Here is a 70,305-nt window from a genome sequence, read left to right as displayed (position 1 = left end):
TCTGCAGACGCCATGGTGATAATGCGCAGCGCATCGTTCATCAGCACATCCAGTTGTCTGTCCTCTTTTTCTACAAGGGTCCAGTTTTGCAGGGTTGAACTTAGAAGCACAATCAGTTCTTTGCTCTCCACTTGCAACTGTGTTTTTCCATGCACTGTGTTCTCCGAAAGTCGGCTCAGTTTTGCTTTTTCATCTGACAGCAAGGTGGAGTTGTACAGTGTGGCATTCAGCAGCAGCGTCAGTCGGTGGTTCTCATTTCCCAGGAGGTTGTAGTTTTCATAAGTCGAGCTCAGACGTTGTTTCAGCTCATTTTTTTCTATTTGCAGCTGTTTGGAGGTTTTTTGTCCATCATCTAACTGCAAGCTCAACCTTTTATTTTCTGCAGATGTCAGGGTGATGATGCGCAGTGACTCGTTCAGCAGCAGGTTCAACTGTTTGTCCCCCTCTTGTACAAGGTTCAAGTTTTGCATGGTTGAATTTAGAAGCACAATCAGCTCTTTACTCTCCACTTGTAACTGTGGGTTTTCATGTGATGTGTTTTTTGAGAGCAGGCTCAGCTGTGCTTTTTCATCTGATAGCAAGGTGGCGTTGTAGATTGTAGCATTTAACATCAGCATCAGCCGGCGCTTCTCATTAACCAGGTGGGTGACATATTGATGAGTGGAGGTCAGACGTTTATTCAGCTCATTGTTTTCTGTTTGCAGCTTCTTGGAGGTTTGTTGTCCATCATCTAATTGCAAGCTCAACAATTTATTTTCTGCAGATGTCAGGGTGATGGTGCGCAGCGACTTGTTGAGTTGCAGGTTCAACTGTCGGTTGTCCTCTTCTACAATGGTACACTTTTGCAGGGTTGAATTTAGAAGCACAATCAGCTCTTTGCTCTCCACTTGTAACTGTGGATTTTCATTCAATGTGTTCTTCAAGAGTAGGCTGAGCTGTGCTTTTTCATCTGACAGCAAGGTGGAGTTGTACAGCATAGGTTTTAGGAGCATTGTAGGTAGGTGGTTCTCATTTCCCAGGAGGCTTGTGCTCAGACGTCGCTTCAACTCGTTGTTTTCTATTTGCAGCTTTATAGAGGTTTGCAGTTGATTGTCAAATAGCAAGCTTAACCGTTTATTTTCTGCAGATGCCATGCTGATGATGTGCAGGGATTCGTTCAATGACATGTTCTCTTTTTCTACAATGGCCCAGTTTTGTAGATTTGAATTTACATGCACATTCAGCTCTTTACACTCCACTTGCAATTGTGTTTTTTCATGCAATGTGTTCTTCAAGAGCACGCTGAGCTGTGCTTTTTCATTTGACAACAAGGTGGAGTTGTACAGTGTGTCATTCAGCAGCAGCGTCAGTCGGTGGTTCTCATTTCCCAGGAGGTTGACGTTTTCATAAGTCATGCTCAAACGTCGCTTCAGCTCAATGATCTCTATTTGCAGCTTCTTGGAGATTTGCTGTCTAGTTTTGCTGCTATCTAACAGCCAGCTCAACCGTTTATTTTCTGCAGATGTCAGGGTGATGATGCGCAGCGACTCGTTCAGCAACAGGTTCAACTCTTTGTCCTCCTCTTGTACAAGGTTCAAGTTTTGTAGGGTTGAATTTAGAAGCACAACCAGCTCTTTGCTCTCCACTTCTAATTGTGATTTTTCATCTGAAGGCAACGTGTCATTTAACAGCAGCGTCAGTCTGTGGTTCTCATTTCCCAGGAAGGTCCAGTTTTCATCAGTTGAACTCAGATGTTGCTTCAGGTCATTGTTTTGTATTTGCAGCTTCTTGGAGGTTTGCTGTTCATTGTCTAACAGAAAACTCAACCGGTTATTTTCTGCAGACGCCATGGTGATAATGCGCAGCGCATCGTTCATCAGCACATCCAGTTGTCTGTCCTCTTTTTCTACAAGGGTCCAGTTTTGCAGGGTTGAACTTAGAAGCACAATCAGTTCTTTGCTCTCCACTTGCAACTGTGTTTTTCCATGCACTGTGTTCTCCGAAAGTCGGCTCAGTTTTGCTTTTTCATCTGACAGCAAGGTGGAGTTGTACAGTGTGGCATTCAGCAGCAGCGTCAGTCGGTGGTTCTCATTTCCCAGGAGGTTGTAGTTTTCATAAGTCGAGCTCAGACGTTGTTTCAGCTCATTTTTTTCTATTTGCAGCTGTTTGGAGGTTTTTTGTCCATCATCTAACTGCAAGCTCAACCTTTTATTTTCTGCAGATGTCAGGGTGATGATGCGCAGTGACTCGTTCAGCAGCAGGTTCAACTGTTTGTCCCCCTCTTGTACAAGGTTCAAGTTTTGCATGGTTGAATTTAGAAGCACAATCAGCTCTTTACTCTCCACTTGTAACTGTGGGTTTTCATGTGATGTGTTTTTTGAGAGCAGGCTCAGCTGTGCTTTTTCATCTGATAGCAAGGTGGCGTTGTAGATTGTAGCATTTAACATCAGCATCAGCCGGCGCTTCTCATTAACCAGGTGGGTGACATATTGATGAGTGGAGGTCAGACGTTTATTCAGCTCATTGTTTTCTGTTTGCAGCTTCTTGGAGGTTTGTTGTCCATCATCTAATTGCAAGCTCAACAATTTATTTTCTGCAGATGTCAGGGTGATGGTGCGCAGCGACTTGTTGAGTTGCAGGTTCAACTGTCGGTTGTCCTCTTCTACAATGGTACACTTTTGCAGGGTTGAATTTAGAAGCACAATCAGCTCTTTGCTCTCCACTTGTAACTGTGGATTTTCATTCAATGTGTTCTTCAAGAGTAGGCTGAGCTGTGCTTTTTCATCTGACAGCAAGGTGGAGTTGTACAGCATAGGTTTTAGGAGCATTGTAGGTAGGTGGTTCTCATTTCCCAGGAGGCTTGTGCTCAGACGTCGCTTCAACTCGTTGTTTTCTATTTGCAGCTTTATAGAGGTTTGCAGTTGATTGTCAAATAGCAAGCTTAACCGTTTATTTTCTGCAGATGCCATGCTGATGATGTGCAGGGATTCGTTCAATGACATGTTCTCTTTTTCTACAATGGCCCAGTTTTGTAGATTTGAATTTACATGCACATTCAGCTCTTTACACTCCACTTGCAATTGTGTTTTTTCATGCAATGTGTTCTTCAAGAGCACGCTGAGCTGTGCTTTTTCATTTGACAACAAGGTGGAGTTGTACAGTGTGTCATTCAGCAGCAGCGTCAGTCGGTGGTTCTCATTTCCCAGGAGGTTGACGTTTTCATAAGTCATGCTCAAACGTCGCTTCAGCTCAATGATCTCTATTTGCAGCTTCTTGGAGATTTGCTGTCTAGTTTTGCTGCTATCTAACAGCCAGCTCAACCGTTTATTTTCTGCAGATGTCAGGGTGATGATGCGCAGCGACTCGTTCAGCAACAGGTTCAACTCTTTGTCCTCCTCTTGTACAAGGTTCAAGTTTTGTAGGGTTGAATTTAGAAGCACAACCAGCTCTTTGCTCTCCACTTCTAATTGTGATTTTTCATCTGAAGGCAACGTGTCATTTAACAGCAGCGTCAGTCTGTGGTTCTCATTTCCCAGGAAGGTCCAGTTTTCATCAGTTGAACTCAGATGTTGCTTCAGTTCATTGTTTTGTATTTGCAGCTTCTTGGAGGTTTGCTGTTCATTGTCTAACAGAAAACTCAACCGGTTATTTTCTGCAGACGCCATGGTGATAATGCGCAGCGCATCGTTCATCAGCACATCCAGTTGTCTGTCCTCTTTTTCTACAAGGGTCCAGTTTTGCAGGGTTGAACTTAGAAGCACAATCAGTTCTTTGCTCTCCACTTGCAACTGTGTTTTTCCATGCACTGTGTTCTCCGAAAGTCGGCTCAGTTTTGCTTTTTCATCTGACAGCAAGGTGGAGTTGTACAGTGTGGCATTCAGCAGCAGCGTCAGTCGGTGGTTCTCATTTCCCAGGAGGTTGTAGTTTTCATAAGTCAAGCTCAGACGTTGTTTCAGCTCATTTTTTTCTATTTGCAGCTGTTTGGAGGTTTTTTGTCCATCATCTAACTGCAAGCTCAACCGTTTATTTTCTGCAGATGTCAGGGTGATGATGCGCAGTGACTCGTTCAGCAGCAGGTTCAACTGTTTGTCCCCCTCTTGTACACGGTTCAAGTTTTGCATGGTTGAATTTAGAAGCACAATCAGCTCTTTACTCTCCACTTGTAACTGTGGGTTTTCATGTGATGTGTTTTTTGAGAGCAGGCTCAGCTGTGCTTTTTCATCTGATAGCAAGGTGGCGTTGTAGATTGTGGCATTTAACATCAGCATCAGCCGGCGCTTCTCATTAACCAGGTGGGTGACATATTGATGAGTGGAGGTCAGACGTTTATTCAGCTCATTGTTTTCTGTTTGCAGCTTCTTGGAGGTTTGTTGTCCATCATCTAATTGCAAGCTCAACAATTTATTTTCTGCAGATGTCAGGGTGATGGTGCGCAGCGACTTGTTGAGTTGCAGGTTCAACTGTCGGTTGTCCTCTTCTACAATGGTACACTTTTGCAGGGTTGAATTTAGAAGCACAATCAGCTCTTTGCTCTCCACTTGTAACTGTGGATTTTCATTCAATGTGTTCTTCAAGAGCAGGCTGAGCTGTGCTTTTTCATCTGACAGCAAGGTGGAGTTGTACAGCATAGGTTTTAGGAGCATTGTAGGTTGGTGGTTCTCATTTCCCAGGAGGCTTGTGCTCAGACGTCGCTTCAACTCGTTGTTTTCTATTTGCAGCTCGATAGAGGTTTGCAGTTGATTGTCTAATAGCAAGCTTAACCGTTTATTTTCTGCAGATGCCATGCTGATGATGTGCAGGGATTCGTTCAGCGACATGTTTTCTTTTTCTACAATGGTCCAGTTTTGCAGGGTTGAATTTTGATGCACATTTAGCTCTTTACACTCCACTTGCAATTCTGTTTTTTCATGCAATGAGTTCTTCAAGAGCAGGCTGAGCTGTGCCTTTTCATTTGACAGCAAGGTGGAGCTGTACAGTGTGTTATTCAGCTGCAGCGTCAGTCGGTGGTTCTCATTTCCCAGGAGGTTGACGTTTTCATAAGTCATGCTCAAACGTCGCTTCAGCTCAATGTTCTCTATTTGCAGCTTCTTGGAGATTTGCTGTCTAATTTTGCTGCTATCTAACAGCAAGCTCAACCGTTTATTTTCTGTAGATGTCAGGGTGATGATGCGCAGCGACTCGTTCAGCAGAAGGTTCAACTGTTTGTCCCCCTCTTGTACAAGGTTCAAGTTTTGTAGGGTTGAATTTAGAAGCACAACCAGCTCTTTGCTCTCCACTTCTAATTGTGATTTTTCATCTGAAGGCGAGGTGTCATTTAACAGCAGCGTCAGTCGGTGGTTCTCATTTCCCAGGAAGGTCCAGTTTTCATCAGTTGAACTCAGATGTTGCTTCAAGTCATTGTTTTGTATTTGCAGCTTCTTGGAGGTTTGCCGTTCATTGTCTAACAGAAAACTCAACCAGTTATTTTCTGCAGAAGCCATGGTGATGATGTGCAGCGACTCGTTCAGCAGCACATCCAGTTGTCTGTCCTCTTTTTCTACAAGGGTCCAGTTTTGCAGGGTTGAACTTAGAAGCACAATCAGTTCTTTGCTCTCCACTTGCAACTGTGTTTTTCCATGCACTGTGTTCTCCAAAAGTCGGCTCAGTTTTGCTTTTTCATCTGACAGCAAGGTGGAGTTGTACAGTGTGGCATTCAGCAGCAGCATCAGTCGGTGGTTCTCATTTCCCAGGAGTTTGTAGTTTTCATAAGTCGAGCTCAGACGTCGTTTCAGCTCATTTTTATCTATTTGCAGCTGTTTGGAGGTTTTTTGTCCATCATCTAACTGCAAGCTCAACCTTTTATTTTCTGCAGATGTCAGGGTGATGATGCGCAGTGACTCGTTCAGCAGTAGGTTCAACTGTTTGTCCCCCTCTTGTACAAGGTTCAAATTTTGCAGGCTTGAATTTAGAAGCACAATCAGCTCTTTACTCTCCACTTGTAACTGTGGGTTTTCATGTGATGTGTTTTTTGAGAGCAGGCTCAGCTGTGCTTTTTCATCTGATAGCAAGGTGGCGTTGTAGAGTGTGGCATTTAACATCAGCATCAGCCGGTGCTTCTCATTAACCAGGTGGGTGACATATTGATGAGTGGAGGTCAGACGTTTATTCAGCTCATTGTTTTCTGTTTGCAGCTTCTTGGAGGTTTGTTGTCTATCATCTAATTGCAAGCTCAACAATTTATTTTCTGCAGATGTCAGGGTGATGGTGCACAGCGACTTGTTGAGTTGCAGGTTCAACTGTCGGTTGTCCTCTTCTACAATGGTACACTTTTGCAGGGTTGAATTTAGAAGCACAATCAGCTCTTTGCTATCCACTTGTAACTGTGGATTTTCATTCAATGTGTTCTTCAAGAGTAGGCTGAGCTGTGCTTTTTCATCTGACAGCAAGGTGGAGTTGTACAGCATGGGTTTTAGGATCATTGTCAGTTGGTGGTTCTCATTTCCCAGGAGGCTTGTGCTCAGACGTCGCTTCAACTCGTTGTTTTCTATTTGCAGCTCGATAGAGGTTTGCAGTTGATTGTCAAATAGCAAGCTTAACCGTTTATTTTCTGCAGATGCCATGCTGATGATGTGCATGGATTCGTTCAGCGACATGTTTTTTTTTTTTTCAATGGTCCAGTTTTGCAGGGTTGAATTTTGATGCACATTTAGCTCTTTACACTCCACTTGCAATTGGGTTTTTTCATGCAATGTGTTCTTCAAGAGCACGCTGAGCTGTGCCTTTTCATTTGACAGCAAGGTGGAGCTGTACAGTGTGTTATTCAGCTGCAGCGTCAGTTGGTGGTTCTCATTTCCCAGGAGGTTGACGTTTTCATAAGTCATGCTCAAACGTCGCTTCAGCTCAATGTTCTCTATTTGCAGCTTCTTGGAGATTTGCTGTCTAATTTTGCTGCTATCTAACAGCAAGCTCAACCGTTTATTTTCTGTAGCTGTTAGGGTGATGATGCGCAGCGACTCCTTCAGCAGCAGGTTCAACTGTTTGTCCCCCTCTTCTACAAGGTTAAAGTTTTGCAGGGTTGAATTTAGAAGCACAACCAGCTCTTTGCTCTCCACTTCCAAATGTGATTTTCCATCTGAAGGCAACGTGTCATTTAACAGCAGCGTCAGTTGGTGGTTCTCATTTCCCATGAGGTTGTAGTTTTCATCAGTTGAACTCAGATGTTGCTTCAAGTCATTGTTTTGTATTTGCAGCTTCTTGGAGGTTTGCTGTTCATTGTCTAACAGCAAGCTCAACAGGTTATTTTCTGCAGACGCCATGGTGATGATGCGCATTGACTCGTTCAGCAGCACATCCAGTTGTCTGTCCTCTTTTTCTACAAGGGTCCAGTTTTGCAGGGTTGAACTTAGAAGCACAATCAGTTCTTTGCTCTCAACTTGCAACTGTGTTTTTCCATGCACTGTGTTCTCCAAAAGTCGGCTCAGTTTTGCTTTTTCATCTGACAGCAAGGTGAAGTTGTACATTGTGGCATTCAGGAGCAGCGTCAGTCGGTGGTTCTCATTTCCCAGGAAGTTGTAGTTTTCATAAGTCGAGCTCAGACGTCGTTTCAGCTCATTTTTTTCTATTTGCAGCTGTTTGGAGGTTTTTTGTCCATCATCTAACTGCAAGCTCAACCTTTTATTTTCTGCAGATGTCAGGGTGATGATGCGCAGTGACTCGTTCAGCAGCAGGTTCAACTGTTTGTCCCCCTCTTGTACAAGGTTCAAGTTTTGCAGGGTTGAATTTAGAAGCACAATCAGCTCTTTACTCTCCACTTGTAACTGTGGGTTTTCATGTGATTTGTTTTTTGAGAGCAGGCTCAGCTGTGCTTTTTCATCTGATAGCAAGGTGGCATTGTAGAGTGTGGCATTTAACATCAGCATCAGCCGTTGCTTCTCATTAACCAGGTGGGTGACATATTGATGAGTGGAGGTCAGACGTTTATTCAGCTCATTGTTTTCTGTTTGCAGCTTCTTGGAGGTTTTCTGTTCATCGTCAAACAGCAAACTCAACCTTTTATTTTCTGCATATGTCAGGGTGATGATGTGCAGCGACTCGTTCAGCAGCACGTCCAGTTGTCTGCTCTCCTCTTCAACAAGCTTCCAGTTTTGCAGGGTTGAATTTGGAAGCACATTCAGCTTTTTGAACTTTTGGTAAGTGGAGTTAAGAAGTGCTGAGCTGCAACTGCAAAATTGCAACTGTGTTTTTTCATGCAATGTGTCTTTCAAGAGCAGCCTCAGCTTTGTCTTTTCATCTGAAGTCAAGGTGGAGTTGTACAGTGTGGCATTTAACAGCAACATCAGTCGGTGGTTCTCGTTTCCCTGGAGGGCTGCACCCTCCAGGGATGCAGCCCTACACTCCACTTGCAACTGTGTTTTTTCATTCAATGTTTTCTTCAAGAGCAGACTGAGCTGTGCTTTTTCAGCTCTCAGCAAAGTGGAGTTATACAGTGTGTCATTTAACAGCAGCGTCAGTCGGTGGTTCTCATTTCCAAGGAGTTTGACATTTTCATAAGTGGACCTCAGACGTTGCTTAAGCTCATTTTTTTCTATTTGCAGCTGTTTTGAGGTTTGCTGTTCATTGTCTAACATTAAGCTCAACCGTTTATTTTCTGCCGATGCCAGGGTGATGATGTGCAGCGAATTGTTCAGCAGCACGTCCAGTTGTCTGTCCCCCTCTTCTACAAGGGTCCAGTTTAGCAGGGTTGAATTCAGAAGCACCACTAGCTCTTTGCTCTCCACTTGCAACTGTGTTTTGTCATACACTGTGCTCTCCAAAAGTCGGGACAGCTGTGCTTTTTCATCTGACAAAAAGGTGAAGTTGTACAGCGTGTCATTTAAGAGCAGCGTCAGTTGGTGGTTTTCATCTCCCAGGAGGGTGACGTTTTGATAAGTGGAGTTCAGAAGTTGCTTCAGCTCATTATTTTGTATTTGCAGCTGATTGGTGTTGTTCCATGTTATGAATATCTCCTCTCTCAGAAGCTGTAATTCTGCTGTCAGACTTTGCTCTTTACTCATCTTGCTAAAGAGGACGCCGGTCACACCACAAAAAAGCACCATCAAAATCACAATCAGAATGGCTTGCCAACTGGACTTCAGTCTTTTTATCAAGTTGTTTTGAGTCTCTCCTCTTATTACTTCATTTTGAACCTCTGTGGAATTTTTTGCCAGTTCCCCATCTGTGTTTTCATATGGAAAACTAAAAGAGAAAAAACAGAAAGAGATCAAGAAATGTCACCGTAAACAACAGAATCCAAATGCACAGTCAACATTTCAATTAAAAAATGTTCTTTAAATGCATATTTCTTTCTCTGGCAGTTCAATACCAGGTAAGTTAACTTGTAAACATAGTGGTGGTGGGTAGTGTGTACATCCCTGGCTGGGTACAGGTGCAGAAGAAAAAAACCCATGATGGAATAAGTAGGGCTAGGTATTGTTTTCTAGTACCCTTAAAATGATACTGATACCATTTGAGTACTTCATTCGATACCCATCATGTGAATAGAAGCATTCAATTGGATAAAAAGCCACCATCCTCCAAATCTTAATGATTTGATTTTTACACAAATGGATTTTGAAAGTCTTCACATTATTAAAATGTATCAATCGTAGAACACTTGCATTGATTGGCTATGAACAAGTCCATACAAATAGTCATATTTTCTAGCTCTGGGTGCAAAAAGGACTGATTGCAGGTATCGTTTGACAGGAGACGTTTCCATACTACTTGGTATCTTAAAGGTTAAAGGTATCGAGTACCGACACCCAGGATGACATCTTTTTCTTTGACATTTGGATTCCTCACTTACAGAACTGATGGGACTGAAATGCTTCAGGTGGTACATTTGCCCATTATATTAGCTATTTAGTCACCTTACATAGCTTTGTGCATGCGCTTTTATGAAATTAAGTTGATGTGTAAATTATTAACATATGGTTTTATACCAAAAAAGTAGATTTCCATCCCACTAAAATGTTTTCAATATTTCACTTGGATTTGCATTTTTATGTCAGACTGCTGTTGGTAGTTGGTGGGTACCATCACACTCTATCCCCACCCACACTACCTTCTCCTTTCATAAGTGAACAGTGAATCAAAAATATGAGAAATAAAATATACCTTCTTTTTTTATTTAAAAAAAAATCAAACACATTAGAGACTACCAATGGACAGAGACAACAGTAAACCTATCTGTTTACCTTATTTGAATTTCTTCAGTGTCATCCATGGCTGCTCTGTCACAGTCTTCCTCTGGATTTTCTGTTTTTTCCTCTGGATTTTCTGCGCTGAGCTTTGTGCATGCGCTTTTATGAAATTAAGTTGATGTGTAAATTATTAACATATGGTTTTATACCAAAAAAGTAGATTTCCATCCCACTAAAATGTTTTCAATATTTCACTTGGATTTGCATTTTTATGTCAGACTGCTGTTGGTAGTTGGTGGGTACCATCACACTCTATCCCCACCCACACTACCTTCTCCTTTCATAAGTGAACAGTGAATCAAAAATATGAGAAATAAAATATACCTTCTTTTTTTATTTAAAAAAAAAATCAAACACATTAGAGACTACCAATGGACAGAGACAACAGTAAACCTATCTGTTTACCTTATTTGAATTTCCTCAGTGTCATCCATGGCTGCTCTGTCACAGTCTTCCTCTGGATTTTCTGTTTTTTCCTCTGGATTTTCTGCGCTGAGCTTTGTGCATGCGCTTTTATGAAATTAAGTTGATGTGTAAATTATTAACATATGGTTTTATACCAAAAAAGTAGATTTCCATCCCACTAAAATGTTTTCAATATTTCACTTGGATTTGCATTTTTATGTCAGACTGCTGTTGGTAGTTGGTGGGTACCATCACACTCTATCCCCACCCACACTACGTTCTCCTTTCATAAGTGAACAGTGAATCAAAAATATGAGAAATAAAATATACCTTCTTTTTTTTAAATCAGACACATTAGAGACTACCAACGGACAGAAACAATAGTAAACCTGTCTGTTTACCTTATTTGAATCTCCTCAGTGTCATCCATGGCTGCTCTGTCACAGTCTTCCTCTGGATTTCCAGTTTTTTCCTCTGGATTTTCTGCGTTGTCCATGTTTTCTTTTGTTTTTTTTTCTTTTGTTTTTTGTTACTTTGTTGTTGTTTTTTACGAGCTGCAAATTTAAACAAAGATTGCGTTTTAAAACACCAACAACAATGACAGAAGCAACCAACTAAAGTAAGCTAACGTTTGACACCCCTCCTGCCTACTTCTCCGACCCCCCCCGGTTACCATGGCAACCCCTCTGCGCACTGGAACCACCGGCAGAGGTCACGTAGCTCACACGTTAGCGTCTGTTTTCTTATCATCATCATCATCATCATCATCATCATCGTCATCACATAATAATGGTACAGAGACTAGTGCACATAAGAAAGCTAGAGAACTTGACCACTGCTTTGTCGAAAATTGCTACCGCCGCATAAACCGATAGGTCTGTCTATCGATTCAAGCTACTCTATCAAAAAATGCTATTTTATGGTTTTCTACCTCTGTATATCAAATAAAGGCATACAGAAACTGTTTTATTCTCTCATTTGTCTAATTTACTAAAAACTTAATGACATTTATTTCATGGGTAGTGTATTTTGATGGATCAAATACTTAGCATCAGAAAATGCTCCCTCTACTCAATGCATTCAAGTAAGACTACTGATGTAGGATGAATGGCATCATATTTAGACATACCTCTTTAACATTTTTTAATCAATATTTCAGGGGTAGCATATTTTGATAGTCCAATAACATCCTATCAAATAATGCTCCCGCTACTCAATGCATTCATAAAATACCAATATGCTAAACCACATACTACATCCAGAGTCCAGGGCTCCAGCACAGTTCTTCCCAGTTTTTATTTTTTTTAATGATTTATTTGAAATAGTCTCAATTTTTCAAACATGTAAAACTAAAGATGAACATTTAGACTGAGGAGCCACAAAAAATATGGGCGTGGAAATGAAACTTGGAACCACAAAGTAGCAGTTCTCGACGGGCAGGAGAAATCGATAGAACACCTGTTATGTACAGCCCATCCTCCAGTTCTGCTCACTCCTGTCGCCGCCAGCCCAGCGGAAACGACCCCTGCACTCAGCCTTGGAAAAAGTAGCTAATTAACCCTCAGAAGAAACAGCTGGTGAGTAGTAATCTTGGCTTTAACACTTTCTCAATAAAGATGAAATATTATGTTAATATGTTGATTGTTTGTGAGCATGCAAAAAGTTGTGTACCGTCATGCCAAGACAGTAGTGTTAACGTTAAGCTAACTTGCTAGTTGCATTTACTCAAGTACAAATCTGAGCATTGGTTGAGGTAATCGAATCTTTTACTAACATAAAAGTACCAATAAAGCAATATAAAAAAAGTCCTGTAAAGTATTAGCAGCTAAATGTACTTAAAGTATTAAAGTAAAAGTACATTTTATTATAGCTACAATCGACTCCACCTGACCCACTACAACAGTAACAGTACTATATATTTCTCATCATTTTTGGATTTATTAGTACTTTTACATTTGGTACATTAGTTACATGTTGCCAATTATATTTAATGTATTTTGTCATTACATTTTTGACTTTAGGGACATAAAGAACTTTTACTTGTAATTTAATTCATAGTATTTTTATATTGCAGTATTGCAACTTTTTCTTAAGTGAAACATCAGCAATCAGCATTCAATCAATAAAGATTATTTTCAGATAAGCATTTATTTTTCATTTAATTACATTATCTTCATTCATTTGACCAGTTTATAAATATTCAAAGAGTTTGCTTTATAAGCAGTGTAAACTCCACTCATATAAATGTGGTTACATATTTGAAATGATTTCACAGGAATAATCTGGCTACACTTATAATGACACTCCCACCAAAATGTTCACAATACTAAATAAACTGCGGTTCAGTTAAAGCAATAAGACCATAAAACAAAGGCATCACAAGCTTTCAAGTGAATTTGTTTGAACTCTCCACATTTTCAGCATTAGCTTGAGTGATAGTCCTTTTGTCCTTATGAAAAATTAAAGAGGTTTTCGTCATTGTAATCATTCCTCCTGTTCATACTGACTGTTAAAAGATCCACTTCAAATGTGCTTTCAATGTAAATCATGGAGGCCAAAATCCACAATGTGTCCACACAGTCTCAGCAGTCAGAGTTAGTCATATCAAGTGTATATCTGACACCTTTTCAGTCTTTTTAGCATCAAATTTCCTGTGTTTCCCCAGAAAGTGTTTCCCTGCTGACTTTTGCATTAAAAAGGGAAAAATGTTTAAAGGTATCTACTTGATTTGACTAATTTGGAAGCTTCATATTAGCTTCAAATGAACTTTTGAATACATTTTTGCATAGGAGGAGGACTGGATTTTGTCCATCATTTACATTTTTACTGCATTATGGAGGGATTGTCTAACAGTCAGTATGAACAGGAGGAATGATTACAGCAAGAAAAACATTTTTCAATGTTCATTTGGGCTCCTAACTGAAGGTGATTCGTTGACTATTTTTTGGCAATGATCTTTCCATGTTTCCATGGTCATGTTTAATTTTTACATGTAGAGGCGGGTTTGCAACCTAAACACTACAATACATCCAACAAGCTTGCAGCCAGCAGTCATGAGATAAGAGTAAATCAGACGTGCTGTTTTATTGCTGTAATCCATGATTTGATTCACATTGAGAGGAAAGTTAATTGGTATTCAATTAAATGCCAAAGTTAATTTAGCAACACTCGTTAAATTCCCTTGATTATAGTTTTTTGTCCACAGGCAGGACCTTCACAGTCAAACACTATTATAAAAGAGAAAAACACATTATGTGTAACAGCAGTCTACACAAGTCAATTTTAGGTGTGAATTATGAGTTTGAGACTTCAGGACCTGATATACAGTTTCATGTTTATTAAAATTGGACGGATTTACAGTTTGTACACTCCATCCACATTGGCATTGATTTAGAAAGCAAGAAACATGTACAAATGCAATATATACATACCAGTATACATATATTTATGAAATACAATAGCTTTTTTTCCACGCAACTGTATCGTTTTTTTAATTTTTTTTATTATTGTCGTCATGGTTGGGCGGGGCTTTTTAAGCAAGCTACACTTAAATAGTTCAGACAGAGAGATGCTGTGCAGTAAGCTGTGAATTTCTGTCATGGAAAGTGAGTCAAACCTACAGTATCTACAATATCCTGATCTTCATGTTAGAAAAATAGTCCCACGTTTGCACAAAGTTCCCCACAGAAATGATTACAGAAGGCGAGCGTCAACAGCACAGGCACCAGAGGACCAAGCAAAACCCACAACAGTGACGTGATTAGTTTAGTTAACAATTTGGGAATTAGTTACAAATAAACAACCGAGGAGACAAAGTTTGCTGATCGTTTGGTTTTTGTTACGTTAAGAAATTTGAAGCTGTGATTTGGGATTCCATTTTTCTCTCTCTCAGAAACCAGTTTATGTTTTACGAGATTCAAACCTTCTGATTTTGGAAGTTAAGACCGTTTAAATCACTTATCTTTATAACTGTAAATTATCTTCAGTGAAAGATAGACCTCAGCACATATCTTGGATGACTGAAAAGTGTTAAATATTAAAATCAACAACATGGAAGTACACAAAAATGTTACTTTATAAAGAGTGCATTTTGTGTACGGCAGCTTTACATAACCACATTTAGAGTTTTTGTTGTTGTTTTCTTTTCTTTTTTATAACTCCACAGAAACGGGGTAACTGAATTCATGCACCTTCGGCCACCTCGAGGAGCAGGTTTTTTTTCCAAGAATGAAGTTGGTAAACTTAAACCACTTTTTCAGCACAGCATCACCTCCAGCAGGTAGGATGTCCCTGATTTCTTTCTGAAGTGACTTTTAAGACAACGTAGCAACACAAACACATAATGCAGCCTGTCTTTAGATAAGTCAGAGTGGAAGAAACATTTATAAAAAAAAAAAGGTCCACACTGCAGTTTATCGTAATTTGACACAAACAAACTTTGGAAAGCACTCAAGGACAAAGTGGCGCTCTGATCTGACAAGCCTGTGAAGAATTACAGGGCTGCATTAGAATAAAATGCGTTGATTTACGTTTCTTTTCGTTTTTTGAGAGGGGTGTTATGGTAAGAAGGTTAAAGTCGCAACTCGAGCACTGCAGCAGCTATGAAAGCTGATTTATCAAACCCCGAGTTGTTCTTTACCAATCAAAGCAGAGGATGCTATGTTTTTAAAAAAACATTTTAATACCTGCTGTTCAATGACCTATTGGATTTGATCTGGTCAGCTCTGAGATTTTCCTTTACAGTTTATTATTTAAGATAATTTGATGTGATCACAGAATATGGTAAAAACAAAACATCCTTATCAAACATATAATTTGGAGGTTTGCTGTCAAAGATCTACACTCGTACAGTGTTTAATGGAACAGTGGATGCAGTGAGTTTACATTGACTGAACCAGAGTAGAGTATCTGTTTAAACCATGCTGTATTAGTGGAAATGCTGGATAGAAAAAAAAGATGTAATAAAATAGTGCAGGTTAGGAGGAGGATTGGTAATTTCACCAGTAAATCACATTCATCTCATTTTACACATTACTGCCATCTTGTGATTAAATTTTTTTTTAAGTGAAATGTTTAAAAAAAAATTAAAATAAATTAACCAGTTGGAAATAACTGAAATTAGTTTTTGTAGGAGCCGAATTCAAATTAACTTTATCTATATCGCTGAAATTACTCGAAATAACAAACACCTAAAATGGATTTATGACTGCGGGCATTGAAGATCCCGCTTAATTTATTTGCTACTCAAAGAAGAAGAACATGAAGCTCGATTTCAGACGATTTGATGATTGATGATGACTTCATGTAGCTGTCACTTATATATATACTTATATATCAGCGGCGTCATAGCGTTTACTGTCATGTTTCACAATGTGCCTCCTGACTTATTATCAATAAAGATGATTTAATCGTTTCAGAGGGTGAGGCTGATTTCATTCTTTAATGCAGTTTTTTTTAGTATTGATCTGAATCCCTGGTTACACTTAATAAAGTTTAGCAGAACTATGCAGGGTTTCATGTAGTGTTTTACACTGATTACACACCGATATAGCCTCGATCGCACGACATTCAAAACTTAATGGTGGCGGGGGTGTTGGATCACACTGCTGCCAGTAAGCCACCGACTGGAAAACACATCCATTTCTCTGACGGCTGAGAGGAAACTAAGCAGCAGTGAGACCAGATTTCAGAGAGTAAAAGACAGACGTAAAGGACTTAATTTTTTGTAGTACTTCACATTAAAACCCAACACTTCAATGTGCAAGTTAGATCAATATTAATACAATACCCATATATGAGTAGAGTAGACCAGAACCGTAGGAGTGGTAACACTGTTCATGCTCAAGAAATATTTGTAGCAGGATTCAGATATGGTGTCCTGTAGTCGAAACAATACAAGGACAGATAGAGTACTGAACCCACAGAGAAGCAGAGGAGTCTTCAATTCATTCATCGTTGAAATGGATTAAAGGGTGCGTTCACACTTAGCTGTTGTAGCGATAAAAACTTACAGTCTGAAAGTGTAGTTTAATTTCAGCACAGGAATAAATATCTTTCTCCCTCCCTCGCACTCTGTGTCAAACTCAATTCCTCTCTTTCAAACCCATACAGCTTTCTTTGTGTTTCTCATCAACTCCACAGCCAGCTCTACTCGGGCAAACGGGTGTTCTGTGCTTTTTTCTCATCGTCCCCACAGTCCTCACACAGTCCTGCTTTATTTCGGTGCCTCCCGGTCACAGATCAAATTGTAGTTTGAAGGGGTTCAAGTCTCACGTATGGTTACTGCTATTAGTTAACGGTCTCTTTGTGGGAGGGTCCCTGACTCTCTGGGCGACACAGTGAGTATGGACAGGCACTCCACCTGGCAGGCACACCACGTCAGGCTCGCTGAAGGTGTTGTGGCACAGGTGGCATCCCTTCTTCTCGGACACAAGGATCGGTTTCTTCCGCTCTTTCAACTGGAGGAGGAAATACGTACAGAGTAGAGTTAGAGTCAGCTCAATTCAGTGACTATGAGATACAATCAAGACAGTACAAATAATACAATTCAGTGAGGAAAAAAAGAACAAATCAATATAGTTCAGACAAGAAATGTTAATACCAACAATATTTGCTCGTCTCATTGTTGGATTTCAAGTAGTAATCAACATGCCTCCAATATGAATTATTTTGTTTATAGAAGCAGAACGACGGATTCAAATTAAAATTTAATTTGGTTTATTAAAGTATTTTGCTGCAGGAGGATAGACAGAAGACATTTTTATAACTTTTTATAGAAACTATACATGACTCCCTTCATAATTAGGTTATATCATTTTGAGGAATTGTGTTATTTATAAAATAAAGTATTTTTTGTAATGATTCCACTCCTTCCTCCACCTAATTATTACTGGGACACACTTGATTGTTTCATGTCTTATATAATAAAGCTTCAAAATGAACTTGATACTTTTTATACAGCACTTCACTATGAATTAATCTACCAATTATTTTCTCAATTAAATGTTTATATCAAGTCAGAAAATGGTGGAAATGCCTGTGATATTTTCCCACAGCCCATGGTGATGTATTTAAATATCTTCTTTTTTTTTTACCAACAGGATACTCTGTTTATCATCATATGTGACAACTGCACATTTAATAAACTGGAAATATTTTTGCTTAAAATAATTTAAAAAATCAATTACCTAGTTGCTGATTCATTTTCTGCCAGTTGCGCAATCAATGAATCGGTCCAACTCTTTAATTACATATATATTAATTTATTTACTAAGATGAATGTAACTACACAAATACTTTAAAATAAGCAGTAATTTCTGTTGTTATTATAGCTGTTAATGGTTCGCTAAACTAATGTTGACTGGATCTTTAAATTAAAATCTGTCATAAAACAAAGCAGAATAATCTACTAACAAATGGTGTCACAAAGCCTGTAAAATAACTCATTAAACTATTGTGGTTAAATGCAGAAGTAAAATTGAATAGTTTCTCGTATTTTTGAGTTATTGTGTTATGATACGGTCTGCGCTGCTCACCCGGTCATGCAGCAGTTGAAGGTTTTCAGAGTGGGCCAGCCCCAGAGCGATCTGCGAGGTGCGGCAGGCGTGCATACTGGCCCTGACGGCTCGACCCAGGAAGGGACGCAGCAGCTGCAGCGACCAGCCTTCGGGGAGCATGCGCAGCACGCGGACTGCGTCGAACACCTCCCCGTGCCGATTTAGGAGGTCCACTGCCGCCATCTCCAGGTCTCCACTGCTGACGCCTGCTGCTGATTTTCCAGTAAGGGTTCTGTCGAGATAAACTCCCAAGAGAAGGTGAAACAGCCGCTGTCGGTAAGCAGAATCCTGACAGGAAGAAGCCCATATAACAAAGGCCTCTGCGGACGGGAAGTCTCTGAGCTCATGCACTAATATGTGCAAAGCTTTATCATGCTCCTCCAGTTTTCCATGTAGTGTTGCACGCTCTAGCAGCAGGTGATCATTGTTTTCCATCTTACCTAAAGAAAACAGAAGGATATAAAATATAACATCAGACTTTGCTCTCCAACATTTTCCACCTAGAGCTGCACAAAATATGTATTCCTATAATCAAACATGCTGAGTTAAAACTGATGAGACACAGTTGTTAATGAAACCGTTAAAACCTAAAACGAGCATTGAGCAACATTTGCAGATAGAAAGATATGTGTGGGGTTTTTTCAGACATCGGTCTCACCTAAAATAAACTGTACACGGTAGAGGTTCGACTCCCTGAGCAGAGCTTGGAGCCTCTCTCTCGCTCTGGTCAGCTGCTGTTCGTTTTTTGACGACTCTGACAGCAATGACAAGACCCTCTCCAGGTACAACACAGCCAGGTGAGTGTGGAACCGCTCCTTCTGCAGCCACAAACGTGTAAAGAAATCAATAAATTATCGTTGCCCCCTTATTCTGAAGGAATAATAGAAAAGGGATAATAATAGTTGTTTCTAAGCTTCACCCCTCCTCTTCTTTTCATCCATTCTGACATATATAGACAAACAAATTCACACTTAAAGGCAACCTAGTTCACAGTCTCATTTACCAGACTTGATCAGTTTGTTATACCTGTGTCCGTCTCTCCAGCACCACGTGTTCCAGGTAGAGAAGAAGCGCCCGGCTGTGCTTTCCCAGGTAAGTAACGACATCATCAGGGTTCAGATCTGACTGATCTTTACTGCCAGGCCTCTTAGTGAAGATGTGGACACCTATCTATGAACAAAAAAGAAAGCCTAGGTTACCCCTATAGCTGCAAAATAGCAGAAAAATTGATGTGAAAAATCTGTCATGAAGAATATGAAATGCTCTATCATTTGCTTTCTATCAATGCAATGATGTCCATACATTGCATGATTTTGCTTATGTGCTGTTGTAATGTGTACACTGCTATAAAATGTGTCATCTTGGCTAACTTTCTCCCCTATTTGCATTTATGTCCTAGTACGTGGTGGGCATTGCTATTAAACTTATCATTAAAATTAGATTAAATAAAATAATGTAACTGTTTACATTGCTGTTAAAATATATTCTACTTGTAAAGTCAAGTTGACAAGTAACTGGTAATCTTCATTGTCAGCTGTGTTAAACTTCTGTGGTTATTTAAGGTCCTGGGAACCTACGGTGGGATCCTTCCGTAAAGCCCAGTCTGCATACTTCCACACCAGATCCAGATTGGAGCAGGAGCAGAGGAAGTCCACAACATACTCATAAAGGTCAGATCTTGTGTGGTCCTCCAGATCCCCATCAGCCACGCGAATCCACAACTGAGGACAATAAAAAATAGAGTGTTCATTTACTAGATATCACATTAGTGCTGACGCTTCTGAGAACCAATGATAGAGTTTAGATGTACATACCTGAAGCGCTGCTGAATCCTGACCATTATAATGGTAGAGCAGCCCAAGTGCAAAATATCTAAGCGAGAGGGGGGAAAAAAGACTGAATCAAACAAAGCCTCTCCCTCATGATTTCATTTTTGTAAGACAAACTAATTAAATTGGCTTGACTAAACTGGACAAAGAATTAAACTCATATCAGGGTAATTAACAGTGGGGGGGCAAATAAATGTAATTATCCAACAAAGCTTCATCACAGTTAGTCCCTCTAGGAATTTGTACATTTTCTGTCCACATTAATTATAAAAATTAGACTGATCCCCACAAGAGTGTTAGTTTTTCTGCTAATTACTACAGTTTTACTCATGATTGGACATTGCCCGATCTGAGACTTAAAATTTAGCCTGATTACTCTTTATAAAGGCCGTCGAATGATGTTCAACGAGTCCAGAGTGCAGCCACAGTCTCAAAATGTGTGGGTTCTTTAGATTAACTGCATTTGAGTGTCACTCCATTAATGGAGCTTCAACAGATGTGAAGACTATAAAATGTCCTCGTGTGTTAAATGCTGCAATTTTCACATCCTTAAGATAATAGTATATTAACATACTCTTAAAGGAGCGCTCTAAATTAAAGACAAAAATGACAGAATACACACTTGTGATATTTCTCCAGCCACGGGACGCTGTCTGTTAGCAGACAGGCGTTTTCTGAAGCTAACAGGTCTAGAAGGCTGTCGTGATCCTGTTCAGCGTATAGTTTCAACAGAGCTGTGTCCACATCCTCTCTGCATCCGTTGGCTACCTCTGTGCTTCGTACCTGTGAGTGGAGATGGAGAAAAATATGTACAGTATGTGATACAAATATGACACTTAAAAATGATTAGTTACAGAATTACAAGAGGAATTTTGATAGGTAAACTTGCAACAAAAATCAGTGCTTGACTTTACCTCTCCCAAATAACTGATAAGGAATTTCTTGCACCGGAGCACTTTTTCCTGGTCACCCTGTGCCAGGTGGTTGAGATCTGCAAACTCGTGGAGAGGAGGGTGGCAGCGCGTAAATGAAGAGGAAGCTGGCATCAGTAGTGGGTAGAGAGATATCAGCTCCCGAACATCCAGCTGACCCTTCCTAAAGATTATAAAAGTAGGGTTACACGAACATTTAATGAATGACAGTCAAGAACTAAAGGCCAGAAACTAGAAAGCATTAAAAGAGCGAACACCACATCACTGCATTTGTTACATTTATTATTAGCAAATGCTTGATTTTTTTTTCAAATCTGCATTCGTATGGCAGAAAAATACACAGTGATAGATAGTTATTAATAATTATTAATCTGCAAGTGGATTCAGATTGGCACATTTAACACAACCATGACAGGCAGCTATAAAGTGAAGCTGTAAAGTAATTATAAGGATTGGGAGTTAAATCTCCACATTTCTTGATTTTGTTTATCAGCTTTCCCTTTGCACCTCAACAGCTGTTAACATTAGGGTATTTAGAAAGAAATTATGGGAAAAGTGCAGTGAAACTGTGTGCAAAGTTCCTGAAGTTGTAAGAAAGTTTTTCTGCAGAAAGGTTTTTGCCATGGTGAAGAAACTTAAGTCAAGAAAGGGATACTGTTGTACTGTGTATGATTTTAGCATCTATTTATTATAAATACTGTAGTAAAACAACATGGAAAATCATCACAGAGATACCTAGAGACGCATTATACAAGGATATGGTGAGGTTTGTGGATAGCATTATAGAATAGATTAGAACAATGGTTTTGTTTTGCTATTTTATTATTTAAAATGCTGTAGTGAAAGAATGACAAAATAATGTACAGATGTATGTATTTCAACAAAGGAAAATAACAACCTTCATGGTTTTTTGAGTATAGATTTCTAGAGTTTACGAGGTGCACTTGAATGCACCATGAAATCCCTTGTTTTACAGTCTACGGTTGGCGCTTTAAGCGATGCACGCACAATCGATCTTTTTAAGTGTTTCACTTTTTAAGTGCAGATAGCATGACTGCGCCTCTCAATTGTAGTTGTTGTGACGTGACTGCGGGGTCAGAGAGAGCTCAGAGGAGACTGTTGGTGTGCAGTGGGGCGCAGGATGAGTGATGGTGCAGGTGTATCTGCATCTGAGCAAAACCAAGTGGGCTGTGCAGTTCTATAATTAGAAAATCAATTTGTGGTGGACAAACTTTTATTGTGGCGTGCTGTCACAAATAAATGAATGAATGGGAAACTGATTCTCGATAATATAACCAATTATTTAATCAAGACTTGGACCTGGAGGTGGAGAAGCAGCAGAAAAATAATGGTTGGATAGATTAAGATTTATTTAAAGTCAGAGGCCTGAAACAATGTAATTGGGGATTTTCCAGCCAGGTTTTGTGTAAATTACATAAAATAAACATTGTATAACTAACATTAGTGCCAGCGGCAGGCTAGAATATATATTTAAGACCTTTGTGAATTAAATTAAGACTTTTAAATACCATCTGAGGCTTTTTTGAGGAGACTTAAATCAATGCTTGTTAAAACTTTTCGAGATACCCTGAAAGAGGTTGGAATATATATGTATATACATAATTTAATCTAACAAGGATTTGATTTCAATTCTCAAACAATCAACGTGGTGATGGCATGTGCGGGACGAGAGCAATTAGTGGTACTTAAATAAAAAACTAAACACTACTGCAATAAAAATAAATATATATAAAATATATATAGATGATGTAACAAAAGGTTTTTCTGAGCACAACTGGGGCCTGATGGACTGGACAGTTATCAAACAGACACAAACTCTTACCTGAAGTGTTCTTTTGCTTCTAGAAACTGAAGTTGGCCAAACTGTATGAAACCCGCCTGCTGGAGGATTCTTTTGTGCAAAATCTGTGTGTAGAAAGTGACATTATATGAGGCATTTGTTTTTTTTTAGTTTAGAAAAACACTGTCAACCATGTGATTCAGCTTAGATAAATACAAAGAGAGATCTTAGTCCATGTATTATTTGTTACCTGAAACTTGTCTTTGGGAATATTTCTCTGTGCTCCCTCTGTGAGGACGAGTGCCTCCTCCACTCTGTGACTGGCCAGTAAGTCCTGAATCTGTCTCTCCAGTGGCAAGGGTACCAGAACATACACAGCTTTAGTGGAAGCCAGAATGACCCTCCCTAAAACACACAACACTCACAGGTCAGCACAAATAAATAAACAGTGATATTATATGTGTCCTGTCTATAAACCGCTGTTATACTTAATTTTAATCCACTGTGCAATAACCTATTTCATGATTGTAGACAACCCAGAGGCGATAAATCAAAACCTTCTAGTAGCTTCCAGCTTTAGCTCAGAGCTCACCACAAAATCCCCAGTTCCTGTTCGGTCAGGGACTTTTGCTGCATGTCATTACTCCATGTCTCTCTCCCTTCATTTCCTGTTATCTTTCTTCTGTCACTAATAAAGGAATAAAATGTCCTAAAAATAGTTGTTCCTGTGTGCTTCTGATCAGAACTTAAATAATTTCAGCTGCGTGTTTTGCAAAGCCTAATGCAATATTTTTGGTTTTTAAATATTTGCTCTGCTTAAGTCAAGACTTCCTGTCTCAGAAAAAGCCGTCTGAATCCAGCCAGGGGAGCTGTGCTGCATCTCTCTCTCTCATTTCCTGTCATTTCTCCAATATGAAAAAAGTGACTTTTACAGTAATTGAGGTTGTGTTCAATATGATAGTTATTTAAATTATATATTTAAAAAATGAAATGTTATATCTGCTCAAGGCAAGACACATGGTGGGATCTAATTTATAGCTACACTGTAAAACATTATAACATTACACTTCTGTCAGGTGAAATTTTACACATCATTTCTTTTACACCTTTATAACATAATTTAACACATTTCCTCCTGATTTAAATTAACTTCCTAACCATTGTGAAATGAGCTCTATTTTAACCGTGTAAGCGCCTCATGGCAGGTCTCAGACTGTATGTGTGTCTCTATGTGCACCTGTTATTTTAGTTTATGTCTAGCAGCGTAAAGTGCAAACGGGCTGGATGAAGGTCAAAACAGATCAGCAGGTGTGGCGATTTTTAAATAGTCTCTCAGCCAGTCACATCGTTGCTCTCATAGCTCTGAAACAGCTGTGCCAATCACAGTTGAGCATGATGACAGCTCAACAAACAACTCTTTGGACTGCTGAGAGCGCCACAGCATGAACAACAAACATCACAACAAGGGTGCAGCCAGAGACATGCTGTAGGTTTTTTCATCAGTTAGTAACAATGTTAATTAAAGCCGCAAGCGGCGATGGCGGGCCCTCGCTCACCCATGCCACCGCGGGGCCTGAGGCATGGCGGGGCTGTGGCGTGAAGCAGAAAGTGAGAAAAAACCTGGAAGGAGGCCAAAAATGCAATGTTTCATTCATCCAGTAGGGGGCAGTCACAGGTAGTTACACATATGGTCTGGTGTGTTCAGGGCGGCCACTCATCAGTCATGTGAAGTTTGGAGTGAATTGGACAAAGCATGAAGGAGTTATGAGAGGTTGATGGTTCATCCACCAGGGGGCAGTAATGGGATGCATGCAGGTGTGTTCAGGGTCAGTCCCTCATCACACATGTGAAGTTTCGTGGAAATCGGACAATGTTGATGCAAAAAATGGCACTTCCTGTTTCCACTAGGGGGCGACATGAGCGACACCCCTATCAGATGGAAGAGGTCTCCACCCTGGACCTGTGTATCAATTTTCATGATGATACGTGTTCAATAAAGCCATCAAAAAGCCAAACGTATTTTCATGGCGAGGAATTGATGGTAGCCACGCCCCCACAGGGACGCCATTACTCGTAGCTTCACAGTGTTCATAATGTAGCTTCACCAACTGGTTCTGCATGTTTTAGAAGTGGAATGAAGTTGATGGGGTCAACTATGTATTTTTCATGAATCTTAGTTAACTTCCTGTTACCACCGGGGGCACTATGAGTTACGTGGGAAGTTAATATATCGGGACGTTCAGGGCGGAGCCATCATCATGTCCAGCAAGTTTGAAGCTGATTGGATGAAGTATGTGGGCGTGAGAGCCACTCGTATGTACATGGCGGGCACGCCAAAGTTAGTTGAGCCCTGGCAGACACGCCCTTTGACCTACGGATGTGCAGAGCACAACTTAAGCTCAGCTAGGTCTGGAGATGTTGCGTACCTAATTTGAACTTGATCGGGCGAATGCTGTGGGAGGAGTTAATTTTAGGCGGGAAAAATCAAAACCAAAATGGCCGACTTCCTGTTGGGATGAGGTCAAGAGGCTTTCTTGCATATGTGGGTATAATACATATGTGTACCGAATTTTGTGAGCATAGGACAAAGTTAGCAAAATTCCCTATGGGCATTTTTGGACATTGTAGGGGGCGCTATTCCGCCATTCTGCGTCGACCATGTGCGACCACCCAAAAATATTGAATTTCGGATGAGGCCGGACGTCCGTGCAAAAGTATAAGCATTTTCGCATTTGGGAAAGGGGCGAAATTGGGGCACGAAATGTCGGAAGAATAATAATAATAATAATAATAATAATAATACTAATAATAAACATTACAATTTCAATAGGGCTTTCGCCAGGCGACTTGAAGTCGCCGCTCGGGCCCTAATAAACATTACAATTTCAATAGGGCTTTCGCCAGGCGACTTGCAGTCGCCGCTCGGGCCCTAATAATAATAATAATAAACATTACAATTTCAATATAGCATTTTTCCCCGGGGGTCTTCCATACCACATGATTACTCGATTACTTGATTACTTTGGGGTCACTTGCACTTTGGGGTCACTTGCACGTTGGGGCATGAACGAATTTCAATAGGGCTTTCGCCAGGCGACTTGCAGTCGCCGCTCGGGCCCTAATGATAGAAGCTGTTCAATGCCCAACGGAAAGTTGAGCCGTGGTAACCCAACGTCTCCTTCATAAAGAGGCAGATTATGGAGTTATAACCGATCAGTCTGAGTGTAGAGGTGTGTGTAATTATTCTGTAGCAGCTGAGCGTCATTTTCAGGTGATTCAATGAAGGTATAGACAGTGAACGACTGATGGCGTAATGGGACTGTGCTCTGGCACAGGTAGTCTCAGAGGCTGCAGATTTATTAACACATCTGTCCTGCTGCCTTCAGATGCTGCTGGGATTTAATGAACTGAAGAAGAAGCTTTTCACACAGTATAAAGCAGCAACAACAGATAGTGAGAGTCACCCACATTCAATTATAGAGCAGACTGATTTTTCTGACTTTCCTGTTTCAATCACAGTTATTTTGGTTGGGGCATGTTTAATTGAAATAACTTATTTACATTTCCAGCATTAATTGGTGATTGTAGCACATTTAGAACAAGTATTTAGTTTGTTCTTGTTGATAAAAATCACCAAAGCAGCAGCAGATTGGCGTTGTGCCAGAAGGGTCATCTGTTTTCAGTTCAAGTTCAGCGGCCGTCTAGGGTTAAAATTCAACCAAAATACAGCAGATCATTTTCAGATTTAAATGGACCTCCCACCTCTGTGCCGCACACCAAATTACCACACAGACGGGCAAAGTGCGTTTCAAGGTCAGGAGAATACCAAAGAGTCGGAGCACTGCTTGTGCTGGTTGTTACACCTGCACTCCCCTATGCTGATTATCTTTCATAGATAAATTGATTGATTAGATTTGTGTGAGGATACCTTCAAAGACCTCCAGAATGTGTCCATCCCTGAATGAAAGGGTCTGTTTCAGCTGTTGATCCAGCATGCTGTGGATGGTGATGAAACTCTCATCCAAAGCCACCACATAGGGAAAGCACACAGTGGCACCGATCACACTCTCCGACCAGTTAACTGGAGCCCGCTGGGATACACCTTCTGCATTGGCAAACATTCCTGTGGGGAGATGAGGAAGAGGTCAGTAGATGGTACATAGAGACAGTTTTGGAGATAAGGAGGAAGTTTACTTTTTGGACAATTTATACACTAAATGATTGTTAGTTTCGCCAAATTTGTGTACATGAAAATTATAAAAATGAGTGAATGATCTAATTCAAGCTTAGACACGTTAATCTTCACAATTTTGTACTGACTTACCGAGACCACCAGGTGCCGCCAAGAGGAACTCCTCCCTGTCGATCCTCTTCACAATGGGTCTCCGCTCCTCACTGTTGTAGGGGAAGAGGTCTTGGGAGGCTCCCGTGTTGTAGTTCAGGATCATGTACTGTGTAGCGAGGGCGAGGCACAGGAAGTAACCGTCAAGACTGACGGCGCAGGGCTGCTCAGGCGTGGTCACTTCTTTGACCAGCTGCACTCTGTCCTCATACACCATGTAAATCTGCACTGTCCGTCGCTTCCAGGAGAGGACACCCATTTCCACGCAGAACGGGTCGCCACTCACCGGGTTCTCATTAACGCAGAATGCCGTCACACCTCTGATCTTGGCTCCACCTCCTGCCGCTGAGGGCACAGTCTCCAGAGTCACCATGTCGACAAGAAACACTATCCCATCGCAAAGCACTATCAGACGCTCCAAAGCGGAGGCGGCTCGCAGCTCAGCGACGGGTTTCTTGAGGCCCAGGTATTTGTGAAGCAGCTTCTGAGATGAGTAACTGGGTTTCCCTTTGGGGGATGTGACCTCGTCCAGCAGGAAGTGGTGGATGAAGCAGTCGTTGGTGCCGACGTACAAGTGTTTCCCACAGCACTCTATACACTCAATGTTGATGCGAGCCTTGTCGCCCATGAGGAGGTCTCGCTCCACAGCGGGGACTAGCTCAAAGGCCTTCACACTCATCTCGGCCAAGACATCTAGACTAGAAGATACAAAACAGGAAGGCATCAACAACACTGCAGAGAAATGAAAATAATCAATATGGCGGACATCATAGTGCAAAACATTGATTAATATATTATTAATACGCTGCTAGTGTGACTATTCATTGACTGCATATACAGAAACACAGGTGTGTGTCCCATTTACAACAAACTGGATCCATTTTCCTTTTAGGCAGATCAGCCTTTAGCCTGATTATGAGTCCTTCACCTATAAATAATGGCACACATGACTGTATAAACTTAAACAGGCCAAGACTGTAAAAAGCATTTTACAGTGTGTAATTAGACCTGGAACAATAATTAGATATAACGCAAAACATGACCTAATTTCAGCCTATCTTCAATTTTGGGAGGATGGTAAAATAATCAAGCAATGTGAAGACATAAGCTTGGGCTCTGGAAAATTGTGATGGACATTTTTCTCAATTTCCTCACATCAAGGAACAATCAAACAATTAATTATCCAAGAATATAATTAGCAATTAACCAGTAATGAAGATGAGCATTAGTTACTACCTGAAATATAACAGAGCCTAACTGATACTTGATTTGAGGTCAATATTGCTATAAAGATATATAAATATAAATATTGCAGATGACTGTAGATTACAGTATGTTAATATATAGGGCCAACATCCAGTGTGTAAGCTTAACCCTAACCCTGAAGCATATTTGAGGGTTCAGCAGTATGAGTTAGTCATATCAAGAGTATATCTGACACAGTTACAGTCTTTTTAGTATCAAATGTCCTCTTTGTGTTTCCCTGTAGAGCTGAGGTGGAAGTATACTGTAGTATAAGACTGTATACTGAAAGATATTGACTTGATCTGACTAATTTGGATGGCTTAGGCTTCATATTAGCTTCAGATAAACTTTTTATTACATTTGTGCACAGGAGGAGGACTGTGGATTTTGGCCCCTATCACTTTCATTGAAACTACATTATGAAGGGATCTTCTGACGGTCAGCATGAACAAGAGGAATGATTACAGCAAGAAAAAGCTGTGTATGTGTTCACTCGGGCACCTGACTGTTGTTTTAAGACAGCTTTGACAGATTGTGAACCTCTCCTTTATCGCTACTTATCAAAAATGTGGAACAGCATTAGCTTCCATGCTAACAGCTAGGTTCACTGACGTTCAGGCTAGTTAGCTTCCCAAAATCCACAGAGAGTAACAGCAGAGGAAGAACAAAGTTAACAGGTTAATACTACTAGCTGTATGAAGCTGGGTCGGTTTGTCAATGGGCTAACGTGTTAAAGGCATGTGAGAAAATCATGATGGTCTTTTGACAGATTGTGTAGCTTCTTCTGGGCCAGCTAACCTAGCTAACTTTAGCGGGGGGCGGCTAGCAAGTCATTTAACACTAAGCTCGAGTTTCAATATGGCCAAAAATTAAGTGTTAGTGAGTGTTTGCTCAGATAAGCTGTAAAGTTACGTTTTATCACACTTGCAAGAAGCAAGAAGCCCCTACTCTCCAGTTAGCCTCCTCTGCCTTGAGATGCCCCGGCTCCCTCCCTGGTCCTCCCCCCCCCCAGAGCTGGGGCCGTACTCACCGCTGCAGACAGCACTCAGGACCGCGGGCAGAGGCTCCACAAACAGGCGACAATGACTACTACAGAGCCAGTGGATACGATAGATACATATAGACAAACATTAACATAGCCATGGTGCAGTACTGTATATGAGGGCTGGTCGCTGTGAATCTGTTCAGAGTCAAACCCTGCTGCTGGGTGCAGGTGATCCGGTGCGTTCAAGACCGTCCGGCTAAAAGGAAACTTGTTATAAATGCTTCCTCTACAATGTTTCATACTGGCCTCCTTTATCGTGTATTCATTAAGTAGCCATGTATGAGTTAGTTCATATTTTATGCTACTTTGTACTTATACTCCACTACATTTCCAGAGGGAAATATTGTACTTTCTACTCCACTACATTTATTTGACTGCTTTAGTTACTTTTCAGATGAAGATTTGACACAATGGATAATATAACAAGCTTTTAAAATACAAAACGTTGCTAAAAAATTATGTTTTGACTTTTATTTTCTTCTTTCCTCTCCCACTAATCATCTCACAATCCCTCAGATTTATCTGGTGACCCTTTGAAGGGGCCTGACGGTGACCCCTATGTTGGGAACCGATGGACTAAACTCGCTAACACTCACTGGCCTCTTTATTAGGTTCACCTGTGCAATCTAATGTAATATAATACAGCAAGAAAAAGCCATAAAGTCTACATTTATGAAGTTTATACATTTTCAGTTTTTGTTGACATTGTCAGGAAGGTGATCATTCTACTTTATGTTTATTATTGACGTTGTAGTAGATAATGGTTGTATATTAGGGTGCATTATACTGATTGGTGTTTCTAATCTTTTTTCCACTTCATATACATACATGAGGGGGGGAAAAATATTAGGAACACCAGTCAACACCAGTCAGTACGCCACCACCACTTAGTATGACCTCAGTAATAAACATAAAGTAGAATTATCACTTTTTTGACAATATCAACAAAAACTGAAAATGTATAAACTTTTAAAAAGTAGGATTTATGGCAGAGCTGTTGTATTGGATTAGACTGCACAGGTGTTTCTAATGAAGTGGCCGGTGAGTGTATAAAGTCCTGAAACTAGCTCCACCTCCAGCAGCTACAACAGTAACATGCTGCTTACAAACTGATGCTTCAGTATTAATAATCTAATTATGTCATATAATATAATATATTAGTCAGAGGGACAAAACGAGTATTTGATAGATAGATAGATATTTATTGTCCCCAGAGGGAAATTCTTTGTCACAAACTGTCAACTACTGATGGGTTGAAGAAACCCCACCAACATTGAACAATATACATACACACACACACACACACACACACACACTGTACGACACCACTAAACATTGAGTAACATGTAATACACACATACTACACAACACCACCAGACATTGAACAACCGACACATATATATAGCACACTCAGGAGGGCTGGGTCCATATGAGGTTATCGGGGAAGGTTATTGAGTGCTGAGATGGCAGACGGGACCAGGCTCTTGCTGAAGCGTGCCCGTCTCCATCTCAGAGTCCTGTATCTGCGACCAGATGGCAGCAGTGTGAAGTGAGGGTAGAGAGGGTGATCCGGGTCGTTGGTTATTGCTTGTGCGAGGCGTGTGACTGCTCTGTGGTTGGGTGTGGGATGGTTGATGATCTTGGATGCGGTGTGTGTCATTTTTGTTAGTTTGTTCCTGTTAGTGGCGGACAGCATGTTATAAAAACAGGGTGAACAGTACAGGAGGATGGTTTGGATGATGCTGGTGTACAGTAGTGACAGAAGGTGGGGGGCAACAGAGAGGGCACAGAGTTTGCGGATTACATAGAGTCTCTGTTGGGACCTTTTGTGTATGTTGGTGATGTGTTGATCAAATGTCAGTTTATTGTCTATGGTGAGTCCGAGGTATTTGAAGTGACTGACCTGTTCAACTGTTTGGTTATGGATGGAGGTGGGGACCAGTCCAGATGGGGGTGTGCGTGACACACACGTTCAACACTTGAACTACATTTTGCTGCTAATTATCAAAGCCCATTCCTGCCAATGTGATGAAAAAAAAGATCTGAAAGTCAATATAATGAGAACGTTTCTCAAAATATTGACTTTTTATCTCAAAATAATGACTTAGTAACTCAAAATAATTGGAAACTTTCTCAAAATATTGACTTATTATCTAAAAATAATGACTTAGTAACTCAAAATAATGAGTATCTCAAAAATAATGAGACTTACTAAGTCATAAGGTAAGTCATTATTTTGAGATAATAAATCATTCTTTTGAGATACTAAGTCAATATTTTGAGTTAATAAGTCATTATTTAGAGAAATGTTCTCATTATAATGACTTACTTTTTGTTCATCACATTGGCGGAAATGGGCTTAGATAATTAGCAGCAAAATGTAGATGTATGTACATTTACTGAAGTAGGATATTTACTTTTACTTAAGTGTAATTTTTCCTGCATATATTTACAAAGTCAATAGTTAAGCACGCCTGTAGAGAAAGTGAAAACTCTGACTGTCAGTGAACGCCGCTCGGACCCTCTTCACCCAGGATGCACCTGTCCAGCTGAACTGTCTGAGAAAAGCCATTTTGTTGTGCTAGCTAACCCATCTGGGTGAAGAAAGCCACCAATAACATGGGTCTGTGACACCAAATGCTGAACTATGTCGCTTTTACGCTTTTGTTTGCTGTCTCCAAATGTTAAAGTGGAGCCCGTTGTTGGTTTAAAATAGCTCAGAGTGGCATGGATTAGCCTTTAAAGCTGAAGCTAAAGTGCTGCGGAGTGTAGAAACACAGTGTTAGCTAGCTATCTGTTTACTTAGCCGGCGGTAGTTTGTATTATTTGGTTGATTAACCCAACATTAATCAGGGTGTGCTTATAAATGTGTTTTAAGTAGATCGTAGCATTTGTGCTGTCAACCAAAGACAGCGGGATTAAATAGAAAAAAGGGGCTGTGTAGCTGACAGTAAAACAGGCGACTGAACAATCCTGCAATAAGTTAGCAAAACACTTCTTGACCCACTCAGTTGAACCATACAGCGTTAAGCCAAAGCGCTAATCTGATAATGGCAGAGGACACCCGACAGGACAAGAGAGCCAGCTTCTCTGCCATAACCGAGCACAACACCAACGGGATGGCCAGGACATCCTCCGCCGTGGCCTCAGGAAAAAGTGGAGCTTCAAAGAAATTAGTCATCAAAAATTTCAAAGGTAAGATAAATGTGTCTGATGGAGCTCAACCTGTCTGTGTGTGTGTCTGTCAGCATCAGCACCAGTTCACTTATCTAACAAACAAACAGAGGATCTAACTTTTGTTTGTTGTGTATCAGGCTTCACATGTCAAATCCTTCATGGACGTGTGTGTATTTAATGTATTTATATTGCTTCGTGCATTGATTTAGCAATCAGTGGAGTTTATATCAGAAAGTCCCTCCAAAATAGAGGTTTACAAACATTGTGTTTACCTTATTTTAGGGCTTAATACGTTACTAATAAGATAATAATGAGACAGACTTTTCACAATTTAAAAAATTGATTTTGTCAAGTTAATTAAAAACACTTACTGTTCACAAGTCCACAATTCTGTCTTTGGCTGTCCACAGTAGTCAAATAAAGTACGTATATTTCAATGTTGCCATATTATAGTTCCAGAGTCCCTCTTTTTGTTAATATATATCCACTGCAGCTCAACAGGGAAACACAAAGAGGGAAACTGATGCTAAAAAGACTGTAAATGTGACATATACACTTTATATGAATAACTCAGACTGATGAAGCCTCATATAAGCTTCAGATAAACTTTTAAATGCATTTTTGCACAAAATCACTGTGTATTTTGCCCCCCCATCACTTACATTGAAAGCAGATTTGAAGAGGATCTTTGAGCAGCCAGTATGAACAGTAGGGATGATTAAAGTGAGGAAAAACTCTTTCATTGTTCATGTGGAAACCTCTCTGATGTTTTAAGTAAGGCTTGAAAAATTGTGAACCTAACCTTTAAATTTTACAAGTTGCTCTTTTATGACAAGTTTTCTGTTTAAAATCATCATACATTTATTACGGTATATTTTCTGTCTGTTGGTGAGGTGAAATCATCAGCTATAAACCATCACTTGACAACATTTTTTTTTTGTTTTATTATATTTTTAATTAAAAAGTATGGCTCTGGAGAAAGGGTAACAACATCCCAGTTAATGCATATAACAAAGTAATAATAGTATTCAAGGTAATGTACATCTCACTATATCAAAGAAGCTTTCTGTGTTTTTTATATTTGTTTTAGTGGTAAACAACAAACAAGAACACAAATGAAGTTAATTAATTAATTACTAAATGAAAGTGATGTTAATTTGTACTCTGTTTATCTTGGGCAAAACTTCTTAAGAAACTAAAAATAGTACAAAGAAGTATTTTAGTGAAGTTCTATATCCAGAACAAATGCTTTCTGCACCTTAAGTCATGATAAATATTATCATCTTACCTTTAGGTCCAAAGTGTGAGCTGTAGTATACTGACCTTGATAACTTAAGTTATATTGAATTCTTATAATTCCTATCATTTTTACCAGTATTTATACAGTAGTTATATAGGTTCATGTCCCATTTGTAGAGCAGGATAGTGCTTGTCAAAAAGTTCATGTAGACAAAGTTTAATTTCACATAATCTTGACCCTAATCTCCTTTGTTTGACGAACACACAAAGCGATAAAATGCTCTGTTCACTTGCTTATATAAAATTAAACATTGTTGTCGGCTTTTTCTAACAGACCGGCCAAAACTAGCGGAGAACTACACTGAGGACACGTGGCTGAAACTACGAGATGCAGTGGGTGCCATCCAGAACAGCACGTCAATCAAGTACAATCTGGAAGAGCTCTATCAGGTCTGCTGTAATTTCTTCCTAATTTAGTTTAACGACTCATCTTCATTCAAAACTATTTATCTAACTGGCACCAATGCTTCATCTGTAACATTGGATCTTTCAGTAGATTGTTGTTGTCAGGGTGATTTTAAAACATTTGAAACACGCAATTAAACAATCTATTTTGAACTTGTTTTTAATGTATTATTCAAGATATTTCTGTCAAATATTTTGCCATATATTTGTCATGCATATATCACACTGCTTTCAAGTGATCTATATTGTAGGTACAGCCCTAATATAATTATTCATTTTTCCTACCTTTTAGGTTGTCATTTGTTCTTATCAGGATCAGTTTTGGATTCAAATATAACTTTTAGAGACTTGAAACTTATGTTATATTACTTATTCATCAAGGTCTATTGTTATATTATTAGTTACATTATTGTACATTAATGTGCAGATTGAGTTGAAAAGTATCCACAGTATCTCCATACAGGGAATGATATCTTCTCGAAAAGTGCTAGTAATAATATAGAGTTCACATTCTTAGAAATAACTGCAAAAAACAATCAAGGAATCATGTAGAAATGTTCATTGTATCGTTTTGTTTGAGCAGAGCTGTAAATCAATCTGTTTCTCGTGTTCTTGTCTCCCCTCCGGTTCGTCTCTTTCTTGAAGGCGGTGGAGAACCTGTGTTCATATAAAGTCTCCCCCACGCTGTACAAGCAGCTGCGGCAGGTCTGTGAGGATCACGTGCAGGCCCAGATCCACCAGTTTAGAGAATATCCTTTTTGATGAACAACTTTATCAAGCTGTGTTTAATTGCTGAAACATTGGTTGAAACAGAAAAAATACACATTTAGGTATTCTTATCTTTTTAAACATGATGCATTGTTAGAGCGACTTGTTTGGCAGTCTTTGTTTTCACCAGCAGTTGAATGTAAACCAAACTGCATTTGGCCTGCTGTTAAATACAATGATGCAGATTTGTTGATTTAGTAGTCTTCCAGATCAAGGAGCCCATGATTTCTCTGGGAGACATTCATCAAAAGTTCTTTTAAAAAGAGAAGTAAGCACATGGCTCAGCAAAATCTGCTGCCAGCCACCAGTCACATGATATTGAGCCGTTGTTGGTGACCATGATGAGGGGATTGGTGAACCGTGCCGTCAGCCTCTCTGAATACGCTGCAGCGATCGAAGCCAGATTCGGCGCTCTGTTTTGATCACAAACCTGCTATTTTGGCAATGATGTAGAAGTCGATGTTGTTTATAAGCGTATTGGCAGATTTAAACTCCACTTAGTGATGACTGAGTGCTGCTGGCACTGCGTGTTGTTGCAGTCTTTTCTCACAAGGGGTCGATATGTAACAGTTTAGACAGTTGTTCAAATGGGCTGAGACTGTAAGAGGATGTAAATACGCCTGATAACATGAAGTGAACAAAATGTGTTCAGTTTAAAGGATTTTCCATTTATTAAATCATGTCTAACAGTTGAATTTTTGCTGTTGATAGATAGATAGATAGATAGATAGATAGATAGATAGATAGATAGATAGATAGATAGATAGATAGATAGATAGATAGATAGATAGATAGGCTGTATGAACTGATAGTTTTTTTTATCTTATCATTGATCATGATAGGCATAGATGTGTATACAAGTTTTAATTATTATCCGCCAGATTGAATACCAAATCCTTTGAGTACTGTGAAGTTCAACACTTCAAACTGACTCGAGTGAATGGAAGATCTTCCCTTAACGTGGAACTCACAGAGTCTTTGGACAACCTTTCCTTCCTGAAGCGGATGAATCGCTGCTGGCAGGATCACTGCAGACAAACTGTAAGCTTTGATGTTTGTCAGAAATTCACTTTTAAAAGCTGGCTGCACCTCAACTGTTTTTGTTTTGTCCAGCTAATGACAAAACGCCCTTGAAGAGTGTGAACCCCATGTCTGTTTTTCTCTTGTCTAGATAATGATCCGAAGTATCTTTCTCTTCCTGGATCGTACATATGTGCTTCAGAACTCTCTTCTTCCCTCCATCTGGTAAAGTCACACTTCATTTCATCTAATCTGTTTGTTTTGGTGTGCACTCAGGAGGCTGACATTGTTAATACGTTGCAGGGACACTGGGTTGGAGCTGTTCCGCACCCACATTGTGAGCAACAGTGCAGTTCAGAAGCGCACAGTAGATGGCATTTTGGAGCAGATTGAGCTTGAGCGCAACGGAGAGACAATAGACCGCAGTCTGCTCAGGAGTCTGCTGGGAATGCTGTCAGACCTGCAGGTACCTGAAGTCCTGTCATGAAAACTTCTCAGTAGAGGGATGAAACGTATGCATGTATTTAGTGTGTTCATTGTTTTTACTTTCTGAGTATCCGATTTTTTTTTTTTTTCAAGGTTTATAAAGATTCCTTTGAGGAGAGATTTTTGATTGAGACCAATCGCTTGTACGCAGCAGAGGGACAGCGGCTGATGCAGGAGAGAGATGTGAGTGAGACGGAGCATTAATAGACCTGTGATTGCCATAATGATAATAAAGCCGAAGATACATCTTTCATTGACAAATATAATATATAATATGTGTGTTTTCTGTGTAACCAGGTGCCTGAGTACCTGCACCATGTGGCTCGTCGGCTGGAGGAGGAGAACGATCGTATCGTGAGCTACCTCGACCAGAGCACTCAGTAATAATCTCCAGTCTCTTTAATTAGATTTTGATCAATTATGTTATTATAACTTATCACTGAGTTAGTTCAAATTAAACTGAGCCGTCAGCAGTCTGAGTCAATCAAATCAAGTGGGTGTCTTGCAAAATTATTAACTTTTTAGTGCAGAATTTCAAGGACAGTGTTTCTGTGCTGAGATGGAGTGAAGGGATAGTGACACTACAAAGACTTTTAAAGATGTTCACTTGATTTGTCCTCGGGTCGGGAATTGAGAATACATGTAATAAATGATTGAAAAGGGGTCACAGATTGAATAACTGAATATGTATGCACCTGCAACAGATTTGCTGTCATTCCCTCTTTCTCATGTTCTGTTCATTCTTTTGCAGGAAACCTCTTATTAGCTGTGTTGAGAAACAGCTTTTAGGAGAACATATGACAGCAATACTACAAAAGGGTATGTCTGCCTAAAAGAGCTGGTGTGTGTGTGTGGGAACATATGACATTTGAAGCTTGTAGTGTTTAATTTTTGTTTGAACTGTGAGATGAGTGTTAATTGCACTTAATTTCTTAAGCTGTAGTTTGTAGTGTTCATAGTTGGTTTATATCATATTTAAGGTGTTAAATCTTAATCAAGCCCATTTACTTTATCTGTTTTATGAATTTTGTGTTATTACAATTTACTAAACTGGAGTTCATTACTGAAGCAAAAACTTTTGTCTACCCAGATTTTACAGCACACTTTCCATACATTCATTTTTCCAATTGTAGATTTGATTCAGGCCATTCAATCATTCAATCAGTAAAATGTAGATGCATTTAAATTTCCTCAAGGAATTTTAACATCTAATTTTTCCGGCCTGGAAAAGTCATGAAATAAAGAAAAATCATCCTGGAATTTAATTTTGTTGTGTGTAATAAATTAAGGTTGTGAATGGCCATGGAAATTATGGGAATGGAAATATGACTTTTTTGTTCCAGGTCTGAGCATCCTGCTGGATGAGAACCGTGTTACTGAGCTGGCCCTCCTTTACCAGCTCTTCAGTAAAGTGAAGGGAGGACTTCCCACACTGCTGCAGTTCTGGAGGGATTACATCAAGGTATACCTAAAAAACACACACAGACACACACACATAGATGTACAACATATCAGGAAATTTTGCACAGTGAGCCATAAGACTTCAACATCATGAACTTTCTGGTTGTAGTCCTTTGGTGGAGAGATTGTATGCACACCAGAAAAAGACAAGGACATGGTGCAGGAGCTTCTGGACTTCAAGGACAAGATGGACAACGTGGCGCAGACCTGCTTCACACGGAACGAGGCATTCATCAACGCCATGAAAGAGGCCTTTGAGACGTTCATCAACAAGAGGCCCAACAAACCTGCCGAACTTATCGGTGAGTCGGGCTAAGTAAACCACCATGCTTTTACATTTTAACAACTTTTTAAAACGTTGCAGTTTGTATTAGTTCCAGCGTGTTGTAACAACTTTCTTGGTTCTTGCTTCCTGTCCAGCTAAATATGTGGATTCTAAGTTGCGAGCCGGGAACAAGGAGGCCACAGAAGAGGAGCTGGAGAGAATTTTAGATAAGATAATGATAATCTTCCGTTTCATACACGGTGCGTTCCACTTCAGTGTATATATGTGTGTGCATGCAGAACGTCTTTGGTGAATACGCATGTCCAACTGTTGGCTCTCTCAGTTAATTAGTGTTACTAACCGCTATGAAGCTTGTTGCAGCCAGATGAGACCTTTTTCATCTCTCTTCTCCTCCAGGAAAAGATGTGTTTGAAGCCTTCTACAAGAAGGACTTGGCTAAGCGTCTGCTGGTCGGCAAGAGTGCTTCTGTCGATGCTGAAAAGTCGATGCTCTCCAAGCTCAAACATGGTGAATCTCTAGTCCAATATCCTACAAATTAAACGATATGTTTAGAGTTTTTAAGACTTTTGATTTATGTAGCTGTCTGCACGGTATAACCACATTATATTCTTTGAGATTTTCTTTGATTATATACATGAATAGCTTCAAATGTATTTTAAAATCTTCCTGTTGAAGATTTGAAGTTTCCTCTTGATGCTCTGCAGCAGCGCAGTATATGAGCAGAGATAATTTTCGGTTGTGCTCAGTGTTTAAGTGGTTGAAGCACTTAACTGAGTGTTGATCAAATCTGCGACCCTAACCCTATAATGGGAGTATGTGTGATTGTGTTAGAACAAGCCTGTTGTGATATTTGTGGTTTTGACTTCCTCCAGAGTGTGGAGCAGCATTTACCAGTAAATTGGAGGGGATGTTCAAGGACATGGAACTGTCCAAAGACATCATGATCCAGTTCAAACAGGTACGCGTTGCCTCTGTGCACATACACGCACTGAAAAAACATGTGTTACTACAAACTGTGTTGTGTCATTTAATGCATTTTTCATGCATAATTGTAAATGTTATGATATTTTTATGCAGTACATGCAGAACCAGAGTGAGCCCAGCAACATAGAACTTACTGTCAACATCCTCACTATGGGCTACTGGCCTTCATACACACCTATGGAGGTTCACTTGCCCTTGGAGGTAAGTGATCCTGTGTTTCATGGAAGCAGATCATGCAGTTCTGATGCTAAAAAGCCACAAAATGCCAAATTTAAACTTCAATATATGTGGGTAAACATTTTTTAGCTCTTTTCACCTTCTAATTCATAATTAGTGGAAAGCATCATGTTTGGTGAATGAGGAAATTATTATAAAAAAGGGACCTGAGTTCACTTCCTTGTGTCAGAGGTCTCAATGTGGTCTCTAAACATCAGCTGATCTTTAACGTGTCGTGTCTCTCTTCTTTCTGTGTTGTGGTAGATGGTGAAACTCCAGGAGGTGTTCAAGCTGTTCTACCTGGGGAAGCACAGCGGGAGGAAGCTGCAGTGGCAGCCCACGCTGGGCCACGCTGTGCTGAAGGCAGAGTTCAAAGAGGTTAGTGCCCGTCATACAAATCATCCCGCCCATATTTCTCTACATCACAAAGTCCGACTCTCACACTGAGCACCTTATCCTGCAGGGTAAGAAGGAGCTGCAGGTCTCTCTGTTCCAGACTCTGGTGCTGCTGATGTTTACTGAGGGAGAGGACTTCAGCATGGAGGAGATTCGCACCGCCACAGGCATAGGTTAGGCATCTATCTTTATAAATATACTGCATGTGCTAAGTCTTGACAGAAGTATCTGCTCCATCACATAAGTGGTTCTCTCTGGTCCTGTACAGAGGAGGGGGAGCTCAGGCGTACGCTGCAGTCCCTGGCCTGTGGGAAAGCACGCGTCCTCAACAAGAATCCTCGAGGGAAAGACGTGGAGGATGGAGACCGCTTCAATTTCAACAATGATTTCAAACACAAACTGTTCCGCATCAAGATCAACCAGATCCAGATGAAGGAAACGGTAAAACACATTTCATAAATCACAGTTTACAGTTTTAGTCTCTACCATCATGTTTTTACCAATGCAAAACAGGTATGTGAAATGTTACTCCATTTTTTAATTAAATGTTTCTTATAGGTCGAGGAGCAGGTAAGCACCACAGAGCGCGTGTTTCAGGACAGGCAGTATCAGATTGATGCAGCTGTGGTGCGCATCATGAAGATGAGGAAGACCCTCAGTCACAACCTGCTCGTATCGGAGCTCTACAACCAGCTGAAGTTCCCTGTCAAGGTGACGTATACGAAACTTCTCGCCATTCAGGTTTTTCTTCTCGTACACACACAAAGCTCATCAGCATCTCATCTGATCTCTCGTCTCCACAGCCGGGTGATCTGAAGAAGAGGATCGAGTCACTAATAGACAGAGACTACATGGAGCGGGACAAGGAGACCCCGAACCAGTACCACTATGTTGCCTGAGGGGGTGCCACTGTCGCTGCCATGCTTTTTTTCACAGCAAGCATACAGCTGGCCCCCAAAAACAACATTGCAGCCCTTCAGCCACCCGACTCTCCTCTGGTGCCCATCTTTCCCTTCATCCACAATCCTGGGCGCGGCGTCCAGATGACATAGAGAGCTCCAGAGAGGCGAGAGACTCGGCTGTTACTCCTCCCCCAGTCTGAGTTATGTTTAGTGGGAGCGCAGCTGGTCTGAGATGGGGCTGGAGGAGCGGTCCGGGTTGTTGATGGTTGATTTATGTGACTTACAAATCTGCTAATGCAAAACTCAACTGAAAATAACTAGCACTTTCCTCTTGTTTTTTTCGTTTTGTTCCCCCCCCCCCTCCCCTCGGGATTGGGATTGTTTTGGGGTTGGTTTTTTTTCTTTTTTTTCTCCATCACGTTGTTCGAAAATCACTTATTTTCTATTATAGTTGGTTTGGTGTTGAGTTTTAAGTTGTTTTTTTTGTTTTCCTTTTTGTTCTCCTTTTATGAATGGCTGCATAAACTGCTGAGTGTTAACCTGATTGGTCGGTTGCTTGATTTGGCAGAGAAACAGCTAAACGAAGGGCAAGGACAAGAAGAGCGAGAGAAGAGACTTGAGAAGGGATGAAGTGGGTCAGAGGGAAGGGTTCACATTGTTTGGATCACAGAGATGAGGCGAGCCACTTGCGTATTTCTTTGGGTATCTTATATGTTTTGACCAAAATGTCCAAATGTCTAATGTCATGTGCTGAAGTTTTTGTAGATCAGATTGTATTCTATGTAAGAGTGAGAAAAGTGAACCTGAATAAATGGATATTTAATGATTCATTGAATGATTTGTAGACAACCCTATGATAGTCTATTTTTTTTGTCTTGTAAAGCTGACCGTTTGAAGCTCCTTTTCTCTCTAATCTGGTTTTATGAAATTGAGTACATTTTTAAAACATGTTCATAATAGTGAAATAAGAGCAGTTTTGTCAACTGTGAAGTAAGGAAGATTTCAGGCTTGTATGCTGCAGTTTTGAGGCCCCAAAGGATAAAAAAAGATTGTTGTCTGTTTTCCATAAACATTTGATGTTTGGAGTGTGGATTTTCTTTTTGTCCATTTGGGATTTTTTTTAAAACAAATGTATTTTCAATAAATTATAGTCATCAATCTAAAGAAATTAGCCATCCAGGCCTTCAGTATCTCAAGTTACAGAAAGATTGAACAGAAAATGAAAGGTTGTCTTTCACTATCACAGCAGGGAATCCACATCTTTGGTAATAGATTGCATCAAATCTGTGAACAAGAACCTCTTTTTGTCTGTTTCACTTTGAGGCAATAAAATGGCTTGTCTGCAGCTTAAAAAATTGGTTAAACTATGCAAGGAGAATGTAGCAGGGTCCTGGTAAGTATTTGACAGCAACATTAAAGCAGACTCTGCGTTCCTTCTGGGGTTTTGCATACCCTCGTGAATTGATGAAAGTGTCAGCTGACTACCCACAGCACATGCACTTTGCAGCTTGCACAACACAGGGTGTGTGTGTGTGTGTGTGTGTGTGTGTGTGTGTGTGTGTGTGGACTCTCACATGCTCTCCCTCCCACATAGCAATTGATTTTTTACATGCCAAGAATGTCCTATATATAAAAAAAACACCCCATCCTGGTCCCCTACTTTACCAGGCAACTACTATAGTTAGAATTATGTTTAGTTATTAAATGGTTTTAAGAGGGAAATCTTTATTTGTCGTGAGAGTTCCCCGAAACAAGAAGTCATTGTAACAGTGTTCCTGGAAGTGGAAGTGGACTATTTCGCTCATTAGATGTCTCTTGACACTGTGTTGCTATCACCAGGGTTGGGAGGGTTCCTTTGGAAATGTAATAGGTTACAGATTAGTAGTTACTCTATTTAAAATGTAATACGTAATGTAACCATTTCATTCACTTAATCAAAGTATTGTAACTTATTACATTTGACTACTTTTCTAATTTTCTAACTAATGGCAGCTGTTGGAGTAAGTGTACCCATTAACCACCAAAATCTAAGTTCAGGTGTTTTTCATGGATGCTGACATGATTTATAAAGGAGATCATTTCTTATGAAGCAAGAAGTATCTCTCGTTTGAAAATGTATTCATTAGTTCATAAAGATTTTGGAATATAAAATAAAAATATTTTATGAAAAAGTCAAAAAGTCTGGCATGGACCTAATTGGTACTGTGACACCAGTTAAGCCCACCTCATGATTTATTTACAAAGTATATTAAATATTATTTTCAAATAATTTGAAACAGCAATATATGTATTCAGTAACATGTTGAATATTAAAAAAATAGGAGAAAAACCCTCCTGATTAAAGTCTTCCTGACTTCAGATGTAACCCCCTTTGTAATCATCAACATTTTCATGAGTAATTGTAATTACATTATACTTTTTTCCCCTCAGTAACTGTAACCGATTACACTTACGTTTATTTTGTAATTAAATTACGTAACGCCATTACATGTAACTAGTTACTCTCCAACACTGGTTATCGCCTCACCAACATTACGACACTTATGTAAGTCTAATATTTAGTCATTTATTTATTTATATAACGAATATTTTTCTCATTCAGTTACACAGAGGGAGACTCTGTATAATGTCTTATTTTGCCTTGTATTTAGATGTTAATTATTTAGTTATTCCGAAGACAGCTGACCTGAGCTCAGAGGAGGAGGAGGAGGAGGGGTTCACGTGACTAGCTCTAAACGCTACCCGTTCACGTGATGGGACATGTCAGTGAGGCTCTGACCGACGTCTAGACGCGTCTGTTGCTCACTGTCTACCCGAGGGACGTGCTTTTCTTTAACCAACATTAACTTTAGCCTCGCTTCTATCTGCAGACAAGCAGAGACACGTAAACAACGTCAGGAAGCCACTGGGTTTAAAACAAAGAGAGAGAAAGAAAGAGTGACGCTTCAGTTTTGGCTTTAGTCAGGTGCACCGAGTTGACCCACCTGCAGCCACCGAGCAGCGGCTCTCCTCTCCGGGCGTGTCCCCGTCGTTTTCTACGGGGATTAAAACACTGAAGTCTGGAGCTCCGCTGTGACCTGACTCCAAAAATGAAACTCTCTCACGCTTGCGGGGCGCTTATCATCGCCTGGTGTGTGGTTCTCGGTGAGTGTTTTGACCGTTTAACGTCGTCGCTGTCTTAACGTTACCTTTGGACCGGATGACGTCACGACACCTACAGTTATAAATTGACGTTAATCAATGCTAACCATATTAGCATAGACGACTGTTGTTGGTATCGTTATTATTATTACTACTATTGATTGGCACCCATAGTAGGTGTTGACTGAAGCTGAATCGATTAGTCGATTGAGAGAAAGTTAGTAGGGTGTTAATCGATTAATCGCTCCGAGTAACGTTAATTATACCAGCAGAAGATACGACACCAACCGCTAGTTTACGTTAATCAATTCTAACAATATTAGAATAGGGGACTGTTAGCATCATCATTATTATTATTATTATTATTATTATTGTTGTTATTATTATTGATTAGTCATTGTAGGTGTTGATTAAAGCTGAATCATTAGTTGACTAACAGAAAAATTAGTAGGGAAGCTGTGTTGGTAATCGATTAATCGTTTCGACCAGCAGAAGTGGTTGATAAGGTTAAGTTAGTAGTGATTTTGAGCTATTGTTATTTGGATACAGCACCTTATTATATAATTGGCATTCATTGATATTTTTACCACCAAGAAAATATCCAACAGCTTAATCAGTATTGAGAATAATCATTAACCTAGTTAGCTGCAGCTCCAGTGTAGCTAAACAGTCATATGTGTACATATTGTTTTAAGCATCAGACTGTTAAGTATAGCTGGAAATTATATTCACTCCCTGTTTGAATAATATATATTAAAAAGGGCCCTCTTGGTGTAGGCCAATAACCACTTGACCCAGTTGCAATTCAAAGATTCACATGGATCAGTATTATTGTTCATTTTATTTTAATATTTTTGTAGATCCAAAGGTCAGCTGTCAAAACAGATCAGAGTTGCCTGACATGTCCGTGGACTTTATTCAATTCTATTGTAGTTTAATGCCCCGGGTTTTGTTAATGTTGATAGGCAGCAGATCAGCCTCATTGTTTGAAGAGCTTCATGTGACTGCCCTGAGTTGCTTTGTGCAGTAGGGGCCTTCTGTCGGTGTTAGTTTATGACCCGCTTAATCGCTCTGAACACACAGACACCTGGTTGCTGACACAGGAAAAACAGGCCAATACAAGTGGTAGCTGGACTCAAATGTCAAGAGAGTAGATGCAGTGTTTTTTACCTCTTGATTTATATGTTGCTCTTTTAGTTTTGTGTATTTTAAAACATGATATTCTCTGTTTTAAGTTAGCACAACAATCACAGTAGGCATTGGTTTTGTTATCCACTCTGCATCTGGACTCTTTCTGGTCAAGTGACCTTAGAGTTTAAACTCCACTTCCAGCAATTTTACGATAACACGACATTGGAGTGTGTCAGATACCTGTCTGATTTGTTATTGTCTGTGCACGGGGCTTTGCTATCTGCAGCTTGACACGTTGTACACACTGCTGCTTTTACCTCATGATCTGATTGCGGTGTTGTGCAAACCGTCTCCTGTGTGTTTACAGGGTGAACAGTGAGGTGACAGCGGGGTCAAGTTTCAGCAAGGCAGCAGGGGAGAGAGAGAGTGTGTGACTGACAGAGAGAGTGCAGATTATATTCATTGGGGGAAAGCTGGAGGTGATGAGGAGAGGAGAGGGAAAGTGCGAAGAAGAAGAGAGATGGACGAGTTCAGTCAGTTTTCTCTTTAACAAGTGAGCCATGGTGGGAAACTCACACCACCCACAAGCCAAATGTTAAGTAAATGTGTCTTTTTAGCCATGCCCATTGTCATTTTTAGCTGTAAAAATATCAGTAGTGGTCATGGAGATTTTTAGACAGAGTATGTATTTTTTTCTTTGATCAAATTGATCAGTAAATAGCAGTCAGTGTCAGCGCTTTTGGAAAGTTGACCAAAGAGGAACGGGTCACAGTCATTCCGTACGTAATTGCTTCAGCTTCTTTGAGTCATTTGGGAAGTCTTGAAGCAAGTGGGGAAACTTTCAATATTGCGTTACTGTGAAGGGTTTTTAAGGATATGAGCTGTGAGGTTGATAAGTACATGTATCCTGAATAGCGACTGTGGTCCCCAAACAGTATGTTCGAGAATTACAGCCACTATTTCACACACAGACACACACACAAACACACACAGCAGTGAGTTGGCAGTTTCCTGGATGCGCTGGTATTAATACCTCACAATGTGAGTTTGCCCGCTGCCAGGTTGGATGAGTTGCCAGTTGGTTATTCTGTTCACACGCAGCGAGAATTTGGAGCTAACGGATATGATTTCCTCACTCAGGGATTCAATTACACCTGTCAGAGATCTGGAGCAGCTCTGGTTAATTAGCTCTGTGATACTGTTTGCAGAACAATCACAAGGAGTCTATGCTGCAGCCCTGGTTTCTCACTTGTGGCTCTCTGCAGACCCCTGGTGGTAGTTTTAGGTAACTGCTTTACTGTGTATGTAGGACAAGGTGTCATGTAACACTGGTAACACTGTTACCTTTATCTAACCAGGCATGTTAAATAAAAACCAGAGGACCCAGATACCAAATACTTATTCAATATATAATCATGCATTCCAGTATCAACATTGTAAAGTTATGACTCACAAATTGACATTTAAGCATAATTATCAGTACTATAAATTTGTACATAATTATATAATCAGCTGATAATCAGTGTTTTTCCAGTACATTTTCAGTTCCTATCATAATCCAGCCCAAAGTGATAGACAGAAATAATCTTACTTTTCATGATTTTATGCATTTTAGCTGTCTTGAAATGTTTGGTTTTTTTCACGTTAATGTAATTTCATAATGTCCTCATCTACAGGCTGCGTTCAGGCCGTCACTCTCGAAGTGAAGGAGGGGGACTCCACCTGCATCGAGGCTCAGCTTTCTGCATCATTCTCCATCACCTACAACACCTCCAGCAGCACGGTATTTACAGTTGAAGCAATATTCTCTGTGAGCGTGTAACATTGAGATATATCTTAAAGGGGACATGTCATTCTTTTTGTTTTCTTTTTCCTTTAATTCTTATACAATGTCAGATGTCAGTGTTAAACAGGGTTAAAGTTCAAAAACTTGAGTTATGTAAAATGCTCCCTGCAACGCAAAAAGCTCAGGCTGCTCTGAAAACTTTGTATGCAAAGTTACCTCGACTTCCTCCTCATCATGACCTCAGATTGTTTAGGTGTGCCAACAAATGGCCATCTGTTTTGTAGCTTTTGTTGCTGAGGTTGATTTGACTTTAGATTTGGCTCGAATATGTTTTGACATATATGAGAAGTTTCCATTTCAAGTAAAGAATACGAAAAAGAAGTGAAATCCTACTACTACTGTTTGTTTGTGTAACATCCCGAGCCGAGGGCAGCCTTAGAGACACATGGGGCTTAAATGGGCTGAACTGAGGGGCTGCACAAAGAGTCAGTAGAAAAGTTTTTCTAACTGTAAGAGTCCCAGAACACATATATAGAAGTGTGCATGATATGTCACCTTTATCAAACCCCCAGTTTCATCAGTTTATTGCCTGTGTTGTATCTCAAGGTGAACGTACCATTTGTCTTTCCTCAGAGGACAGTGCAGGTACCCCTGCCCGACTCCGCCACAGTCGACCCAGGCAGCAGCTCGTGCGGCACTGACGGCAGCAGCTTACCATGGCTGGTGGCAGTGTTTGGATCCGGCAACGCGCTGGGGCTGAGCTTTACAACCAATGGAAGTCTGTACAGTGTTGCAAACCTGACGCTGCAGTACAACCTCAGCGACTCCTCCACCTTCCCTGAGGCCAACAGCTCTGGTGAGAACAAACAGATGCAATTGGTTGTTAAATGCGTTTAAAAGATTTTTTGTTTTTCAAGCACAAAAAAATAAAAGGATTTATGTACAATAAGAACAACATGGAAGCAAATCCCATAGACACTGTGGACTTTAAAGTAATTTGTTGCTTTTTATGTTAATTTACTAGATGTGGTCACCTTGGCGTTGGCTTCAGTTGGGATCTGGGCACCGATCAACACCACCTACCGCTGTATGAGCGCCACCCCTTTCAGAGTTGGCGAAGCAACTGTGACGTTCTCTGATATGAAACTGGAGGCGTACATGCCAGAAAATGATCTGAGTCCAACTGGTACGACATTTATTGTGTGTTTAAGCTGTTGTGTGTTTGCCCTATTACCTATTTTGTGATCATTTTTCTTGTCACAGAAAGCATATGTATGGCAGATCAGGCCAGTACCGCAGCTCCACCTACTACTGCCAGTACTACAACGACTGTAGCTCCAGCACCAACACCAGCAGGGACGCCTGAACGCGGCAGCTACTCTATAAAAAACAGGAACGGCACAGATTGTCTCCTGGCCCAAATGGGACTGCAGCTCAATGTCTCCTATTTCTCTCTATCTCAGAATAAGGTATTATAGAGGTCTACGAGCAAAGACAACTTATAGAAAAGTAATCAATAAATTAACTTAGTATAAACCTGGTTTGTCTTTTTCTACTTTTTCAGACTATTCAAGAAATAACAAATCTCACTCCCAATCTGACAAGTTCATCGGGATCATGTGAAGCCAGCAGTGCTACCTTAGTTTTGACCCAGGAGCAAACCACTGTGCTGAACTTCACCTTCACTCTGGTAAAATCATCGTTCTTTTGAGAGTAGCTACTCATAGTGTGTGTGTGTGTGTGTGTGTGTATACAAGTTTTATCCAACCCTCTCTCCTCCCACCCGTAGAACTCCACGACCAACAAGTACCACCTGAGTGGGATAAATCTTCTGGCTAGTTGGTCCGATATGCCTGGTATGTCACATGTCACAGGCATACATGCTTTTCTTCTCGGCTCTGATTAACTTAGTTCAAACAGATACTAATCCTTCTCTCCTTCTCCCTCTCCCTCTCTCTCTCCCTCTCTCTCTCTAGCTCCCTTATTAGCCAGTAACACCAGTCTGAACTACCTGCGGAGTACACTGGGGCGCTCGTACATGTGCAATGCAGAGCAAACTCTAGCTGTGGTGCCGACCTTCTCTCTCAACACATTTAAGCTGCAGGTCCAGCCTTTTGGAGTCACTACCAACCAGTTTGCCACAGGTACATTTATCATCTCTGCTGTGATCCACTTTATCCAAACTGTCTTGGGGCGGCTGTGGCTCAGGAGGTAGAGCAGTCGTCCTTCAATTGGAAGATTCCAATAGTTAATGCACCTACACTAAGAACTGTATCAACCACTCTTATGGCTCTGGCTAATTACTGAAAGTTGTCAGCCATGCAAAATTATGGTTGTCTCAGTTTTACCGTGTAGATTTTATTCATACAGAAATGTATAAAAAGGCCACCACATACATCACGTCTCTTAAATCAAAATCTTAACATAACTTTTCCTTCTTGTGTTTTCTCTCTCTCCAGCGGAGGAGTGTCAGATGGACCAGGACCAGATGCTCATCCCCATCATTGTGGGAGCAGCTCTTGCCGGCCTGGTGCTGATCGTCCTCATCGCATACCTAATAGGCAGGAAGAGGAGCCACGCTGGATACCAGACTATCTGAGCGGAGCCCTCTTTTATCCCTGAACCCGACAGACTGAATGGTGGAGAGACGGATTTGTGCGTGTGTGAACGATGGAGTAATAGAATGTGGACACGAGTGAATGGTAACAAATGTTACTGTGGTGAGTGCATGTTCCTGCATATCCTATGTGACCTCTGGATATTTTAATTTCCCTTCACTTTCTCTGTGGATGATGAAGAGAAGCCAAACCTGAACCTGGTGTGCATCTTGATGAAGCCTGAGGGGGGGGGACTGAGTCTCCACCTTAATCCAGGATGAAGGCAGTTTGAATCTACGCTGGCAAGTTCACCGTCAGCTGTTTGGCTTTACACCGCCCTGTGCTGTTATCGTTTCATTATCTTCTTGGAATGGGTTGAATTTGCTTGAACTGCTGTTCATTGTTTTTAGATGTGTTATTATTTATAAAGAATCATTTAATATCCCAAAATGCAGATAACGAGGCAGAGAGGCGATCAGATGAACCACAGGACAAAGATATATTTTTTAAAAAGCTCCACTGCTGTTGGTTAAAGGTTTGACAGTTAATGACGTCTGTGTTCAAACATTTTAGTTCTCTTAGTACTCTTATCCTTACGCCTACACATGCTCACACGCATTTCCTTTTTTTTTTTACTACATGAGCATGAGTTAATCCCAGCAACTTTACGAAAAGGGAAAGTATCAAATGTCTATCATTTCCCATCATACTCCTCTTCAGCAGAGACTGACAGAAGCCTTCAGTGCACCAAAGCAGTTTAATTCAACTAATTAAACTCAAAACCACGATGATACAAATGTGGGTTGCTGCTTTGTGTAATCCGTGTGTGGTGGTGCGGCCCAACACTGAACGCAACCCTGTATTATAAAAATGTTTTTGACAGGAAAAGTGAACACAGGTTAATTTTTTTTAATCTTCTCCCAGCCTCTGCCACAAGAAATGTTAATATGAAGTGTAGTGATTTGATCTTTTATGTTTATAGAAGATGGTTTGATCTCGTTTTCTATTATGTATCTTAGTGAAAGATAATAAAAACATCAAAAGTATGGTGTTGATTTCTGTGAATATTTCATTCAACAGTACCTTTTTAATACATGTGTCATCCTGTTCTGTGTTAGATTAATATCGATGTTTACTCCAAGCTGTTCAACATTACACAGGATACTCTGGGATCAATGCCACGGTTATTTTTGACCCATGAAATAAAAATCTGATATCAGTGCCTAACTGTTTAAAGGGCCACAAACTGGACACACCATTGTTTGCAAAAGAGAGCAGCCATGTTTGAATCATCACAGTGTAATTGAAATAAAAGGTTGAGGTCAGGAACTATGAATCAGACACTGAAATGTTTAAAGGAAATCTGAGTTTTTTGTTATGAAATTAATATAATTCACATTCAGATACTTCATGTAGTGCCAGCATTGTTTTTTCATTCGTCAATCAATTTTGAATTCACCTCAAAGAACAATTAGTTAACATTATTTACAATATTCAAGACTAAGACGACAGTGTATAATACAGTAGGCAGGTTTTTGTTGGGCGTGCTTACAGTGTGCAACATTTTTTCTGACCTGACATCTGCTGCCAAGCCTTTTCTCTTCAGTGTATCTGGAATAAAGTGCATAATTCCACATTTTAGCAAAAGAAGAAAATATCACCTTAAAACACACTACATGTCAGTTTCAACTGGAATCAATAGGTTAGCACATTGCTAAGAATATTCTCATGAGATCATATATTTACATTTAAGTTTTATCATCTCAACAATAATGTTTAAGACAAGAAGTACACGTAGTAGTCACTGTGACATGGAGTCACTTAAAGGTGCAAACAAGCCGTTCATCCCAGTGGAATGTGTGTACTGAGTTTCAAGCAACTATCAGTCAGTTTGGGTCAGGACTCCTCTGCGATGATGCGGGATCGACATGTAGTCCGGAGCTTAGTCAAGGTTGCAAAGGAGAGACTTCCTGGTTCAGTGAAGATTTTCTAGGAAAGACAAGAAACAAGGTGGGATTAAAAGATTAAAGAGAGCAAATTAAAATGGACGTCCTGATCTTTCCTCCACTGATATGTCACTCCTGATAAAAAAATGTCCCATCACTGCTAGTTATTTATTTACCTGCATGAAAGTGTGACATTCATCCACAAATGGTCCGTGGGTGATCTGTTTGAAGTTTTGGCAGACGTCTGGCAGCGACTGGGCCTGCTGAATCAGATCCTGGTTGTGGTGGATCAATGTCAGAGCAACACGGAACAGGATTTTAGAGCCCTCGTAGAACAAGCAATCCCAAATACGCAGAACGGTCTGCAGAAAAATAAGAAACAAAGGAGTCACTTCCACCCGTGAACAGGTGCACACTGATGAAGTTCAAGCTGCGGTCTGAACAAGCTTTAAACAAAAGCTGCCACACAGTTTGTTGTCAAGCTTTCCTTCAGTTCTCTTACAGAGCTCTACATGGTCAGATATCTGCCTACATCAGAGATTAACTGCAGCTCTGTGTCACCCGCCGTCTCTAAGGTCTTCTGATCAGGGTTTGCTGCTTTTCCTATGACATGGCTTTGGAACTCCCTCAAATTGGATTTAAGGTCTGTGGACACCTTTCATTAAAAAGCAGCTCAAAACCCCTTTGTTCAGAAATACTTTTGTGCAGTTTTCTATCTTCTATTTATTCTGTGTTTTCTTGTGTTTCCTGTCTGTACGTTTTTGCATCATTTCCTCAGTGAAACACTTTGTGACACCTCTCCTTTTTAAAGGTGCGATATAAATAGTTTAGAATAAAGACATTTCCATGCACGATATAAATGACTACAAGTGAACTTCAGTGACATTTTGAGACCATTAAGACTACAATTAAGGCTTCCTGTGATGAAACACACACACACATACACACATACACACATGCACACACACTTTACACTCACCTCTACTGGCAGGACGTCTATATAGAGACAGATGAACCACCGGGACACCACCAGGGTCCACATGACATTGTGATCCACCATGGTCTGCCACACTCTGGGGACTTTCATCTTCACCAGTTCCCCCAACACCTCCTGGTCAGTCTTCAGCCCCAGCATGGCTGGAGAGTAGTAGTCTGTAACCAGACATACACAACAGTGATCAAGTGCCCACGTTGTGTCAAATACAAAACATTTCAACATCACTCCTGTGATAGTTGTGCTTCCATGAAATTCACAAACAAGGAAAATTTGTAATGGAAAATCTCGTATTTACATTTCCTTGTTTGACAGAGTACAAGATACAAGTGAAAACACGCTGTAGGTTTTAAGCCACGGAAAGATAAAGACCATGTGACCTGAGTTATTCTTATCCCAGAGTGAAGGGACAACCAGAACACCTATACACACACAGACCAGAGTGGTGGCAGGTATCCACACACACCTGGTAAAATTCTGCCCAGTAGTGCATCCATCAGCCAGAAGGATTTCTCTTCATCTTTTGTGATGATAAGTAGGTATCCAGCTATGAAGTTCATCCCCTGAAGACAAATGGGAGACACACTAAGTTTAGACACAGTTCGTACAAGCTTTCATTAATGGCTGGAGAGCTCTTCAAAAAAAGCATCTAGATGAGAGACGAGTAGGTGTGCACTGGGCATTAAATAAGGAGACAAAAAACATTATACTGAAAGAGGCTACATGCATATGATTAGAGAAGGATGGGTTCTGGTTATACTGCATGAGAGATGTAACCATTCATACAGTCCTGCTGCCTGTTTGAATTGCAAAACAAGCTGCTATGAATGAAATTTGCCTTCCAAATGCTAATAATTAACATAGAGCTATACTGTGCTGACAAAGACACAAAGTCTTATTTTAGACACAAAAGCGTTGACTAAGATTTGGAAAACTTACTAAGTAAGTTTTGATAATACTGCAGTGCTGCAAAATCAATGATTAAAAAACACTTTTTCATGCACTTTCATATTATATCATTCTGTGTATGTTTCCATTAATTTAGTTTAGAATAATAAAAAGTGTTTGACATATGTCAATTTCTCTTAATTTTGTCCCATAATCCTCAATAATAATGGACTGAATCCTTCACTACAAATTTCTGTCATATACTATAGCACTAAAAACTACAATGAACCCAACATTACAAACACTGCATTATAATGCAATGCATCATAATACTAAAACTGTTCTGACTGACACCCTTCAAAATTCAACTCATTCACAGATCCCAACTTAATTATCCGTGGCTATGAGAATGGTATTATGCAAAGTCCATTTCAGCTGGATCTTAAGTAGCAAAGCGTTACCTGACAGTAGCCCACAGCTGGATTGTGGTGACCATAAGCCAGCAGCACGTTGTGCAGAGCTTTCTGCAGACACGGGTTGGATGTCTTGCGGAACTGGATGTTGTCTGGAAATGTTCTGTGTAAGTCTGAAAAACACAAAAAAACCACACTCATTACCTTTATGTTGCGTGCTTGTCTGTGACGGACACAACACAAAAGCACATTTAAAAGAAGCCGGACAGAGAGAGTTAGTTTTACATTTAAAATAGAAAACTTTAACATTGGTCATATATTGAAATTATGTCTAAATACTTTAACAGGTGAACAGCATTTTTATTTTGTTTTTGTTAGTGTAACACTACAGGTGATTGCTGGTGGCACATACTTGCTCACAGTTGCAGCACGATAAGAGACCTCTGAGTAACTAGGCTAAGTGAGAGGTGACACGAGGCAACGATTCAGCATACGGAATCAGTCAGTGAGAAGACTGACTGGTTATTAAGACGACATTTCTTTATCTTTCTGCCTCTGAATTTTCTTTTTTCAGAATCAAAACAACCACATGATGCCAATGCCTGTGCATACTTAAGAGTGCCAGCTACTGTATGACACTTTTACCGTGGCATTAACCTGGTTGGCTAATTCATTTTGTATGTTTGTGATGACCTTTGAATAACTGTTATTCCCTCAGCTGAAGTTACTTTGCTGTGTTCAAGAGCCACACAGAAGACATGAGGAGCACCTGTGTGTCTCTGAGTTGTTTGAGGTCGGCTCAATCTCTCAGAGCTCTACAGGAGGAGTAAGCTTACTGTACACATCCTTTACAGTCTGACCTGTGCAGATGGTCTCCACCAGTTTGGGGTCATGCTGGGCTCCAAGCAGGGACTGGTAGTAACCTGGGTTCTTCTCTAGCTGGTCTTGAGCGCCACTAGCTGCCATCCAGATCAGGGTCCGGTGCTCATTGGGGATCCCCTTACGTACATAACGCTTTACTGAATTTGAGGAAAAACATTCAAGTTTAGTATCAAATTTTACTGCACACAAGTGACTGCTGAGAGGAAACTTACACACTTACATTTCACATTCTTCTGCACCTTTCTTTTGCCCTTCAGTAGTTTGGACCACTTGATGGATCGTCGGGTAAGCACGACTAGATACTCAGACATCAGCTCCTCATATGAGTCATAGTCAAAGTCATCCGAGCGCTCAAAGCCATATGGATCCACACTGGGCCAAAAAACACAAAGTTAAAAAATATTATCACATCAAAGGATTGTTTTCAGTCTATGTTTCTAAATCCTCCTCAGAATTAAGAGGACTCGCATTAGATCACTGTAAACCTCATATTAATTGAAGGGGTTTACGCCATCCTAGATCTATGCAGTATTCATTTATATAGATCTAAGTGAGCTGAAATCTGTTTGGACTCATTGATGCTTCATTGAAATAAAACAAATTAGTGGATAAGTCAGGTGAACTTGTCCAAGAGCACCAAATGCTTATTTATGGTGGCGTATAGTTCATGATGTATGTTCATACTGTACTGTGTTTATGTGCTTTTACTTAACCTACTATGATGTTATTTATTGTGTTTGAGGCAAGACTGAAAACAAACTAACATCCGGTTGAATATAACTTTTCATTTATAATGAATTTAAAATGAGTTTTATATTTTACTTGGTGCCAAAAACATATTAAACTGTATTAATCCAGTATCATAACTGTATGTTTGTAGCATTTAGGCCTCGTCCTCCCCACTTAAATAGCCCCTTATTCAGGCATAACTTAATTGGATGAAGCCATTATAGCACAAAATAGACAAGTGGTTCTGTTTTATTAGAATAATGTATATATAGCCAATTACCTACACCTACTGTGTGGTGGCGGGTGTGGGTGGCTCAACCCAATGCCTTAAAGATGCTTAGGTAACACATTAATCCTCCTGCAGCTTAACCCTTCCACACGAGACATCCCTGAAGAGGAAATGCACCTCCAGCAGTGTGGTTTGTCACTGGATCTGTTTTGAAAAGCTTGAGCCCAACAGACTACACTAATAAAACCACCTTACTGTATATCAAACACAGCCCAGTGTTTAACTAGTGCGGCTGTATAAACACTAGCTGAAATTAAAAGGTATCATTATGTAAATGTCATGGTACTCATCGGAGAATGACCATGTTGCCAAAATACAAGGATGACAACAAACCAATTACATGTAACAGCATGATGTTTGTGAACGAGGCAGCTGGTTTACAGGGGTCATCACTGTTTTTTTGAAATGTGAAAACAGCCCCCCCGCCCTCATTTAAAAAAAATAACATGTAACATATACTGCAGAGTTCAGCATGAAACTTTAAAGATTCAACTTTATGATCACTTTGGTAGCTGTAGTTTATGGTGCCGTTGAATTATTTTGCACTTTGAACTGAAAGGTGCTTTAATGTTTTTATCCACCCTTAATAATACACAGTAAATGAGTTGGACGAACCATTACACTGAGTGGTATTTCTTATGGGACGCACAATATATTAAAAACACCTCGATAATGCAATACAGCTCAACAGCACTATAAAATACAGCCCCCAAAATGACCATAAATTAGAATCAGTTCCTCTCCAACATACATAAGCTGAATATTAAAACCTTCATCAAAGTAGGATTTATTGCAGCTCTGTTGTAATAAACTGCATCAGTTGTGGTTATATTTACAGGCACACTGTCTTTGTGCATTTTGATGTATAATGTAAAATACATTTGGAAAATTTGATATGTATTATCATGGGACATGACTAAAAATGTGTTCAACCTCTGGTGGACCTGGATAGCAAATCCATATTGATGTACAACAAGCACATTAAGTATATTTCTTTATATTAGGAATAGGCAATGTATTGATATTATATCAGTTTTGTGATATGGAATAAGTCTTGTTGTTGTTTTTGTTTTAAAGGCTGCATTACAGTAAAGTGATACAATTTCCTGAACTTACATTACTTATATTATTTGCATTTACAAAGCAGCAATAGCCATCCCTACACTATTGCAACAATATCAATAATTTCAATACATTTGGGTCAAAAATATAATTGGATTTTGTCCATATCACCAAGCCATACTATTTTTATCTGTCAAGACACCTTTGGACTGCAGATAGTTTCAAGAGTATCTTAATACACTCACCGGCCTCTTCATTAGGAACACCTGTGTAATCTAATTCAATTCAACAGCTTTGTCATGAATCCTATTTTTTTAAGTTTATACATTTTCAGTTTTTGTTGACATTGTCAAAAAGGTGATAATTCTACTTTATGTTTATTGCTGAGGTCATACTAAGAGGTGGTGGGATACTTAGGTGAATTATATTGACTGGTGTTCCGAATATTTTGCCACTGCTGTGTATGTGTGGACAAAATATTAGGAACACCAGTCAGTATAATGCACCTTAGTACACCACCATCACCCACTATGACGTGAATAATAATCATAAAGCTGAATTATCACCTTTTTTGACAATGTTAACAAAAACTGAAAATCTATAAGTGTTATATATGTAGATTCAGTAGCAGAGCTGTTGTATTGGATACATAATGAAGAGGCCAGTGATACAAATATCACAGTACAGTTGAACTATTACGAATTGTATATTAATATTGCATATTTGTATATTAATATTGCATATTTGTATATTATTATTGTATATTTGTCACAAGTTATCGAGATATTGAAATAAGACAGCGTTAATTAGTCGAGTAATGTTTATAAGGTTATCTAAAGTTAGCTTTTCCCTTTTTCTCCTCTAGTTTAAGTGATGAATAAACCTGCTTCTGGATGGACTTTAAGCAGCTAAATTACTAAACTGCAACTGAACTCGATAAAATATGCTGTAGTATAGTATTTCCAAATGTTTTAGCAGGTTTTAGCTACTTTTTAAGGTTACCTGTCGACTCTTTCTTTAGCTCTCCCGTCGGCTGAGCGGCTCCGGTCGGTCGGTTTGTCCTTCTTCTCCATGGCCGCTAAAGTCAGTGAAATCCTGAAAATCCCTGCAAGAGTCTCAACATGTATCCACCTTGTTGGTTTTCTCCCAGAGAGCAAAAGCTTTGCTCAAGTTTCTTCTTTCAAAGTCACAGTTTTTTAAAGTTGAGGTAGCTTTAAGTTAACGATTACTTTTTCACTTTCTCCATGTTTGTGAACCGGGTAGCCTATAAATGTGCTGCTTTTCCCCCGGGATTATCGCTTCATAGCTGTTCTTGATACGGGAAAGCAGTGGGAAAAAACACTCTTTCACCCTTTCCTCAAACCAATGGCGTTTTTTCGTTTGGCTTTTCGGGATAATTTTAAGGATCCGCCTATGTCCCAGCTGTATGGAGAAAGCAGTTTTCCATGAGTTTTATCGCCATCCACATGCACCTGCTGCTGCTGCTGCTACTGCTGCTCCCTCTGGACTCGGAGTACAACAACACACTGACCTGCAGCTCTACTAACAACATACACACATAAACGACAAGGTTGATGCTATCTAAAGTAGTCCAGGTCAACATCAATCCTGTGCTTCCTTCACGCACAAGTCCAGGGTAGATTTCGGACTCGTGACGTTTGCCCCGGGACACGCACACGTCAATCAGACCTAATGCTGCTTTCGAGTGATTCCGGTAAAAATCCCCACTTCAAGGCTCTCCCGAGATGGATGAATGCGATGGCTCATTCACACACAAAAAATGTCTCTGAAATAAAAACAATATGTCGCAGCTGTAAACTAGAATGAGAAACATGTAGCGGGTGTTGTACGTTATTTAAGTAATTCAACGTATCTGGGCGTATAAAAGTTGAGAATGGTAAAGTAAAACTTAAAAAATAGGTTACACACATCACCACACCACTATGACCTGTATTCAGTGTGTAATAATACGTCACATACACCTTCGTTTATATATATGTGACTGTGAGTCATATACTAAAACATGAATCACTTGTTTTGTATTTAGCAAATGTTGCCCCCTCTAACATAAGGGGGGAGGGTTCTAAAACTCATTTTGCAAAATACACCACAGTAATATATACTGTTGACACTACCAACAACATAAACCTCACACTGGCAACTCCCTGATGATACAATCTTACTATTTCACCACTTCTTTCAGGTGCTCCCACCGTGCCCTGTGGTTTTGTAGTATCTCCGATGGGACGCAAAGGCAGCACAAATCGAAAGTAACCACGCCCTCTCCAGCTCACTCTGGAGCCACGTAGCACAGGTACGTATCTGCAGCCACCTGCTCACCAGACAGCAATGGTCCAGTGACACACACTTGGATTGCTGTGTGTGATCTGAGGTTATTACAGTCATTAAAAGTCCTTGGAAGTTTTTTTTTTAAAGAACTCCACGTCATTAGTTTGCCTCAGCTCTCTCTGTCCCAACATCAGAACACTTTTATAACCGGAGGGAATTATATGATATATGTTAATATTGGAGCTGTTTAAAAAGAATGATTAATAATTTACCAAGATTTCTTTCTGCCCCTGGAACTGAATACACAAGTGGGAGTGGAAAGCCTTGTTTTTGACTGGAAAAGGTATCAAAGTGACGCAAACCGTGCATCAAGTCACCAGATTTGAATCTGATTATGTACTAATGAGAGTATCTGGAGCAGAGCCTCAGGCACTGTGTCCCAACCCTATCAGCAAAACACTGTACTTGTGACAAACCTATGTATGGTAAACCTGTCAAAATTGAGTTCAAGGCAATTTATTTGTGGCTTAAGGTCATCTTTGAACACTTAATGTTGCTTTTTTTGTTTCTTATTTCATATTTCTTAACAGGATGGATGATTATGTGGCCATATATATATTTGCGATAATAGTTTAACTTTGATGAGGCCCTTTTTTATGCTGGATTTTTGTTTATGGCAGTTATGAGACTAATTGAGAGTCATGCTTAGTCCAACCTAAATGGAATTACTTAAAATTAAATTTAAAGGGTTTCTGCCCTACGTCCACACGTAGACACTCAATATCAACGTCATACTCCTCATCACCAATGCCTGTCAGGATTAGCCTTAGGACAGGCAGATGATGTATCATGCTGGCCTTGATCTCTTATCCTCTTGTGAAAATACCAGAGTAAGTCAAAATGCAGACCCATGTTCCAGTAGTAGTGTAATCCCTGCCTTTTGATCCTGCTGGTGGGCGGGGATAGATCTGTGAATGAGATGAACTTCCAAATGCTGACATGTTCAGCACTACTGTGTGCAACCATTCATCCGTTCTGGGCAAGCGTCACTAAATCCTTTTCTAAAACACTCCAATACTGTGTAAGTGTGAGGTAAGCACTGCTCACTTTAAAGTCTTTACTGGAAAATTATGATGAATCTTTCTGGTGTGAAAACATGTATTCGTATGATTGATGAAGGATAAATAACAAAAGAGAATTCCTGGTAAATACTGTGGCTTTGTGACCTTTATGACCACGCAATCGGCCAATTCCCCACAAATCATGAGTCATAAGTGACTGTGTATCAAAATAGTGTTAACAATTACATACAGTTAGCCACAATCCATATTTTCCAAACTAAAACTACCATATTACATTGAGATAATTCTGAATATATCACCCAGCAATAAATCTCTGCTATTATACTTTTGAGAAGTAAACCAGCTACACTCATTAAAATATAACAGCATGTTCTGTCTTCATGGTTGTAGGGAAAGTAAAGGGAGCAATAATACAGCTGAAAGTTAAACTTGCACAGTGCACACACACCTTAAAATGAAATGGTGTCAAGTTTGAACTAGTCTTTTAATGCTGTCTTCATATTATAATAATCAGCAGGAATGTTTTGGCACTGCTTTTCTATGCTCCATACTGTGTTAAAGTTGATACAGTGAGGAACCATTCACTCTTTCAAGTAGAAAAGATGTTGATTCAATGTAGAGACGTACTGACCACTGCACAGAAAAACAATAACCAGGTTGGCAGTGCTGATTGCAACAGTTCAGCCTTGATAAGCTCTCAGTGAGGCAGTGTAACTCCTCTAGGTCATTTGGAGGTTATCAAAGCCCTTCCAAAGTGTTGGCTCGTACTAACTATATATTGTATCAACCTTTTATGAACCCATATGCAAATACAATTAAAAACATTAAATACAACAATCAATTACACTGAATAAATGTTATCAAATGTTATTAAGTAATTGTGGTCTGCAGTGTTTTCATAATATGTACAATATCAGCTTATATGTGCTAATTGGGTTGTGTTTGGCATTTAATACAAAACACCACTGTTTCTTGTTGCTTCCATTGTGTGTTTGCTGCTGTATGACATATATCAGTCCGGCTGATCTCTTGGCCGATATTAGCTGATTGCAAATATATTGGTATAGGCAGATGTACAAGCTGATAACCAACAAAATATTACAGCACAGAAATGCTAAATATATCTATAAAGTAATTTAGAAAAACAGTAATGCCAGTGTGTAGTATTTCTTCTGGCAAGCACTGACAAGTTACAGTTTTTAACTATAAAATGTTTGGCTCAATTAAAATCTTGGTCACAATTCTTTAAGAGCCAGATTTAAGCGATTCTTCTGAAAACTTTTGTATGTGTGGTAGATTCTGAGATTGTGAATCACTTTGCACCAATCTAGAAAGTAAAGGTGTCGGTAAAACGTATGATTTTGGGTTTGTATGGTTGTTTGACTGATGGATCTCCATAGTTTATTGTTGTGTACTTTGGTCTCTGTTTTTTGGTTTCTGTCTGTTGTTGAATCTGATAAGGTGATGCTACAGTAGGGGTATTTTTTTCTTCAAACATGGGTGTCTTAGCAATGTCTTCAGAAAATCTAAAACCTTGTGGCATATTAGTATCTCTGATGTTCACAGTTGTTAATGTGTCTTCTTTCCCCTCTCCATCCTCATGCCTTTGCTGAGGTTTACCATCTGCTTCTTCATTTTCTGTTGTACGAGTGGTTTGTACCTTAATGTCAAGAGGACATGAGTCAATGTCTTGAAAATGTCCCTTTGTCACGACTCCAGTGTTAAAACCAGTTGTAGAGGTGTTAGAGTGTGATGGTGGCATCACATCCAAAGGAATTTTAGTTTCTGGACACGGTGTTGATTGAGGGGAGGAATAAGTCTGATTAGCATCTTGTTGAGAATCGAATCTATAAATACGTGGAATGACATACTGAGCCGATCCTTGAATAGTCACAGCTCTGGGTGGATTTGGGGGTTCCTCTGCTCCATTCTCCATAGGGTTGTAGTCTTTAGAAGGTCTCTCAATTTTGGGCTTTACAGTGCATCTTCCCTCAGTATCTCTAATGGAAGGTCCCACTGTTTTTGACTCTGTGTTAGAGTATTTTGGGGACCAATAAGTATCACATTTCTTCACTTTAGGTATCTTTTCCATGTTTGGACTTTCTGAAGTCTCAGATTTGGGTCCCTTAAAATATTTTTTAGGAGAGGAATCTACACATGTGGACCAGACTGAGGAGCACGGTGGGATGGTTGCCACATGCCAGTTCACTTGAACCTCTACCTGAAGAGAAGTCTCGTAAGGCAATGGGAGTGACCACTCTGTGACACAAGTTAAACTGAGCAGCTCTACACCGTATTTTAACTTGTCTGAGATACTTCGGGATTCCTCACCGGTTGCCTGGATTTTATTATATTCCCCTGAACTCTCATAAACTTGATCTTTCTCATGGTTTAAAGGACAATTACCTTCAACCTCTTGATCTGAAGTGTGGTCCTTCTTTTGCTGCATTTGCTCTGCTTTCAAGTTGTTTTTCTCCTCCTGGTTTAAGTTTCCTTTTTGCTTTTGTCTTTGTTCTTCGTCATCTGTAGTTTGATTTTCTTTAAGCTGCTGTATAACAGATTTACTTTTCATCTTCCCATGTTGCTTTTGTTTGTGAACAGTTTGATTCAGTGCCTGTTTATGCTCTCTTTCTTGACAAACTACCCTCTGTTTTATGTTACTTGCCACTTTGACTCCTCCCGAAGGCCTGTCATTTGAACATTTGAAGTCTTTTACTTTGTTTACAGTAGCCATGGTCTCAAACTTCCCCATCAAGGATGATAGGAAGATCCCTTTTCCATTAAGCCTTGGTTCTATTGGCTGCTTCTGCATATTCTCTCCCCTTTCCTTCTGCTCAGCTACAGCAAACTTGGCCACAATATCCTTCACACTGCTCCCTTTCTTCAAACCGTGTTCTCTTCTAGCCCGGCCCTTCTTGTGCATATCATGCACACTGTCTTGGCTGCAATTCACATTACCTGCCACTCCACTGCTGGAGAACAAACTTCCTACCTCCCTTTGGTGGGTAATGGGGGGTTTGGGTGTGGACTTTGTAAATTTGGATTGGAGGAGCTGGAATGTGGTAAGTCGCCTTGGTATTAAATCTCCTGCTCTATGATCTCCTCCACACCTACTTGGCAGTAACTCTTTCTGTTGATGTGACTGGCTTTTTTCAGGGCTCTTGGACCTGGTCTCAGCAGCATTCCCTTCGGTCATGGTTCCATTTCCATTTGTCTGAAGTAGAGTCTGCTTCCTTGAAACTTCAGTCCCATGAACAGGCCAATCTCTATTTCTTATAATTTTTTCAGCTACAATACCTGATACTGGCTTCTCCAGGTCTCTGTTTCTGGTGGACCAGTTGGGTAGATCTTTTGTAAGGTAATGCAGGAGATTCTCCAGAATCCCTCGGAGCACTGGACGGCAGTTGCGGTCTCGTACCAACTTCCTCAACATACTGGCATCAGGGCTGACACTTGCTTTCTGTGAATCTGGTCTATAGAGAATAGAGGAAATGCAAATCTTAATCCCTGTATCTTTTTCTGCTTGAACAGACATGAATGAGTACAGATGTCATTAATGCAACTGAGCATAGAAATGTTTCCACAAGTTGGAGGGTTGAAATTTTACAGTATTTGTGTGTAGCTGAGTTGCTGTAAAACAACACACACTGAAAGGAATTGAATCCAGTATTGATTTCACAAATGATGTCCATTCTGTCAGACCTTTCAGTCAACCTTCACTTGAAAGTACTTTGCCACTCAGACTTTGGACAGAAGGAAATAATGAGTACAAAAATTTAAAAAATATATATATATATATGGTTGTAGCAAATATTTGGGTTTGCCATGCAAAAAGAACAATAAAACTAGTATAGAACCACTTTAAAAAAAAAAAAAAAAAAAAGCAAAATTACGGCATAGATACATGAAAAGGGGTGTTAAAGTTTAAGGATTCAATGTATTTAAAAAAAATTCTTTTTACTTTTAACACCATCATACAGAGGAACTTTGGGATAATTCAACGTGTTTCTCTTAGAGCAAAAATGAGGGCACGTTCCATTTACAGTGACTCCAAATCTCTTTTTACTCAGTATGTCCAAAGTTTTGAGTGGCACTGGAGGGCCAACATGAAAAAGTGATAATAAGAAATGCTGTAAATATAACTTATGTAAATTGGAAATGGTTTGGTTCATAAAGTATGTGACCTTTAACAATGACGCTACCAAAAGGTATGCCAAGGACACTCCAAGAAGTCTCCAGAACTTCAAATATAGAAGTTTCTGTTTAAACTGAGCTAGATTTTTTAGTAGTCAATTAATCCCTGCTGCAAAGTGACCAATGTTTAGACTTGAAGTGTTCCAGCAGTGTCAACTTGTTATTGGCGATTAGTTCAAGGGATTGTTGAATGCGTTTGAGTAAGAAGAAGAGGAAATCTGGGAGGAAATTAAGATAGGAAAAGCTATCCATCAAAATAAATGCTGTTAAGATAGAGACAGTGACATCATGCGTGATATATCTGCATTCATTTTAATGTTCACATCATACTAATATTCACCATGTAATGGTGCTCTCACAGTCTACACGTGATAAAGGATCACAGTTCAAATAACAATCACAGTATATGAAAACATAATAACTATTCAGCAACTGAATAATTGTTTAGCACAAAAGTTACATCATTACAGAATTTCAACCATATCTCACATGCATTGATAAGCTAAAGCTAGATAAGTTGAAAAGTATAGATTTCATGACAAGCCTTTTTGATTCAGGTAATATTTTCATTTAGGATTTGTCAAAACCCACAATAGATACGTTTTCCACAATTTTGTGGAGATTTTGACAAATCAGATATTTCATGACCAAACATTTCTATGTACTTCATGTTAATACAGGTTAGCTTTTAACAGGGAAAAAGTCAGAGAAGGAATTATCTTCTGGTTGTAAATATCTACAAGTCTTAGTTAACTCAAAGCTGTAAACGTTAACTTTTCCCCACAGTTCTGTCATTTGAATTGAATAGAGGCATGTTAACATTCAGTAAGCTTAAAAGTCAATATGCAATATGTAGAGTAGACTGATTCCAGATGTTATACCAGAGAGATGATCTTGAAGAAAAGCATTCATGAAACTCAACACCCTAAATGGCCTTTTCAAGTTTCTCAGCCTCGCAACTACAGTGAGAGGTGCTTTAACTTTTATGATTCGTGACAGATCTGTGGATAGTGGACAGCAAAATCAAGCAGAGAAGGACAAGAGTGGTGAGGAGAGGACAGGATGCCACTTAAGACTATGGAGATACTGCCAAGGCAGACTAGAGGGTAGTGCGGGACAAAAGGAAGCAGTTTAGCATCATTGTGCAGTTCTTCTCATAGCCAGTAGAGTTCGGGCCAGTGAAGGAGCAGGATTACTTGTCTATGCACTTCTCTGCAGACGCTGCCTTGTAAAGCGCATCTCCCAGCTCCTCCAGTCGCTCTCTTTTGTCCAAATCCTGGTACAAGCTCTGGGGAACCTGGTTCAGGCCATGCATGAGGCCATAGAGACAACCTGCGATCAGGCCTGTGGCTTCACTCTCACCTAAAACAACAGAGCATTTTTACAGGAGTCACAGTCAATGGGCCACGTGTTAAATCTGTATGTGTTTAAAAATGTCTGCATCTGCAGAATGGTGCAGCTCTCACCTCCATGAAACATGCTTCGTTTACACAGTTCAGCCCAGTCGCCCCCTGCTGCCAAAAGAGCGTCGTAGGCTATCATGGGGGCATCATGCCCCCTCCGGCCTGCACGACCCTCTGAGCTCCAGCGCTTATACGTCTGTGTGGAAAACAAGTAGTAATAGGAGCACGTTGTTCCTATTAGGAACTGTGTTCACATTAAAAATCTCAAGTTAAAAGAGGCAGAACTTACCTTATCTGTCTCCTCAGCATCATAGCGATCAGGGAATAAAGGTTTATTCTGTCCGTCCTTATCTATCTCTCTCTCTTCCAGGTAAAACTGCCACTTTGCCTCAAAGTAAAACCAGTTTTCCTGATACTCTGCAGGGAAATGTACAATTACTGATTAATTCATTGACTCATTTCGTTATGTCTTTTAGGTAGAAGTATCAGTTGACTGTACACTGTACTTCGTTTTACTGTAAAACTGTAAAATGATGTACCTCTCGCACACCAACAGACAATCTGACCTGCCATGTGTCGTATAGTCTTCTTGCAGTACTCCTCAGCTCGAGGGATGACCTTCATGAGCTCACGGCCCCAAGTCACAAGAGGTTTCCCCTGGATTGCATAAGATGCAAACAGTGCCGTTGTCATGGAGCCCAGGAAGCCTGAAGCCAAGAGTGACATCTTAAGTCAATATGCCGGTGGCATCTCAAACCCACCAATTCAGTAAGTGCTAAAATTGTATTCATGTAGGTAAAATGCAATCAGAGACATGATTTAAGAGTTTATCATCAGCACAAAAAGCAGCCTGTAGCTGCCAGATAACTTCACCTGTGGGATGGTTGTGGGTCATTCTGCCAGTCTCAATGCCAACCTCAATCAGGCTGTCTAGCCTCTCAGGTTGCCAGTATCTCATACCCACACACATGGCCTTAGCAGCTGCCCCGAACCCAGACCCTGGATGGACATATGAACACATCCATATGCTAATTTTTATATACTGGAAATTTGTTGCAGTCATGAAATAAAAAACTGATTGGAGATTTTCCAAAATCTCCAAAGACCTTTTTCATTGAAGGGAGTATGCCAGGCGAGCAGGAAGTTGTGAGGTTTGAGGTGAGCACAGCCCTCCACTGTGAAAGGATCAGGGACTCTGCCCTGGAGAGACACCATGGCTTCAACATAGAGACGCACCAGCTCCCGGTACAGGTCCTCCAGACACCAGTAATCTGGACAAGCACACACATATACAGTGACTTAGTGTCATTCATGACTGGCATGCAAAGGCAAGATGAGTGGTGCAGTGGTGAGCTAATTTTAGCCTCGGCCTGCCACACCACAGATTAGGACCAGCATGCCTGCAGAGTTAGAGGAGTCACTTCCACACACCATGAGGTCAACTGGGATCCACCAGGAGGGGTCACAGCCATCCTGCTAGAATTTTGTTTATGTGTGTACTATATATGAGAGAGAGGGTGAGCCCATGTGGACAAAGAAGCATCACTTCTAATTTAGTGGTCAAAGACTTTGTTGAAAGATGGGAACTTTCATCCCTTGGACTGGACTTTGGTATAGATACTATTACACAGGAGGATGTTGAAGGAGAGAACTGTCAATTTATGACTGTCAATCTATCTTCATTGACTGTCAGTTTTCGTAGTCCTTCTACATATAACAATAATTGGGCCTTTTGCTACATTTTACCAGAGGAACCAAATATTTTTGGGAGCCAAGTACAGTATTTTTAAATTTCTCTTTTAAAATTTGATACACAGAGAAAATATATTTTCTGGACATCTGTATGATGCTCAGAAGACTGACAAAGCAAACTGATATTAACAACATTTATTCCAGCCTGATGTTTTTGTCTGGCTACTCTGTGTGTGTGTGTGTGTGTGTGTGTGTGTGTGTGTGTGTGTGTGTGTGTGTGTGTGTGTGTGTGTGTGTGTGTGTGTGTGTGTGTGTGGGTGTGTGTGTGTGTGCCGGCATGCTGGAATGTGGCTAAATAAGGCTTCCTAATCTCAAAATATGTCATCACCATTTAATAGGGCCGCTGTCATTGGCTTGGAGCCGCATATGCAGCCAAATATAATACAGGAAGATTATGGAAGTGTCTGACCAGCTATTGTTCAGTATTAACGTTTTCTATTTTGGACTCTTCTGTCCTGGAAACTCCCGGCCATCCTGTGTTTCCTCTCAATGTAGTGATTTTGACTTTGATGACTGGATGCAAGGATGGATTATAATATGTCAGCAGTTAACTTTTCCTTCAGAAATTCTGCCAGTAGTGATTAGTAGCTTCCACTGACTGTATACAAGAAGCTATTCTGGTCCTTCGAAATGAAGAAAGATCAACAGCTCAGATGGACCAGTCTGATGTTGTGTTTAGGGGTTGAGGTTGTTTGTGATGTTAAATTAAAACATATATACAGTATGAACAATGTAAACACTGATGTTAAATATTTTAGACAAGGAGAAAAGTATCAAATTAGTGTATAATCTTGCAATGATTTCACTAACATTTTCCTCTTAGCAGGTAATAAACCATCTTTGTCACTCTTCTCAGCATCAATACTGAACATACCTGTTATGAGTGCCTCTGCTGTGGTCATGTGCATCAGCGTTGCATCACTCAGGGGCCAATTATCAGGGTCCAGTTTTAGGGCCCCCAGACCTCCCATAGAGGCCAGTTCCTCCTGGATCTTCCTGCCTGAAGGGCTTGCTTCCCAATGGCCCTTTCGGTAGCCCAAGGCATCACCAACACCACCCAGAATCATGCCTGCCTTGAATTTCTCCATGATACTGGGCTCTGCTCTTCAGACAATAATCAGGACAAAAGAAATCACCTCACCCAGATAATCAGGTTCTCAAGATCTTCTCTTGAATGAGGCAGACACAAACAAATGCCAAGATGTCAGCTGTAGTTCTCTCAAGTACCTCAAAGGACTCACAGTCAAGGAACAATAGAAACAAAACAAACTCTCCTGCTCCAAAACATCCTGAAGAACAAACAGCCTTCTGGTGCTCACGCTATTGTTGAATGTTGTTGAGATTTCTGCTTGCTGTGGAGCAACCTCAGACCTCTCTTCAACTGTGCACAAGAGCTCTTCTTGGTTGCCACCCTCAGAGCTCTCCTCTAGTCTCACACACAAACATATAACCTGTGTATCAAGGGTGGGCACTCACACAACAGCATCATGTTATCAGCTTTTTTTGTGTTGGGCGGCAGGGAGCTCAGCTGTGATCAGGTGTCTCCTAAAAAGGCAATCCCCATGGCTCCATAGCCTAAAAGCTCAATGGCTGGATGTGCGGTGGAAATGGGGGGCTGGACGCGTTGTAAGAGATGCTAATGTGCCGCTGGGCAGGAGTGCAAGCTTGTTTTAGCTGGTGCTGAACCTTGTTGACATCCCACCCATCCCATGGGAGTAGGGTAAGAATGGAGCATCATCCCAGCTGATGCCCCCCAACTATGTATATCTGCTTCCTCCATTATTGAAGCTCAACCTTCTAGTGCTTACTTCAGTAAACATCTTTATTATTCATCTCTCACCCTGACATCAGCTAATGTCCTCTATAGTTATGTGAACTGTATCCAAGAGTTCTTCCCCTCTTCCTTTCTTCAGTCCTCATCTTGACCTAATTTTGACTCTTTTGAGACCTGCAAATTACCTTTTTTTCCACACACCATTCATTATTTCCATTTGTCTGTTGGTGATTTTATCCCTAAACATATATAAAGTAACAAGAGACAACGCATTACCAGAAAAGCCTATGGTGATGATGATATGCAGCAGGAATGCAACCTGATAAGGGTCAACTGTTACCACGCCGACATTTTACATTCACTCCTCAAACACACACTGTGGGGCAAAGGCTCTCAGGGATATGCTAGATGTTTTTATTCCAAAGAAACTTGCTGTTTATTTAGCATATTTTTGAAATCAGGCCATGTAAGGCTTGGATTTTTTAAAAAACCTTTCTGAGGCCTTAATGGGCACAATTTTAAAAACTCACTTATGAAAAGGGCAAAACACTGCATTCAATAGGGCTTGGTGATAATTCAGTATTAACTCTGATCAACTTTCAGTGGATCATAACATATTATTGTTTTACAAAAGTGTTATTAAAGTTATTCAAAGAATATTGTGCATTAAGTGAAGTCACTGAAGTATTCAGTCGTGTGTAACTGTGTATTACAGGTGACTGCATTGAGCATCAAATTGATTTGTTTATAGATTTTGCAGTTGTCATGAAATGATTCATACCCATCTCAGATACTGGGTTCAACCCTAGAAACAGTCCTGCTGACCAGCATCTAAATAAAAGTAATACACACATTTGCATTCACTGCCTATAAACATTTGACAGGTCAGTTTGTTTCTGACAACAAACTTTTCATCAAAACTAACTGCTGTATTTGGCAGATAGAAATACATTTTTACAAGACTTTTAAAAACAACATGCTTTATTCACAACCTTTTATAAGAAACCAATGCATCGTATGCTCCTGTGACAAAACATAATATTCTGTCAACACCTGTTTCCTCTCCAGGGAAAAATAATACTGTTTTGATAGAATGATGTACATGACCAGAAACAGTTGATCACACATTCAACAAATGAAAACGTACCAAATGTACCACTCTAGCGAACTGAAGGATGTCACACGTTCCTGCTCCGGGG

At 40.1% G+C, this 70,305-nt stretch overlaps 5 protein-coding genes across 6 annotated transcripts; 2 read left to right on the top strand and 3 right to left on the bottom strand.

The window, feature by feature from the left end:
• Positions 1–13,957: 13,957 nt before the first annotated feature.
• On the bottom strand, positions 13,958–29,478 carry tgfbrap1 (transforming growth factor, beta receptor associated protein 1). Of its 2 annotated transcripts, none has more exons than XM_062424011.1 (13): positions 29,340–29,478; positions 27,047–27,762; positions 26,651–26,845; positions 22,973–23,127; positions 22,765–22,847; positions 20,904–21,084; positions 20,612–20,772; positions 19,975–20,032; positions 19,738–19,881; positions 19,187–19,330; positions 18,819–18,978; positions 18,140–18,600; positions 13,958–17,062 (listed from the first exon to the last, which is right to left on the bottom strand). In XM_062424011.1, the coding sequence occupies exons 2-13, from the start codon at positions 27,741–27,743 to the stop codon at positions 16,874–16,876; spliced, it is 2,628 nt and encodes an 875-aa protein (XP_062279995.1). In that variant the 5' UTR covers positions 27,744–27,762; positions 29,340–29,478; the 3' UTR covers positions 13,958–16,873. The 2 variants fall into 2 exon arrangements, with proteins under 2 accessions (XP_062279995.1, XP_062280002.1); XM_062424018.1 differs by having other exon boundaries at positions 27,047–27,757.
• Positions 29,479–31,930: 2,452 nt separating this feature from the next.
• On the top strand, positions 31,931–41,578 carry cul4a (cullin 4A). Its single transcript, XM_062423974.1, has 20 exons — positions 31,931–32,549; positions 34,105–34,220; positions 34,881–34,985; positions 35,976–36,044; positions 36,175–36,248; positions 36,327–36,489; positions 36,603–36,692; positions 36,807–36,889; positions 37,261–37,328; positions 37,853–37,971; positions 38,080–38,272; positions 38,391–38,495; positions 38,653–38,763; positions 39,129–39,214; positions 39,334–39,441; positions 39,721–39,834; positions 39,920–40,025; positions 40,121–40,293; positions 40,411–40,563; positions 40,656–41,578. The coding sequence occupies exons 1-20, from the start codon at positions 32,405–32,407 to the stop codon at positions 40,749–40,751; spliced, it is 2,277 nt and encodes a 758-aa protein (XP_062279958.1). The 5' UTR covers positions 31,931–32,404; the 3' UTR covers positions 40,752–41,578.
• A 1,944-nt stretch (positions 41,579–43,522) lies between these two features.
• lamp1a (lysosomal associated membrane protein 1a) lies at positions 43,523–50,455 on the top strand. Its single transcript, XM_062423987.1, has 9 exons — positions 43,523–43,898; positions 46,703–46,809; positions 47,446–47,668; positions 47,837–47,998; positions 48,076–48,281; positions 48,377–48,502; positions 48,602–48,668; positions 48,789–48,956; positions 49,272–50,455. Exons 1-9 carry the CDS (start codon positions 43,844–43,846, stop codon positions 49,409–49,411), a joined length of 1,254 nt encoding a protein of 417 aa, XP_062279971.1. The 5' UTR covers positions 43,523–43,843; the 3' UTR covers positions 49,412–50,455.
• Positions 50,456–50,556: 101 nt separating this feature from the next.
• On the bottom strand, positions 50,557–58,255 carry grtp1a (growth hormone regulated TBC protein 1a). Its single transcript, XM_062423999.1, has 8 exons — positions 57,615–58,255; positions 54,753–54,904; positions 54,511–54,669; positions 53,699–53,823; positions 52,816–52,912; positions 52,335–52,507; positions 51,532–51,717; positions 50,557–51,398 (listed from the first exon to the last, which is right to left on the bottom strand). Exons 1-8 carry the CDS (start codon positions 57,683–57,685, stop codon positions 51,306–51,308), a joined length of 1,056 nt encoding a protein of 351 aa, XP_062279983.1. The 5' UTR covers positions 57,686–58,255; the 3' UTR covers positions 50,557–51,305.
• A 6,280-nt stretch (positions 58,256–64,535) lies between these two features.
• On the bottom strand, positions 64,536–68,539 carry adprhl1 (ADP-ribosylhydrolase like 1). The gene is made up of 7 exons (XM_062423911.1): positions 68,207–68,539; positions 66,687–66,851; positions 66,454–66,579; positions 66,147–66,287; positions 65,870–65,997; positions 65,644–65,776; positions 64,536–65,539 (listed from the first exon to the last, which is right to left on the bottom strand). Exons 1-7 carry the CDS (start codon positions 68,418–68,420, stop codon positions 65,370–65,372), a joined length of 1,077 nt encoding a protein of 358 aa, XP_062279895.1. The 5' UTR covers positions 68,421–68,539; the 3' UTR covers positions 64,536–65,369.
• Between the last annotated feature and the right edge of the window lie 1,766 nt (positions 68,540–70,305).

Source organism: Scomber scombrus, chromosome 1, assembly GCF_963691925.1.
Source record: "Scomber scombrus chromosome 1, fScoSco1.1, whole genome shotgun sequence".
In the NCBI taxonomy this organism is placed as follows: domain Eukaryota; kingdom Metazoa; phylum Chordata; class Actinopteri; order Scombriformes; family Scombridae; genus Scomber; species Scomber scombrus.
Note: the sequence above shows the minus strand (reverse complement) of the source record. Positions and strands in the feature narration are given on the sequence as shown.

What these genes read in the sequence shown, in the direction of transcription:
- tgfbrap1 (XM_062424011.1), bottom strand. Translation starts at nt 27,743, where the DNA reads ATGAGTGTGAAGGCCTTTGAGCTAGTCCCCGCTGTGGAGCGAGACCTC. An exon ending in CATTCTGGAGGTCTTTGAAG is followed by an intron (nt 23,128 to 26,650) that starts GTATCCTCACAC and finishes TGTGTGTTTTAG; the next exon opens with GGAGGGTCATTCTGGCTTCC. An exon ending in TGGCTGGAGAAATATCACAA is followed by an intron (nt 20,033 to 20,611) that starts GTGTGTATTCTG and finishes CCTCTCGCTTAG; the next exon opens with ATATTTTGCACTTGGGCTGC.
- cul4a (XM_062423974.1), top strand. Translation starts at nt 32,405, where the DNA reads ATGGCAGAGGACACCCGACAGGACAAGAGAGCCAGCTTCTCTGCCATA. An exon ending in GAATGCTGTCAGACCTGCAG is followed by an intron (nt 36,490 to 36,602) that starts GTACCTGAAGTC and finishes TTTTTTTTCAAG; the next exon opens with GTTTATAAAGATTCCTTTGA. An exon ending in GGCTGATGCAGGAGAGAGAT is followed by an intron (nt 36,693 to 36,806) that starts GTGAGTGAGACG and finishes CTGTGTAACCAG; the next exon opens with GTGCCTGAGTACCTGCACCA.
- lamp1a (XM_062423987.1), top strand. Translation starts at nt 43,844, where the DNA reads ATGAAACTCTCTCACGCTTGCGGGGCGCTTATCATCGCCTGGTGTGTG. An exon ending in ACAACACCTCCAGCAGCACG is followed by an intron (nt 46,810 to 47,445) that starts GTATTTACAGTT and finishes GTCTTTCCTCAG; the next exon opens with AGGACAGTGCAGGTACCCCT. An exon ending in TAGTTGGTCCGATATGCCTG is followed by an intron (nt 48,669 to 48,788) that starts GTATGTCACATG and finishes CTCTCTCTCTAG; the next exon opens with CTCCCTTATTAGCCAGTAAC.
- grtp1a (XM_062423999.1), bottom strand. Translation starts at nt 57,685, where the DNA reads ATGGAGAAGAAGGACAAACCGACCGACCGGAGCCGCTCAGCCGACGGG. An exon ending in ACTGGGCAGAATTTTACCAG is followed by an intron (nt 52,508 to 52,815) that starts GTGTGTGTGGAT and finishes GTCTGGTTACAG; the next exon opens with ACTACTACTCTCCAGCCATG. An exon ending in TAGACGTCCTGCCAGTAGAG is followed by an intron (nt 51,718 to 52,334) that starts GTGAGTGTAAAG and finishes ATTTTTCTGCAG; the next exon opens with ACCGTTCTGCGTATTTGGGA.
- adprhl1 (XM_062423911.1), bottom strand. Translation starts at nt 68,420, where the DNA reads ATGGAGAAATTCAAGGCAGGCATGATTCTGGGTGGTGTTGGTGATGCC. An exon ending in AGCAGAGGCACTCATAACAG is followed by an intron (nt 66,852 to 68,206) that starts GTATGTTCAGTA and finishes GTGCTTGTCCAG; the next exon opens with ATTACTGGTGTCTGGAGGAC. An exon ending in TACTCCCTTCAATGAAAAAG is followed by an intron (nt 66,580 to 66,686) that starts GTCTTTGGAGAT and finishes ATGTCCATCCAG; the next exon opens with GGTCTGGGTTCGGGGCAGCT.